Source organism: Coloeus monedula (genome assembly GCF_965178545.1).
Source record: "Coloeus monedula genome assembly, chromosome: 6".
In the NCBI taxonomy this organism is placed as follows: domain Eukaryota; kingdom Metazoa; phylum Chordata; class Aves; order Passeriformes; family Corvidae; genus Coloeus; species Coloeus monedula.
This window is the reverse complement of record NC_138786.1, coordinates 35,247,804-35,319,892: the sequence shown is the minus strand read 5'-3', so window position 1 is coordinate 35,319,892 and position 72,089 is coordinate 35,247,804. Positions and strand designations below refer to the sequence as shown.

At 37.0% G+C, this 72,089-nt stretch overlaps 1 protein-coding gene across 3 annotated transcripts; it reads left to right on the top strand.

Moving 5' to 3' along the window:
- Window positions 1-13,325: 13,325 nt before the first annotated feature.
- Window positions 13,326-69,716, top strand: STXBP6 (syntaxin binding protein 6; the record flags this gene model as incomplete). Of its 3 annotated transcripts, none has more annotated exons than XM_082282792.1 (5): window positions 13,326-13,479; window positions 55,963-56,093; window positions 57,863-58,028; window positions 68,379-68,515; window positions 69,693-69,716. In XM_082282792.1, the coding sequence occupies 5 exons, from the start codon at window positions 13,326-13,328 to the stop codon at window positions 69,714-69,716; spliced, it is 612 nt and encodes a 203-aa protein (XP_082138918.1). The 3 variants fall into 3 exon arrangements, with proteins under 3 accessions (XP_082138918.1, XP_082138917.1, XP_082138919.1); XM_082282791.1 differs by having other exon boundaries at window positions 68,358-68,515; XM_082282793.1 differs by lacking the exons at window positions 55,963-56,093; window positions 57,863-58,028 and having other exon boundaries at window positions 68,358-68,515.
- Window positions 69,717-72,089: the final 2,373 nt, after the last annotated feature.

Sequence of the window (72,089 nt, the reverse complement as noted above, 5' to 3'; positions counted from 1 at the left end):
GAGATTGATCTCAAACTGATTGGGCAGAATTCAGTGGGACTGGGACAGAATCACTTCTCTGAACCCAGCAGTTACCAGCTAATGGCTGTGTGATGTATTGAACTTGGTTTGATGTAAGTGCACTCTAGCTGTTACATTCTGTACTTTTGTGTCTTTGTCAGATAGCTGACAATGCCCTTAATAGGCCTGAATTAAACAGCTGTATGTTGATTGCTTTGATGCAAACCTAGAAAATCAAGGATTGTTGGGAGGTGGTGATTATAGCTTTTTATTTATTATTTTTCATATAAAAAAAATATTTTTTGTATCAAAATAAGCACACAGTTAACTAGGGAACTCAAGCTCAAGTTACATCTGTTTCTCAGAGTTGTTAGCCTCAGTTTGGGCTATATCTTTACTCAGATGAGTAAAGGCATACAGTTGTTGGTCAGTATGATTTTTCCAAACTATTAAAATTTCAGCTGCATGGATGCATGTCTCTTCTTGCATTTAGTATGAAAGCTGTGAGAAAGGTCACTCTTCTGCAGTATTGAATAGAATGTAGGTTATTGAATGAAGACCAGAGATCCCCTTAAATTCAAGAAATGTAACATATTCGAGCAAAAATAAAATAATTTGAAGTGAGGAATTTGACAGTGAATTTGGAGTTGGCTTCCAGTTCCATGGATTTCACTAAGGTATGGGTACTTAGCTTCCATTAATGTTAGAAGTGCCAGATTTTCTTCACTGGATGCAAATTAGATACACCTTAGAGTAGTGTTACAGAAGCAACTGGATAGGATGAATGTTAGAAAACAGTGAGCCGTGTGCAAACTTTAAAGCCAGAAACCTGAATATTTAGAAGTTACACATTTTTACTGTTCATAACCAGGAAATTCAATCTTTACTGGCAAGGCAGAGATCTTTTTCCTAAATAAGTTATTCAAGTGTCACCAACACCTACTACCATTTCAGTTTTTACAAAATAGTATTTAGAAAAGAGTAATGCAGGAATATGACTGTCATGCTTTATCTTTTGCATACAAAGTAAAGCCTGATTATTTTTTATTATGGGCAGGACGTACTGAAGGAATTAATTCATAAACAAAACATATGTCTCTCCAGCAGTTTTTTTGCTGGGATTGGAATGAGTCATGGGTTTGGGAACTGTGCTGGTCTCAGCGCAATGAGATCACCAGAAAACTTAAGGGTTTTCGCTGTGCTTTCCAGAAAGCAAAAAAAATATTGCAAAGTCAGTAAAACTTACCCTCTTACACTTGCACATGGCCACCTACTTGTATGCCTTTTTGATACTAGGACCTCTCTCTTCAAGGAGAGCAGTTTCCTTTTATTCCCCACGAAAAGGATTGAAGGGACTTGGACAAAACTTTCTATATTAGTAAAAGTTAACAATCTGAATGTGATGAGAGGGAATGAAGAATGTCAGGAGTGGTGAGGAATGGTATGTTGTTGCCAATTAAGTTTTGGCCTAAATTTGTGTATGGATAAATACCATCATTGAGGGAAAAACTTTGAGTTGACTGACTAAAAGTAGTCCAAAAATGTTTCAAAGAAAATCAGATTTTAAATGTAAATTACTTGAAAAGCAGTGTTATAGCACTAGGAGATGGAAAATAGTCATTGAAAGTGAAGGTGTTCTCTTCTGCACTTGCCTTTTCTGAGATTTTATTTATGAAATATTAGTTTATTTATCTAGCTGAGTTATAATTTATTTACAAGAAGAAATTGAAGTGACTCAGTGCTTTAGTTAATTCCTTCTAACTTTTGTAGGAGCTGTAGTAGGTTTTTAAATACTGTCCAGCAAGGCTATTTTATCTGTATTCTCTAGATTTGGTGCTGTAGTTCTTCAAGTGAGAACAGTGATTTTGTTGGCAGAAATGTACGCAGTCATGTTAGCACAATCACTTTGCACTTGAGCTTTCCTTCCTGACACTTCATGAAATTCTATAAATTTGATTTGTATGGAAACTGATCCAGTCTCAGTCCCTTAAAAGAATCTAATATTTGTACCTCAGCTGCTGGATCCCATGTTTCTGAAATACTTTGTTACAATGGCAGTCAGTGGCCCTGTCTCCACATCTCTTGCATATATTCCCACTTCGATATTCTCTATCTGACAATCTCATTAGGCGGTGGGGTCCTGTATTCCATTTATTAGTAACAGGGCCTTGCACAGCCTTATTGCCTCTTTAGGGTCTGATTTTCTATGGGAGTTTTAATTTTCAAAGTTTCTTTTATATTCATTAATATGTCTTAGAGACAGATGCATAGAAATTGAGGAAGAAAGCTTATCCTAAGACTTTTGAAGCATGAACAATTTCTTTAGGGCTTGTTTCTAAAGGAATGTGCAGGGATGAGGGTAAAGTTTCAAGAATGAACTAACACAGTGAATTGTAGATTACTGCCAAAAGTAGTACGTATTCCTCCCACAGTCTCACTGTGTTGATACTAGTGTGCAGCTGCAAATTTTAGTATAGGATGAGTGTTCTAATGAATCAGGATATACTGGGAGATGAAGGATGTTGACCCCTTCATTTGGTAACATCTCACAGTTTAACTGACATAAGCTGCTACTGAAAAGCTTCTTTTTGGTTGAAGACAGGACTAGATTTATTTCTCTGTGAAACAGTATTCCTGCCTGTAAGTGGAGGTAGGAATTGTCCTTGAGAAATTGCACAAGTTGCTACTATTACATAGTAGTGGTTAGGTTTTGCACAAGTGGAGGATTTTCATAAGGCTGTTTATACTAGAAAAAGAATGATACGTTTGAGATAAACACATCTGTATCTACATGAATTTGTTTTCTAGGCTGCACACCACAACCAGGGCTGTGTGGCTGTCAGTTGTTTTCCCTTACCTTGTATTCACAAGTTTTAGTAAAGATGCAATATTTCTTCCTGTTGTTGGTACAGAAAGTATTTGTGGAATAAAAATCATAATTCTGTATGGGATATGTTCTTGTTCTTTTGGTTGGATGCCATTTTATCTAGGGGTGTGGCCATGTAAAATATGATGTGGGATGTATGAAGTTGTTTTTGGCACAGAATTGTTGCAGAGGATTTGTTGCTGTGGACATTGTCAGTTACTATACTTACGAATTTGATAGGGGAAAATTGAAAATGCCACTCAATTTAAAAATGTATATTTATCAATCAAGTGTGCATTTGGTGCTAAAATTATCTTTTCATAAGCCTGTGAAGATATATTGAGAGATGATGTTATTTCAGGGTCCATAGCTATGCCTACTGTTTGGAGACAGTGTAAATTATTCATTGTAAAGTTGCAGTTGACGTTAAAGTTGGAAGGGTATCTGACACATTGATTGAGCTGGTTTCTTCTGGGATTTGTTTAAAGGAAGATGTACATTGTATGTTTTGTTGTGTTTTTTGTTTGTTGTTTGGTTTGGGTTTTTTTAAACAGCCCTCTTAGTTTGACATGTGAAATGGGTAGATGCCTAATGACTATAAATCTAATTTCTGTGTGCAATAAGCATGGAATCACTCCTAAACATATGAAGTGAATGGTACAGGTGTTTTGTGTTGTATTGTCCTGTCGTGTCCCATCTCTCTGGACAGGATGTTTCTTACAGAAATGTAGGTGTTACTCTTTGGTCCACCTTCTCATGCCCTCATATTGGATTGTCTTAGTTTCAGGCATGCAAAATATACACAATTCTGCTAATGTTTTCACGTCAAATAAAGGTATTCCACTCTCTCTTCTGGCAAAATGTAAAAACACAATAGAACTAGAGAAGGATGTTTTTTGTTTGCTTGGGCTATTTAGGTTACCGTAACTCTTTCATCCTCCATTGTGCTGTTATACTGTTGTTCTCAGAATTAATGTAGAACTGCAAAATGTCACTATGTGTTTTACAGGTATCCCATACACCAATGATTATCACACTGATCTGTAAGAGATATTCATCTAAAACTTAATGGTTTGTCTGGATCCATAAACCTGATGAAATCTTTCCCATCCTCAGGAAGTTACTACTTGCTCCCTGAAAGGAGTGCAGAAGGGAAAGTGGTATTTTATTTTTTTTTTATTTTTATTTTGGAAGAAGACTGTCTTGTTCCCAACAGGCTATCACTTGAAAAAATTTCTCCTTACCATCTCTATATTTGATGGAAACTTTCTAGCTATTAAAGTAGGATAATTCTGCCACTGATCAGTGATTGCAGATTGCTATGGAAGTAAGTAAGGAGGACTTGAGAGGAGAGGAGAAAAGCCAGTAGTTTCCTTTCTAGGTTTTCTCGGCTTTCTGTGAGACTGAACAAGTCAGTCATTAAAAAATCCCAACCAACCAAAACCAAAAACCCCCAAAAAACAAAACACACCCAAACCCCCCCCACAAAATCCCATAAATTTCAAACATTCCAGGTCTGTTTGCAGTTGGGTTTTTTTAAACTGGATTCTGTTGGGAGGGCAGAGCTAAGTAATCAAACATAGTGGGGTCTAGAAGCCGTGGATGACATTTTTAATAATTTCTGAGATGATAACATCCCTTGAACAAAACACTGGATCAGACCATTTTATTTTTGTAATTTCTTAAGCTTGCAGAACACTCTGTAGTTTTGCAAGCTTTGTTGAACTCACCCATTTTGAAGTGAGTGGTGCTTGTAATTGCTGGAGGATTCCTGGAAAGAAGTATGCAGCATGTCAGAAATGTGTTCAGCTTGTGATATTTGCCAAAAAAACCCCAAAACTGTACTTGTTTAACTGCTGCAAAGCATCAGGACACCGCCAACAGATGGTTTACTACTTTTACATAGTGCTTGTTTTCCCTCAAGAAAAACATTCATATAGTAGTTCATAGAGGTGTGTCTGCTCTTACAAAGATTTTAATATCCCCAGAACTGCATATATTTCATTCTTAAAGGCATGATGCATTTTGCTAGTAAGTTACTCTTCTTAGGCATTTGGAGTGATTGAAAAAAAAAAGCTATTTATACTTACCAGGGAATGTTGATTCACCTTAAATGGATGAAATAAAATGCTTTAATACCTTGATGTTATGTTTTATTGTCTTCTCCCAAGTTATTACTGTGCATTTGTACTTTTCCCCAGCATTAAAGTAATATAAGGGAACTTTTTTTTTTCCTGATGTGGGTGTTAAAGGTTGCAGTTCAGGAAACTGAAAATATTTAGCCTGAGAGACCTGACTTTGTTCCCTCCTTCTCTTTTGGGATTTTTAATTTAATGGATGACTGTAATGTGCAGAAATTTGCAATTTGTACGAATATCAATTATGTGAGGAAAAATGGAAATGGAACTGGGAGGATTTGTAAAACCTTATTTCAGAGCATACTGAAGTACACTAGTTGGAGAAAGCAAGTGGCAAGGGCACTATGTGCCAGCTGTTAGCTCAAACAGTTTTGTGGGGTTTTGTTTTTTCTTCCTTTAAAACACCTTCAGTTGGTACTCTAGGAATAACCTGTCTCTCTGGCAACCTGTACACTAAATTATGAACCCATTAAATGTGTTTTTTCAACTATCAGTACTTAATAAGTCAGAATCTTGTTCCTGTGAGATGTCTTGACAGAGTTGGTGATGTTAGTGTGTTGTAGTTATGTGAGCTATACTGCAGTAATAGCATTGCATCATGTTTTGTATATTCCTATAGACAAGTTCTGATAGCAATGTAACAGACCCCGACTTTTAATCTGCCTTATTGCTATCCCTCTGTTTAACCCAACAACTAATGGAGTCAGTATACCAAGAAATTTTATACTATCTTGAGTCCCCTTTGTTCTTATCAAGGAGAAGTCCCATATGAGTTCCTGTTTTAGCACTTTTTAGTAAGTTTGGTTCTTTGTAGCAAGTTTTGATTTTGAAAAATTTTGTCTAGATTGGCTCCGTGCCATGTCCTCAGTCAGTGATTTCAATATCTGATGAAAGTACATATGACATTTTGGGTTCTGTCTCTGAAGTGCAATTTCATCCTTGTAAACTATTGCTGCTGGGGGCCCATGGGAGCCCTAATCTTACCATCTGCACTTCATACAGCTGACACACAGTAGAGTGCACTATATCAGGGAGCCTGATCTGAGTAAAACCAAAACTAATCACTATTTTTTTTGAGATAGCTTAAAACTGGATTAATTCTTGTCTAGTTCACTGCACTACTGCAGAAGCATTTATGGTGTCATAAGGAAGAGAAGCACAAAAAGAAATCACTAATTTCTGCCAGTACTATTGCTCAAGGTGGTCATGAGTTAAACATCACAAACTGCTGAAAGAAACTGTGTGTGTTCTAAACTACAGCCCTTCAAACTAGTTGCCCTTTCCTTGAGGAACATGGCTGCTCCTTCTCACCAGTATCCTTTAATCACATTTTTTTCATGATTTTTCTATGCCAAAATATGGACAAACGATGGAACAAGCAGCAATAGCTCAAATGCAACTTCAAACCAGTTGATTTGGGTTTGTGATAAAGTATTAGGCCATATGAATATGTTGGAACTGCAACAATGGTGCCTCTGATGCTGTCTCATGTGATATTTGTCATGGGTTAACTAAGGAAATTAAGTTCACATAAGAAAGTAGCATAAGATGTAGGAACACAGAAATGATTCAGAAGTGTATTCTAAGGAGTTGGTATCTTTCTAGTTCTAACTGCAGGAGTGAAAGGAGGCTGTGTTAGGTCTCAAACAATTTTAACTGTCCAAAGTGATGACACACCGAATGTACCTCCTGACTTTTGGTGGGTGTCCATCTAGAGAACTGCTAGTGTTAAAAGACAGAATTGGAATGTAAAACTATTGTACAGTAGGAGAAATAGCCTTAAAGCAGTTAGTACAAAAATCCCCTGTGGAGTTGGAATAACTAGTTATTCAGATGTCAAATGTGGTTGGTTTTTTTTTCTTCCCCACAAAAAGATTGAAGAACATGGTAGATGTTGAATTTAAGCTCTTACCTTTTGCTGACTATGTGTGGCAGTAGCTGTATAAGGAGTATTCACTCCTTATAGGAGTCTATAGAAATCTTGAGTTGGAAGGGGCCCATAGGGGTCACTAAGTTCAACTCCTTGCTCCTCACAGGACTACCTAAAACTAAACCATGTGATTAAGAGCATTGTGCAGATGCTCCTTGAACTCTGACAGGCTTGGTGACCCCTTACTTGGGGAGCCTGTTCTGAGACCAGCCAAGTAGTTCTTTCAGTTGAATCTGGTGCCATAAATAAAGCTGTGAGTCCGGACTTGAGGATTGCATTTCAGAAAAGATGTAGGCTAATGAGAAAAAGTATAGAGAGTTGAGGTGTTGTTTGGAGGAAGAAATCTCTGAGGAATGGCAGAAAAAACTGTTAACAGTCCCTCCTGCAAATGAAAGTCTAGGGTTGGGTATAATAACTGGTCTTAAGATCTAAACACTTCTGAAAGGTCATAAGAATTAAGCTATCCTCTTTAGGCTGATTTGCAATGTTATGCAAAAGTAGTAGTTCTTATTGCTATGAGTGTCCCAGTGTCCTGAGGGCAAATTTCTACAAATGCATATCTGGTGTCTCTGTGGCTTAGTTAACATCTGACAGTTCCTAAATTTCTTGGTGAATTTCTGTGAGATTCAAAATGTTTCTGTTTCAAAAGGAGTCTTCCTGAGAAGTTCTTGACTGGCTTTTGGTAAACAGTTTTGCTGACTGGGTGATGCTGCTTAATGTGGTGTTGTCTATCTTTATTTTCAAATTCTTACATTCTCAAAATAATAATGACTTTCAGATTGTGGGACTCTCACAAGGAGAACCTGAGTGGGTCTCCAGCTGTTGCTCTTCACTCAGAAAGACCTGGAGAGGGCTGTACCACCCCTACAGAGATGCCTTTTCCTCCCTGGGGCAACTCCCAAAAACACCTCCCAACTTTTCACACTGGTTCCAGGGGAAGGCATATTTAGGGAACACTGCTGCTTTTGGCAGTTAAGAAAATGCTGAAAGAATTAGTGTCCACTGATTCTTGCATTATTACTTTATTAATTTCTTACGAATATAGTCTTCATCCAGAATGATATGAAAACATAAGCAGAAATTAGTTTTAATTTGCTGCAGTTCTTGAATACATAATTGTTTTCTTGCACACCTGTTTAAAGTAATCTACTAACAGTCTGCAGCCATTCACACACAGAATCGCAGAACAGAAATGTTATGTCTCATATTTGAGTTGGATTTTCCCAGATTGCAGTATTCTAGGTTCACTTCAGTATTACATCCTTTTTGTGGGCTGGGATCCATGGTACTGTTTACTAGGACATGAACTTCTAGATCTGGAACTGCTGTTTTCTTTTCAGAACAAGAAGAAGCTTTATGACCTGGAATACACAGTAACTCATCCCTCAATATGTCTCTGGTGCCTTCTTGTGCCACCTCCTACTTAATTTTCTGTACTGTTTGGAGACAGTTTAGGGGCACAGATTCAACCAAATAATACTGCATCTTCTCCTTTTGCTACACCTGGCTTGAGGAAGTACAGGTATTACTTACCATGATGCTCTATGTATGTATTTCACTTAGCAGAGCAGGGTGCGAAAATGAAAGCAGCTGCTCTGTCTTCCACATGAGAGTAGGACTGGTTCTCATTTACCCATTGGTGGGATTTCTGTGATGTCCCTGATAATCTGTCTTTGTAAGTAGGTGTTGGGGTTTTTTGCAGGATGTTGGAGGAAGGTGTACATAACTTGTAGGTGAACTTTATTTTATTTTTTTTTTTAAGGATTGCGTTAGAGACAAAATACACTCAAAGATACCTTCCTTTTTTTGCATCCCTTTTTTTATTGCCTCTTTATAAATACATATTCTATTCAGAGCTCTTTGTCTTTTTAGATCTGTAGGTCCATACAACTTGCACAGAATTCAGATCACCTTCCCTTGTAATGAAAGGTTATAGGAATTGCTTAGGGCCTCAGGCTGCCTGCCTCAGGTGAAGAAATGTGTCAAGCATTGAGGTATTTACTGGTTCTGTCTGACTGTAAGATCCTAGTACTGTGCATTTTTCCTCTCCTGTTTGTTTTTCCTTGACAAGAAACATCATTTGTTCTCAGGCTGCACAGTATGGTAGCCAGTATAGTCTTTCCTGTTTCTTTTGCTTATTCTAGGAGTTTTTGAGAGATTCAGTGATTCAAACAAGGCTACTTCAAGTTTTCATTAAACAATGCTGCTAAATTCCCATAACCAAACAATGGCTTGATTAAAAAGAAAGTTAATAAGGCTTGTATTTCTAATTTACAGTAAATTTTGCCATGTGTTGTTTTTGGATTAGGTGGGCTACAATATAAAGCTTCGCTTAAAAGACAGGAAAAAAGTCACTTCATAGCATGAAATATTCAAGTTTTGCATTTAGGAGCTGCTGCTCTCTGAAGCCTGCTTATGTCCAGTTGAGCTTGATTGGGCAGTTTATTTTGTAATTACATATGTAAGTGAAAACACATTTCTTGTTTCTAGTTTGAACTGCTACAAATACAGTTACAGTTTCATAATTCTCTTATTTTGGAATTAATACATTGTTCAAATGACCCAGTCATAGCTGAGAGGTTATTTGGAAAAATAAATTGGAAATGTGACAGCCTGCAAATAACTCTGGAGAATGATTGAGTTTCTTTCCAGTAAACACTTCTAAAAGTCATAAACCCCTGTTAGTAGGAAGTAATAGAATCTTTCTGGCTGCTGCTGTTGCCCTAATCTAAATAAATATCTGTCAAGCAAAGTTAGATTTGAAAATAGAAGGATGACAGAAGATCTGATTTATTTTTTTTTATGTTCAAGCATTTTAAAGATTTTACCTCGACTGCTTTAGAATAAGGTTGGTCTACTGATTTGATCTTTGTTTGCAGAGCTAATTAAACTTGGTGTTATTCCTTTAGGATAAAGTAACACTTAAATGTATTGTAAACCAACTTTTGGAACTTGTATGTTCTAATATTTGTTCCTTAAAGATTTATAAGTTAGTTGCCTCGGGTTTAAAATAATTTTTTGTTTTTTCCAGAGTTGTACTAGCTATTTGTTTGAGATGACAGCAAATACAGGATTTTGATGACCTGTAATATTCCAAGTAGTTTAAACACTTCCGGCAAGTAAATACCAGGCAACTAGCACAATAGCAAAAGCTGTTCTTTTGGCAACAGCATCTTGAAATTATTTCCTAAAGTAGATGTCCTCTTTCAGGATAGTGGCTTTATTAAAAGCAGATTTGAGTGCTTGCTAGTGTTACTATTCCAAGAATAGTGGGTTGCTCAGATGATTTCACACTGCAGGCAGCATTTCAGTGGTTAGCCTGTCCTGTGAGCCCATCCCTGTTTGTGATTAAGCTAAAGATCCTTGAAAACAGCACAGTTTGGCATACTGAACATTTTTTCCTTTTTTTGGAAACCATTACGTCCTCTTCCATCTCTTGCTTTGTATTTCATTTTTCCTTTCTAATTTACTCCTATTTGAATTCTACTATATGCTGAGGATTAGTTTTCCCAGTTCTTTCTGCATACCTATACCCTCAACAAAGATACTGTAAATCTCCTCTTTTCCACTTATTTGCATAGAGTCCTATGAAACATGTGGGTGTAAAGATAAATTAGCCATTTGCTGGCTGTGTGCCTGAAAAGAGTCTGAGATTCTGGCTGACCAGAAAACAGTCCAGTTTTTTTTGTACTGAACACGTGGGATCCATTAAGGATTCAGCTTAATTATCTTGGTTTTATTTAATCTTCTTTTTAAGGAATTGCCTTTAATTGCTGTCCCTTCACATGCTCCTAGAGGAATAGTCAGCTGTTCATAGAGGAAGTTTTTAGAGATAGAAATATAATGGAGAAGAACTGTAGTAGAGAAAGATGTGAGAAGATGCAAATGAGCAGCGCATTGCAGACACTTTTTCAAATCCACACAGGAATCTACCCTCTCTGTGTTTCTGTTGCATGCTGGGGACACAGTGTAAATGCTGACATCCTGTTCCATAATGCTATGATAGAAGGAGTGAAAAATTGCAGAAGGAAAATGGGGTCTTTGTTCAGCCAAAAGCATCATTATAATAATTTGAGTGGAAGTAAATATATGGAACAAAGCATGTGAGGTAGGAAATGTGGTCTCTCTTTCTGGACTCCTAGGTTTACTGAAACCTTTAAATCCCCCTTACCTCTGAAGCATTAACATTACAAGCAGTAATGCACTGTCTCAGAGTGCTCAGAGATCCTCCAGTAAAGTTTCTTTAAGGCATTTTATTTTGTATTTGAGTACAAATGGGAGGAAAAAGTTCATGTTCCAATGCATGAGTTCATATGGGCCATGAGTGGAAACTGCTGATGATTTAAATTTGTCCTGGAATGTGCACCAAGAGAAAAACATTATTTTGCAAAGAAATATGCATATACAACATGAAATTGTGCATGTACAGGCAGTGCTTTGGGTTTTGTTTTCTTTTATGAGGAGAGGGGTTTTGTTGGAGAATGGGAAAAAAATGAGACTTATTCATGTCCTTGAGGAAGTCTTTTTTTCTTTTCTTCTTTTTTTTTTTTTTTTTTTAGTAAAACTGGCAAAGATTGTATTATGTCCAGTTGTGAAAACGAGGAGCATTGGAAGGCTTTACTTTAAGCAAAGATCTTTTGCATGCATCTACTAGTACATAGGGAGAAGGTTGCTTATTTGAATTCAGCTGCTGATTTTTTGACTTACAAAAAACAACTTCATCTAAACTATATTGACATCTCAATCTCAGAAGTCTGTTTGTACACAGGCACTATTAGTTATTTTCTTTAAATAAATAAGCTTCTGTGGTTTGTGTTAGTGTCAGTTTTCACATCACATTTGGCAGCTGTGTAAAGTACACACTGTGTTAGATTATTGAGTGAATATGGCATCTGAAGCTGTTTTCAACCAAGTACTGGGAACAGAAGGATCCCAATCTCTGCAGCCAGGAGTGCACGCTTCAGTTGGAGGTTCCAGTCACAGCATTTGGTATCTACTTTGCCTGTCTGCCTACAGCTTCTGGTAGATGTATATAAAATGACAAAGCCAATATCATAAATAGTGACAACAAAACATTGATTCTGAAAGTGTTAAGACACTTACTGTGCTGGTAGTATGCACACAAAAAATAATGGATCCATGACTCTCTTGGATCCGTGATAATATAATTTATCTGTAATTTATTTACATTTCTTTTAAATTGTGGTAAATATCAAATGATCCCGCAGGCAGAATTGTCAGATAGTTCAGGCCTGAGTATAATCTTCTTCATACTAAGAAAGCTAAGGATGTTAAACTTCTGTCAGCTTTCAAGTCTTAGTAATACAGAAATGAGTAAATTAATCTATGTGTATTGGAGTGTCATTATGTATGAACAATTAAAGTTGTCATTCAGCAGTTTCCATGAATGGGGGCCTGTGTACGTATTATAAGACTTCAGAACTAACCAGAGTTATAGGTTACACAAAGAACTTGTTAATGTCCCCTCTGAGTTCTCCCTCCTTTAGTTAGCCTCTTCTGTAAGCTGTGGTGAGTTTTGTTTTGTGGGACACCCATGATTAAGCAGCTTCCCTCCTCCCTCCCTGTTCTCTACAAGGATTTTTTCCTCTACAAATGCGTATGTCTCTCCTGAGACAAATGTCTCTCTTAAGTCAACTGTGCTGTTTCATTACGAAACACACTGAGGAACTGACCTGGGTCAAAATTACTTAGCACAAAAGTAGAGGTGTGGTTTTGTCTGCGTTGACCCCGATGCTGTCTCTGACACTGTTTCCTTTGCAGTTGCCCAGTTAGTAATTCCAGAGGAGTTGAGGGGATGAGGTGCTAAAGCTGCAAGAGGTGCAAGAGCTGTGCAATCAAGTACTGTCACCAAGAGCAGTGCTCCTGAAGGAACAATTTCACCAAGTCTGAAGCTTTCTCTATCTTCTGTGAACGTGACTTTTTGTGTGCCAGCACAACCACAGTGCTCTTTCCCAATGCCCTTGCACTGCTTTCCCTGTGTATGTGGGGCACAGATCTGAGCTTCCCTCACTTATCAGAGGGGGAATTAATGAAGCTTTTATGCTGCATGAAGTTAAACAGGTTGTTTCTCTGAGAAGATTTTGTGACATACTGAAGTGCTAGCATAAATGGCTTCTGCCCAAAATAAGCTAAGCTAGTATAAGCAAATTTAAGAAGTGTGGAGAACACCTTCAGTGAAGACACTTAAATGCTTGGAAAATTCTGCCTCTAAGAATATGAAATTATTTTCTAAATTTTTTGAGGCATTAAAAACTTTCTTTGAAGGTCAGAGTTTTTAATGACTTTGATATAACTTAAGAGTTTCTAATACTGTTTTGTATTTATGATTTTATTTTTAGGGAGCAGCAGTCTGCTATACCTTTGATCTACAATGAATGCCAAATCTGCAATCAGCAAAGAGATTTTTGCCCCACATGATGAAAGGATGCTGGGAGCTGTTCAAGTGAAAAGAAGAACAAAAAAAAAGATTCCTTTTCTAGCTACTGGGGGTCAGGGTGAATATTTAACATACATCTGCCTGTCAGGTAAGATTAATGACTTTTGACATCCAGTTATTTGTTTAGGCTTATCTTTGATTAACTGATTAGCTGGTGTCTGTAGCATAAGGAGCTGGGTGATTCCAATCTTCATAATGTAATCAGAGAATTATAGCACTTACACCTTTTGTCTTGAGGAACCACGTGCTCTAGGCTATTTATATTTATATAGTATAATAAATTGAACAGGTGGTTTCATTGTTTAAAAAACCCCTAGGTGTTCTCTCACATCACAGCTGCAGAGTATGAACAAATAGAATAGTTGGTAACAGTCTTTCCTTAGTCAGATTAAGATATTTCTTAGAAGGATGAACTTTTCAGGACATTAAAATGATATACAATGCCATGTTTTTATGCCATGTTTCAATGTCTGCCAACTGAGTGTGTGTGAATACCTTTGGTATTTTAGGGAGATTTAGTCACTTAGGTTTTTATGTGTATCAGTTGCTCCCTTTGAGTGTGTACATCATGCTGGAAGTACAAAGAGTGGCCAGAAGAAGTGTTCTGTGAATCTCAGAAAAGTGCAATTATTTTTGGACTAAATTAGAGTGTTATATGGACTCTTTCGAATTGTGGGGTTTTTTTAAAAATAATGTTAAAACTTTCAAAGCATAGGAGGTAAAACTCAGTGACTCTGTTACTGTTCTAAGGCATCACACATCCACCCTGAAAATGGACATTTACTGAATGTTACTAGATGTTATTTGCATACATATGTACAAATGCTTATGTTAAAGTACAAGCTGCAGAGGATATGCACACGGATACTGAGGTCAGTGACACAAAACAGAAGACCTTTCATTTACAGCTGCTTGTCATTATAGGATTATAGAATATCCTGAGTTGGAAGTGACCCACAAGGATCATCGAGGCCAACTCTTGACCCTGCATTTTGGTAACCCCAGAAATGGCACCATGTGTCTGAAAGCATTTCCAAACACTTTGTGAACTCCGCCAGGCTTGGTGCTGTGACCAGTTCCCTTGGGTGCCTGTTCAGGGGTTTGAACACCATCTGAATAAAGAACCTTTTTCCTGATACTCAGCCTAAGCCTTTCTTAACAGTTTTAAGCTGCTCCTTCAGGTCCTATCAGTGGTCATGAGAGCGAAGAGATCAGTGCGTGACCCTCTGCTTCCCCTCTTGAGGAAGCTATAGACCACAATGAGGTCTCCCCTCAGTCTCCTCTCAGGCTGAGTAAACCAAGTGACCTCAGCCATTCTGCCCACATACAGAGCTTCAAGGAAGGATTTAAAAATTGATTCACCTAGGCTGTTCCCTAGACTTGTGATTGGGATACTCTGTTTGGATGTAAGAATTGTAGGTTTCAGTCTTCTCAAGGTATAGATGAAACTAACCTAGGCCTCCCATCTCTTAAAGAAATGTTCCCATCACTAATGTTTTTAAACAAAGCTAAGCTCTTCTTCCTTTGGCAGTCATATTTTTCAAATGTCAGTCCAGTTGTTTTTCTAAGTCCTTGTAAAGAGCAATCATGTTCTAAATCTGTGCAGTAAGTTTTGGAATACACAGGTATTTGATACCCATGTTCATGATTAAAGGTTAGAGATGTGATCTATGCTTACAATTTTCTGTAGGTGTTTTTTTTTTGTTTGTTTGTTTTTTGTTTGTTTTTTTTTTTTTTAATTGCTATTCTGGAAAACTTAGCCTTCCTTCAGCTCCCCCATTCCATATTTATATGTATCAGTCAACATGGATTTTAAGACAGTGAGTGGTCTTGAATGCATTTATTATTTTTCTGCCGCAGGATAGCATATTATGAGTAAGGAAGAAATATCAGGTGTCCTGACTTGAGCAGAGTTTGTCACTTATGATAAGGAAAGGCATTCAGGATCTGAATAAAATTACTTTGTGGCAGACACTACATATTGGTATTGCGAGAACCCTAACAGGTGGCTTGCTGTTTGTGGGGTTTTGAACAGATCTGAGACCAGGTTTTTTCATATACATTTATTTTATGTTACAAAAGCAAAGTATATTTGGTAATTTCAGTAGGCAACAAAGTGAGTAGGGAGAGGACTGCCTGGCTCTGATGTCACATTCCAAACAGTCTGATCAGGAAGATTATGCAATTCAGCAGGGTCAAGTGCAATTAGTTATTTATTCAGGAATCATCAAAGGCACAAAACCGAGCATTGGGGAGCAACTGTTTCTGCCACTGTGTTTAAAAGAAATTGTGACGAGGATAAACTGTAATTTTTGCCTATTCCTGATGGCTGTGAAGCAGTAATGGTTTTAGTTGCAGCAAGAAGTTGTTACAGAAGAAGTTTTTGTTTAGTAAGGCTAAGTTAATGTGGGCATGGCAATTTAGCTGTGCTCCAAACTGTCCAAGACAGACTGTATCTTGGGATAACAGAATGCACTTGATTACCTTCCTTTTTTGATGTGATTATGTACAGTGAAGCAGACACAGTGGTGGCTAGCTCTGGATTTGTGTTTACATTTTGACCAACACATGCTTTAATGCTGAGTGTTGCAACCTCTCCCATGGAAATGCCTTTACCAGCCTTTGACTCTTGTCCCATTTTTGCCAGGTTTGCCATGTATTAGGTAAACAAAGTGACTGGAATATCTCTCTCTTCATAGATTTCTTGGACTAATTCAGTTTGGCCTTTGCTGAAAGGAATTTGATCATTTACTCTTTAGAACAGAATTTGTCAGTTGAAAGAACAGAAACTGACTCTTTATATCCTTAAGGGATATAAATATTTGGGAATATAAAATATCTTGTCTAGTTGCAGTTTCAATCAAGATACGGTACAGAAAATGAAGCATCAGCCACTGTGACAGCTACTTCTATTTACTGCTCAGTTTGTAACTGAGAAAATACACAAATTGTTATAACCAGAGTTAAATGTTTTCCTTTCAGTGTTGAATTGAAGTTTGGTGTTGAAAATACATCCTATCATAGTTGTTGTTTATTTGAATTTCTGAAAGCATGGATAGCGATGCTGAGCAGGGAGAATGCCCTCAGGTCTCAGAGATGGGATAATGAACCATTAAAAGAAAAAAATACTGAGCAGCGCAAGATAGGAGAGTAAGGGAGATTCTTCCTTAATATTGGTATTTCGAGTATATACTGGGTTTTTTAACTTTATGATATTGAATACTGAGTTGGTTAGAAATGAACATTAATGCTCCAAAGAGGTATATCTAAAGCCTGTAATCTGAAACTGGAGACAGATTAAGTTAAGAAAGCTGTAGTGAGACTGCTTGACAGCCTGGTGGAAATCAAGCAGCTGGGTTACCTGCAGCTTTCTAGCCTAGTGTTGGAGCTAGCCAAGTTAAACTGGCAAACAGAGCCAAGACAGATCTTTAAGGAGTTACTCAGTTGAAGAACAACAAGAAATGAGTAGACAGATGGGAAACACAGAGGTGGGGTGGCTGTAGGCAGAACACAGAAAATGAAAACTGGGATTATTTTGTAATGTATAAGAGAATTTAACACAGAGAAAAGAAATTCAAAGCTGAAAGTGGATATTTATCACCTCCTCCACACTAGCAGACCTAGTGATAGTTATTGGATCAGATCTAAGTTTTAATTTTGTCACCATTGTCTTATATAATTGAAACATAATTGTTTAAAATAGTTCTTAGCCTTATTTAGAATTCTGAATTAAGTATAAAATACTTAAAAGGTCACTTCAGAAATATAGGTCATTGGCTTCTTGGTTGTGCAGAGTTCTATGTATGTTATTTCTTTGACACTATCATTACATTATTTAAATAACTTATTATTTAAAAAGACTTTTAATGTCATTATGCATTGGAAATGTTCCAGTTTGTGTGTGTGGATGTTGCGCTGACCTTTCAGGATTAAATATCTATTGCAGTGGTGGTGAACTGAATGAACCATATGGTTCCTTTTGAACCTGAATTCTTTTGTGTAGTAGCACTCAGCTTAGTTGCACCAATGTTTCTAGTCCTTCTGCTGAAAACCTTGGGATTAGAGTATAAAGCCAAATTTCTTTAAAACCAAGAGGGAAACATTTTACCCCTGTGGTTGTGACTTTTAATAGTGTTCTTTCTTTGCCATCTCCAAATTAAATTAACACTGTCAGTTCAGGGCTTTATTTGAATGGCTTTCATGCAGAAGTACAATCCATCAAGAATGGTGCTAGAAAAGCCAAAAGGAAATGCAAAGAAATCATAAGAAATAATACACAAAAATAAGATGCACGTGCAGGGGGAGAGCCTATTGGGCTTTTTCCCTTCTTTAAAAGTTAACTTTATTGACCATATGACAGACTTGTTCAAAAGATAGGCAGTCAATAATTTAAAAATATTTTTGCATTTACCACAATAGGCTGCTGGCTTTTGGGTTTTTTTTTCTTCTGTTTCTAAGCATACAGAGAGACTGAGGCTTGGTTTATGAGCTTAAATAGTTCTGTGGATATCCTCATTTGTATGCTTACAGCTGATACCTAACCACCATGCTCAGTTACACTTGCAATGGGAGCTTTTGTACTTTGATATTTCGGCTGTAAGGCCATGGTGTCATGAAATTGTTTTTCCAATTACAAATCTGTTGTTCCTCCCATACTGGCTGCTCGTGGAATAGAATGTAACCCAGGATTGACCTAAATCTCTTGCTCCTTTTGAGGTCACTTGATGCGGCTGCCATAATTTCATGGGGAGTTCAAGGGCAGGATAAGTGCAATTGAGTTTTCAGCGTGGTGGCGGAACTGAAAATTGGGAAGTAGTGAGAAGGAACTTGTTATCAAAAGAGTTCCGTTTTCTCCTAATGTGTTCTTATTTTCCATTTGAGTTTTACTGAAGTGACAATCTCCCAGGTTTTTTTCAGAGTTTTCTTACTGAAGAAAACATCCCATTTTCAGGCGCTTATAGTGCAGAGAATTCTCATGTTTCCTTTTCAGGACATGAGAAACCAAGTAAATGTCATTTTCCACTGACTTTCCAGGAGAATGCTCTATTTGTCTGCCCATAGGCTGTACTGATGTATTGCTGAGTGTTTTGTGGTCTGGGGATAGAGGGTGGTGGTGGTAATTTCCCTCTGTTTAAATGTTGTATTAAGGAGTGAGAATGTTACTTCAGTGTTCATCATACTCACTTTCAATCTGACCCACTTAGATGTCAGACTCTATTGAATATTTGATTATTTATACAACATAGGTCATGACTGACATAAGAGATTTGGTCAGCCCAGAAGAACACACCAGCAAAATGGTGGTCCAGTCTTCTTCAAGCTCTGAGCTGAACTGCTGTTTGCAGACAGCTGCAGGCCAGTTGTGGTGCTTTGCCCAGCCCCATGGACACGGACTGGACCGTGGCTGAACATCTGGGCATAGACTGGGATGTTTAGCAATGGCTGCTTGTTGCAGATGTTGGCTTAAAGATTCATGTTCTGTCCCTCAGAGGAGTTAGATGTCAAGCATTCCTGTTCTGGATGAGTTCCTTGAATGTTAACCATTGGTATAAAAAGTGTGGCTGCCGCCATCACTAATTCTCTGCCTAACACTTCAGCGTTTTATCTGAAAATACCTGATAAAACTTCCTGATTGCCAGTGGAGAAACTACTCCACAATTCAGTGGAGAGGACTCTACAATGAAGGAAACACAGAAGATAAATGTACTATTCCTTGTTAGCTCTTTTAGTGTCAAAGTACAGACATGTTGGATACTTCAGTTGGCTACTGATCCTCTAAAACTTTCTTGTGCAGAGTCATTGGCTGCTTTTGCTTCAAGTTACCCAGGGATAAAACCTACACAGATACTGTGCAAAGTTTGCTTTCATGTTGACTAAGTCAAAGTCATACAGTTTGCTAGTGTGGGTGGAGTTAAACTGATGTAACATTCTGTGGTTTCCACATACATGTCATTAGATTCCAGTCTCATGGCAACTTCTCTGTGTTTATTCCTGGAGTCCCATGGAGTGATGCCTCTGACTGCCTTGTAAGTGCTCAGTGAAATGTTTTATCATTGCTCGTGCAGCTGGGCTGGTGCAAATGTGTGCACTAGAATCTCTGGCCATGAGAAACAGTAACAACTTCAGTTGACCTTTATTCATATGAAACCATTACAACTAGTATTATAGTTGTAAAAAATAAAGTACAGTGATGAAGGTGCTATGAGGAGAGCCTTTTTTTTTTTTTTTTTTACTGGTAAAATAGTGAGTCATTGCTACAGCTAGCTCTGAAAAGTGATATAGTTTGCTGTTTGGGAAGAATCTGTGGAAGCGTGCCAGGAATGGCTTTTAAGGTGACTGGTTTTGCCTTTAGGATAGCAAGATGCCCTGAGAAATCACTTCACTTTACTTGTAGAGATATAGACAGTTTGTTTCTTTCTAATGCAATATTACATAGGTTAATTTTTTTCAGAGTGTCTTCAGCACAGAGGGAAAATAATCAATTATATATTTTCTGATGAATAAGCTACAACTCTTTTTTTTCTTCATTTTACTGCTAGGTATCTTTTGATATGCTTAGGTGTAAGTGTGTTGGTATATACCTGTGTAAAGTGTAACCATACTAAATTCTTTAATTTTTATTTAGTCTTTATACAGTAATTGTTTTTACTACCAGTAAGTAAATATACAGAGGTGTTGTCAGCCTTCATGTGCTATTTCCTGTCTGCTTTAACATTTTTTCCAACTGTATTTTTTTGAATTTTTCAATTCAAAAAGCTGGGAAACAATTTTCTGGATGTGTACAGTGCACTGTTTGTATAAAACTTAGTTGATAATTGGAGTTCATAGAAGACATTTGAATCCTTGTTTCTTCTGGCCATGGTGCAATTTTGAAAAAGCAGCTTTCCTCCTCTGGAATGCTTTTTGCCTTGAAACTCTTCAATGTCTAGATGGTAGAATGTGTTTCATTCTACTTTCTTTCTTTGCTCCACTAATTTAAAAAAAAAAAAAAATTTATCATTGCAGTGCTTATCTGTTCTACTTCTGAATGAGATAATGCCTTCTTGGGACTGTGTATGTGGCAGGTTACTCTATTTTCTTTACCACTGAGTATGTTTTAGTGTGGTGCTTGCATTTGTTGCTAACAAAGTTATTTCCAGTGACAATATCAAGTTATGTTGCAGACCTCCTCACTCCCCTCTGTGTTCAGAAGAGAATGGGGGCTCTGTAGAGCTTCATCCATTTATTGTAATTACTTGTGCTGGGTAGGTTTGTATTCCTCAGGAGCTGGCAGCACCTTACTTCAGTGGTGATGATGTATTTCAGTGCCATGTTTTGCCCAGAACATGGCAGATGCTTGCATCAAGTTTAATGCCAGGTTAAAATGTTTGAATATCGCGATGTCTTTGGAAAACAGTTAGTTCATTCTTTTTCCAAGTGAGGCTTTTGGCAGGGTTTGTTGCTATCTTGTATGTGATAAAAATGCAGAGCTATAAGTAAGGCTCTACTTAACAAATTTCCATGGTAGCTCTCCCTTCAAGTTGGAGTACAGCAACCATGCGCATGAGACCTGTGTGAGTATCCCCTAATTGCTAGCTTTGGCAGAAACTATTTTTATGGTACCATAACAGTTAAAACCGCTGTGTTTTGCTTGCAATAGGACTCATTCTGAACAGTTTTCTTAGTTTTCATGGTGCTGGAGTGTAGTATGCATAATACCCTGACTCACTGCATTATGTATTGTTGAACTTGCATCATACTGGGCAGAAAACATCTGGAATGTTCCCTTGACATTGCATTTCAGAAAGCATTTCTGTTGATTGCTGTATAGTTTTGCTCTTACAAGTAATAACATCTTGGGAACAAAACCAGAAGTTCTATTTCTCCCTGACCAGTGCTTACTGTATTACAGACTCTTTTAGTAGATAAACATCAGATTAAAATCTTATCCTTTTATAGTATTCCAAGCTGTATGAGTCAAATCCTGTAAGTTTTCACTATACATCTGGCCTTTAAATACTGTACTATCAAATAATTTTCAGTGCCGAGCAGCCCATAAGAAGGGCTTAACAAAGGAACTGCTAAGCTGATTAGAATACTACATCAAGCTTCTCTATCATTAGGTAGGTTTTATTGTTTCCTTGACAAAGAAAAAGATGAATAATGCAATTCTGATGTCTAAATATTTTCTGTTTGGGACTTTAATCTGTAAGTAATCCTTTTAAAGCAAGTTAAATAGAAAAAGAACAGATCAGAACTGATGCTTGATTTACGGGTGTGTTTTGCCTCTATCCCCTAGTTTATGTAAACTGCTGCCACAGGTGCTGAAGATACCAGTCAAGTAGCAAGACTCACCTGTAAAACACAGTAGGGTGGGAATTAATTAATGAACTAAGTCTGTCCAATCTTCCCTCACTGGTATAATATCTGAATATTTCAGACTGTTGCAATAAAAACAAGCTCATGTTCTCATGTATGCATGTGTATGTGCTATTGTGAACAAGTGCTCTGCATTTACAGCAGGCATTGTTTTTCCTCCAGCCTACTTACATTTAGACTTTCAGTAACTTGGTTTTGTACTCTGATTATGCGTATCCTAACAAGAAGGAAAAAACAACATATGAAGGGTGGGGAGGCTGAGAGAATATAAACTATGCAAAGTTTTGTTGTCCCTGTATCAGGGAGGAGCCTACCCGTTTGTCCAAGTTAAAACAATCTCTAGTAACTGTTTAGCTGGAACAACTTCATAGAGAAAGTCTGGCACACCCTGTCAGCTGCTTTTCTGTTCATTAGAGCTCAGCAGCACACAGTAACTCTCAGTAGCCTCATGGAATGACAAAGTTAAAACCATACAGATTCTCTAACATTACTGTTTTAAAGAAAACTTAATTTGGGTGAAATTTTTAGGGGCTGGGTCTGAGACAACTTTATAACATTGTGGAACATACTTGTCAGGCATTTTTAGTCCCTAATTCTAAACAGTTATTGAAAAATTACTTTAGGCATTTAGTTCTCCTTTCAAATTGTCTACTTAGACCTATCTTCAGAGGACAGGCTCAGCTGGAAGGGAAGCTGCAACATAAACGTCTTGCTGGATGAAATAACTAGTAAATGCTTTTCGTGGATAATATGATATCAGCCCCTGGTGTGTTAGTTTTCTTAAATCTGTGCCTTGTGTCACTCTGTGCAACACAGTAGTAATGGCAAGAGCAGTTTTCTGTGACTGGATCAATGACTTGGAAGAAAACAGAACTGTTAAAAGAATATTCTCTTAGTTCTAGCAAGAGAACTGTTTACAACACATATTTAAAGCATTTACACAAAGAATGCTTTTTCTGAGTGAGCAAAGAATTATGAGCTGAAATAAACAAAAGCTTTCAACCTCCAGTCAGTATATTTATTCACTTGCACTAATGACAGATTGCTAAAGAAAACTCGGCTGTTTGAATGTCTGAGACTATCTAAAGTTTTCTAAAATACTATCTGACAAGATTTTAGGCAGCTGAAATTTGGTGAATTTGTTTCAAATGAAAACAACATTTAGGCAGAGAACTCTTTTAAAAGTTCTGGAATAATTTCTGTTCTGCTTTGTTTTTGTACTCACCTATCATGGTTTCTTTTAAGAATAGTTTTCTTAGGTTTAGCACACATAAGCTTGCCATACAAATACACAAACAAACCTTCAGCTGTACCATTTGAGGGAATGCTGCTTTTTTGCCCAGTGTTCAATCTGAAATGAAATGTAGTTGGAAAACAAAAGAACAAAAATTGTCTTTAACAATGGGGAACATAAAATTGGTTGAGGAGATGCTTTGAAATTTGTTAGGAGCTGGAAAGAGGGAGGGTTTTTACAGTGGCATTAGGAACCACTGTATGTATTGACTGATAAAGCCATTCATATTTTATTCATTTGGACTCCTAATTTTTTTTTTTTTTTTAATCCTGTTGTCTCCTGTTTTCCCCTGACCGCCCAGAGATAAAAAAACCAGTAAGCAAGTTTCCCTTTGGATGTGTTGTACTTTGGAAGTATTGAATCACATAATCGTTTAGGTTGGAAAAGATCTCTGAGATCATTGAGTCCAACTTCAACCAATCATCACCTTGTCAGGTGAATTGTAGCACTAAGTACCATGTCCAGTCATTTTTTAGCACCTCCAGGGATGTGTTCTGTGATCTGTGTTCATATCATTTTTAACCAAAGGTGAAGTTTGTTTGTGTTCTAGCTAGAATCTGATGTAGCCTAATAAAATATTTTTGTGCTTAGGTCAAATAGCTTTTGTTCTGGCCAGGGAGAAAGGGTCAGGAGGGGAAGAGCAGAACGGAAAGAATCAACATGTGCAGCTACACCGGCTGGTTGAACCACATACTTCTCTTGCCCCTAATGATATATTGGAGCATGATGTTGCCATTTTGCAAGTTAGGGCTTTCAGTCTGTACTGAGACACTGTGAGGACTAAAGCCCGTAATGGTTGTGGGGGTTTGTGATCCAGGTGATGAGAAACACCTTTTCATTAAAGGCTCTAATTGCCTTTTAAATATGATAAAAATGTTTCCGTGTTTAATCATTGTCCAGTACTTACGTTACACTAATCAGAGAATGGCAGAACAGCCCAGGTTGAAAGGAGCCTTAATATTCTGGTCCACCCTTTACTTGTTAAATAATATACTAAAAATAAAATTGTGTGTAGTGAGGCGCTGGTGTTGTTCAGACAATCTGCTGGAATTATCCAGAGCAGCAGACTAAACACAGAGAAATGTTTTCAAGAATAGTTTTAATCATTCATTTAGGTAGGTAGCGCAGTCTCAAAGACATGAATGACCAGAGGTGACCTACTGCTTTGGACTCAAAATTTAGTGATGTGTAGAAAATCTTGTAAGAATTACATGTATCTGTGACTTTCTACACGTCTGCTTTTTCTGTTGTAACTGTTTATCCGTAAGCCATGGTTTCTTACTGTTTCAGCTCAATCTTTGTCACTTCTTTAAAGGATTTAATATGGTTCTCATGTCTGCTTAATGTGGACCTGTTCAAACATTATTTATTTTTTTCCATTTACTTTTTTATCTCTTTAAGAACACCAGCATAATTTAGGGCAATCAACTTGGTTTCAGGATGTCTTTCCCCTTTTTGCATATCTGTACTGCCTTTAGAAGATGGGAAAAGTGTTTGAAATTCCCTCTTTCTGTGAGTAGCTCCTATTCTAAAATAAATCAGTTGTGGACAACTTCTTTTAGTCTTCTGATCTGTGGAAGTTTCACTTTGGCAAGGTTTCTGTTTGTTACTTCTGCTTTTAAAATATCCCTTTTCCTTTATTGTTAATGAATTGTATTATTTAGCCATGGCTACTGCCTCTTGGAGAAGTTTCAGTCACTAAACATAGTTGCCTCACTTCAAATTAATTCTTGTTTTAATTTTGCGCACTTCCTTCCTGAATGTGAATATTCACTGGTAACAAGGCACTGTCCACTTGGCGCTGTTTATGCTTAACTCAGTTTCCAGCTGTCCAGCTCTGTGCAGGAATCGATCCTTTTTTGAAACAAATAAAACATAACACTAATCCTCCTTTGCTTATGCCAACTTCTTCCATTCCTAACACACACTAGTAATGTTGCTGATTGTCTGTTAACCTCATGTGATTATTCCAACTCCTTTTATCTTCTTGCTCTGTTTGAGGAATCCACTTTCTGGCTTTTCCAACTTGCAGTCGAACTCTTAATTTTCAATACCTCATCTGCTCTTTTGGACCATATTTTTGTTTTTCTTTGTTTTTCCTTTTGTTTGTAGAATCCTGCTGCAGCTGTAAACCCAGGCTTTGGCTATGCCATTTCTGTGAAAATTTGATATCCTATCACTTGGCTGTATTCCAGGTTCAGGAGGAATCACTTGGAGTGCATAATTACTATTTCTTACTTTCCCTGAACACTTTGTCTATACTTCAGTTGGATGTTTCATGTTTCTTCTGTTGGGTTTTGTGAACTCTATGCTTTATTAGTGGTTGTCTATTAGGAGATCAAAAGGTATTCAGTTGATTTGTATAATATTTGATTAAAGCAGTTCTAGCAGTTGCTTGTCAGCTCTGTGCAGGAAGCTTCTGCACATAACAGAAGGGCAGAGAAACTGTTCCGAAAAAATGGTGTGGATTTTTTTTGGCCATGGAGCTTGGTTTTAAAACTCTTTGAAAAGAGTAAGAAGCTCACAGAATAGCAAAGAAATAACGATTACTAGAGCAGCCTTGTAGAGCTGTATTTTTGTCTGTCAATGAGTGTTCATTAGGACACATTTGTAGGGATAGAAGCACTGGAAACAACTGTGTTGCACTCTTTTAAGTGTTTGGGATTCAGCTGTAAATTCCTGTGATAGCTCGTTGTGCTCTGGCTTCCTTTCCACCTGTTAAAGTGTATTACTCCTTGCCTCTAGGAAAGCTTTTTGGCTTTTCTGTTGTTCATGCTTCATTCTCTTTTGCCTATAAATCTCAATGAAAAGAGAATTTACAGCCTCTTCAGCTTTTTTTTTTTGTCCTCCACAAATACTGTCACATATACATATAACAAATAGTCTATTACACTGTCCATGTGTTGAGCCTTAAGTAAACACGGGAGAGAGAAATACAAATTGATCTCAACACATACACCTTCATATGTTTTAAAATTAGCTTTAGACCTAGTTCCTCTATTTGTTAAAAGTTTTCTCACCACACTTCTTGCAAAGGAGTACAGATAAAAATTTAGTAATATGGTGACTTCATTTTTTCTCATAAAATGCTTTGTCTCTGATAGTGTGACATGTTAATAACAGTTTGCCAAACATCTCCATGTATATAGAAAATAGAATAGAAGAAACGAAAATTCTTTGAGCCCTAAAGTGCTGCCTAAGCAGGCAATTTAGTTTAAATTACAACAGAATGCATGAATTTGAGGGCTGATACTAAAATTGTTTTCCTAACTATAGAAATGTTTTTTTAAAGCATGGGGTTTGTTTCATTTTGAGCATATTACAAACATCTCAAGAATTGGATAAAATTGATATTCAAAAAATTCTGAAAACTTAATAGATGCACATGCAACTTTGTCAAGCTATTTTGTGACTATATGCTTTATCTGTCAAAGCAGTCTGAGTCAGAGTACACATAGAATTTCCTAGAATAGGAATAACTTGACTGGCGTCCTTTTTTTTAAGATGTTATTTTTACTGAATGAGTAGTTTCATAATGTAGTTATCAATATTCTTGAAACAAAGGCAGTTATCACCAAGTTGCTAAATGACTATAAGCTTGCATAAGGGGTAATTAGTACTGTAAAGAAAAGGAGTAGACTGCCCACTTCTGATGTTTCTAGTATAAAACTAAGAATTCTTGTCTAACTTTCCAGGTTCATTCTTTGACACTGATGTGGCTGCAATTTGTAGAGAATTTAGTTTTATCTTACTGGAATAGTGAGTGCCAAAAGATACGTTACAAGAACCCTCAAATCATATTGTAGCTGATTGAAGGATTGCCTTTCCACAAGGTATGGTGCTACCTTATCACCTAAATGTTGACTAGTGCTTAGTTTCATTTTTTAAAGCAAACAGAAGCAGGATCTTTATGAGGTATGGATGACTGGAAGTTTCAGGGACAACTGATGCCATACTATGCAAGGTGTGCTCAGTACAATGTGCAGCGTCCATCATAAGGGTGCAGCTGTGTAACTCCTCTGCTCTCACCTGCTCCCTGGCCACATCTTTTGAAGTGTAGTATCATCAGCCTCAAGTGAGTGAGGCTCAGAACCTCTGGGGCACATGTTCATAGATTTGGTATTTTAGCTATTGGTAGTCATAGTTACTGTACTGAAATGGAATCTGGATTAATGGACTAACCAGCATAAATTAATTTGTGCCACAAAGAAAATCATTCACTGGAAATTATGATGGCTGCAGGACATCCAAAATGTGATTAGGCGAGGCGTCAAGATACTATTTCTGAATATTTCATATGCCATGAGGATCTGTGGGATTTTCTTTAGCAGTATAATATAATATGAAAAGACTGAACAGTAGAAGTAGTAGCAGTGATAAATGAGCTTGCATTCCCTGTGGTGTTGACAGTAATGAATTGAACGAGCAGACTGAGGCATGTAAAAGGAGGTTGATGTACTAAGCTGATGTTTATTAATAGGTGCAAACCCTGTGTTGGTAAGGCTTAGAATCTGGAAGGGGTCATAATATTTGAGCGGGAAAAGATGTTTCTTATGAGCATCTCTAAAAAATTTGGCATACTTTGAAAGGAAATGTGGAGAGATGTCATGTGCCTTTTTCATATGTACACCTCTGGGATTCTTTTGGTGCTCTGAAGTGCAGAGAATGTTCCAAAATGACTTTGTTGTCTTCCCCATCTTTTGGGTTGTACCAGTAAATGCTTGATGTACAGTTGATTACACTTGTGTAGTCTGTAAAACCTCAGTCTATGGATTAGCACTGTCCTACTGCAGTAATAAAATTTAATAGTTCTGGTTATGCATTGCTGTGTTGTTTTGTTTTTTTTTTTTTTTTTTTAATTCTGCAGGGTCATTCATATGATAATCGCTCTTGGCTGTGTCTTGTTTGTATTTCATATTCTATAGGATCTCTGTGGGTAGCATTTGTGTAACCTTTCAAGATGCAGCTGCTGCTTATGTTATTGAATCCTTTTCATTATGTATTCATTACAGAAGGATAAATAAAAATATGTTTAATAACAATGGCAAGAGAAATCTATTGCAGTCTGGGACATACAAATGCAATTTGTATAGTCTTGTGCTTTATTCTGTGCTCAGTTCTAAAGTTCATAATCATTAATACACCAAGAATCCACTATCAATTTGCTGTGTAGTTTCTAAAATTAAATTTAAGGCTGACTTTCATAGGTTGAAAGAATGAATTAGTGAAGTCTGTGATTCCTGTTAAAGCTAACTGATTACTGTACTATATTGGCAAAGGAAAGCCCTGAAACAGATATTAGTTTGAGAGTAATGATAGTCCATACACTATAAGATTCCGATTTGAAAATAATCTGTTAAAACATACAAAAATATAACTATCTTTATACTTAGGGTATTAGGATTTCTTGCTAGTTCATGGAAAATCTTACAAATAGAAGAGCTACCCTCTTGTAAAATACTGCCTATAATACTGTACATTTTATTATTTCTCAAGATACAATCCCTTCTGAGACTTGTTCAACACAGAAATTGGTCTGAACTTTGGATGTGGAAGGCTAAGGAATTGCAGGAACTTTAAGTAGATGTTGAGATGGTTGATTTTTCTTGAACAGCTACAAGCAGGGATGGAGAATAACTCAGCCAAGTATCAGTATGTTTCTACTGCAGGTACTTGAACAACTAGTGTTATTCCAGGCCATAGGCTTTTGAATCCATGTTTACTTGCTTCATTGAGAGAAGTACATGCAACTCTGATACCTCTTTATCTTTCTCAGTGAAGTAGTACTTGGGTGAGATTTTTGTAGTATTGAGGAGGACTCCAGGCATTCTTAAACAGAATTCCTGTGTTTATACATGGAATTTCTAGACAAATACGTATGAAAGAGCACACATAGGTGTTTCTCAGGATCCTGGTATGTTGCTCAAACTCCTTGTCGCACCACTGCAGCAAATTGTGTGGAGAAACCTGCAAATGTTAAAAGTCTTAATCTTATGTTTAGGAAAGACTTCCAGGTGGAAAAAGAGAAGGGTATACCTGAGGAAACCTGAACATAGGGCAGGTCTGTTTCTTAGATTTGTTTTATTTTTGGCTTTCTGGAAACTGACTTGGTTTATGAAGAAAATCTTGAAATAATAGCTTTGTTTGATAATGTTAAAATAATTGATCTGCAGTAGATCACTGATACTTAAGTAGAATTTGTTAAAAGTATACTCATATATTGTGTGTTAGGATTTGGGTATCCAGAGAAGTTGTGGATGCCCCATCTGTGGAAGTGTTCAAGACCAGGTTGGATGGGACTTTTGGGGTAGCTGGTCTAGCCTCCCCATAGCAGAAGGAGATGGAGCTAGATGATCTTTATGGTCTCTTACAATCCAAACCATTCTAAAATTCTGTGAACTAAGTGTGAATGTATTTGTGTTTGAATTTGATTTTCCAGATTAGAGTGCTTTATCTTCTTACCCTGATTTGTAATTAAATGCATCTGGTGGATCCCCTTCAGGCATAGTGCAATACAGTATCTTAAGCAGCTTCATAAAGCCATGTGTTCCCATTCCTTTCTGAACAGCAATATCTAGTAATAATCCAGGGAACTTCCCACAGCATTAATATAGGTACATTGGGTGAGTTTAGTAATATATCCAATGGTGCTTATTGTACTGGTGGTTGTAAGGTTTTAATTATCTATTTCATTCTGTCATTTTTTGTAACAGTTACAACCAAATTCTAATTGGCAGTGTTGCCATGGGAAAGTGTACTTAGTGCTCTATTGTCCGTGGTTTTGTTAAGGAGAGAAGTTTTTGGCTAATCTAGCAGGAAAAGATAGGTTAGATGTAAAACATGAACAAAATTCACATGCTATTTATTTTAATGGCATCACATTGTGCTACACTGTTTGGTGAATTGGAAAGTGGGTAGGGTTCTAAGGCAAGAACGGATATTCTGCAACTGCATTTATAAAAATGAACTAATTTAGTTGCTTGGTGATAGCTTCATATTTAACTATTTGCTGAAAGATGTAGACCTCCTTCTTTTAATCTTATATATGAAGATGCCATAATTTCAGATTAACTCATATGGTAAAATATTTAAATTAATTAAATGTCAGAATATAGAGTTCAAGTCATATATAGTATTGAAAAGTATAATCAGAAACACAGGTCAAGAAACTTTGAAATTAGTCAGTATGGTCTTTTTTCTTCATGAAAGTGAACTACTGTGGTCTGACTTTTCACAACTTCATTGCTTCTCACTCAAGCTGCTTAGTATTCATTGTTTTTACTTTTTCTCTCTTGAAATAGTTTAAACGAGTGTTAAAACCACAGGTAGACCACAGCTTGAGCCAGAACGTACAAAACATTAGATTAAAAGAAAGCCTATCCACCAAATTGATGTTTAACTGATACTTAGTCAACTCTTATCCAGCCTAGTGGGGGACTGACACAGTCCAAGTCATGAAAGACAAGAAATTAGCTCAATAATGTACTGGGAGATGTGTCAGAATGAAAAAATAAACAGAACAAAACAGAAACAAAAACCACACAAAGTAAAAACAAGAAATACAGGTCTGAACGGCGTCTGCAAAGCAAGTCCTTCAGCATAAGTCTTTACTTTTATTATTTTGGTGGCTCTTTAGGGAGTTGCCATTCTCTCCCTCTCCAATGGCACTGCAGTTTGTGCAGTCATATCACTGACCCAGGTCAGGAACTGATTCAACTGAAAAATATTTTTCTTTTCCTGTGTTCTTTTTCATCCTGCTCACTCTGCAGTCTGGTTCTGCCTGTGACTGAAAGCCATGGCGTGGGACAGACTGAAAGCCAAGGCAATGGGAGGAGGCACCTGACAGCAGTACCTGATTTATGCCATAGAGGTACCAAACTTCTGACCATGACCTCTGCTGCCTCTGCACTGTCACTTCTTGTTTGGTGCTGGTACAAATCCTGAACAAAATGACTCCATGCATTTGTCCAAAGCTGTATTTGAATTTATTGAAACCAAATGGTCTTCATAAACAAATTATGCATTGATTAGCAGTAAAATAAAAATATTGTGTGTTAATTATAAAAACAGGAACAAAGTGAAATTCACAGGGCTAATGTACTATGCAAGGGCTTTCCTAAGCAGCAACTAGTGGTGTTACCTTACTGCTTACTTCAAATGTGCTTCCCCCCAATACTAGAATAGTAATTTCCATAGGCTCCCTTTGATGAATCAGTTACATGTGCTAGAATATACATTCAGAGGAAGCTGAGTGACATGACAGCCCATTACATGAAGGATATGTTCACAAGCAGCACAGCATTCTCAGCAACAGAATTAACAGCTCACAACCCAAATAAGTTCTGGCTCAGTCACCTAAGCCTCAGAGATGGCTAGCCCATTGTAAAGAGGATATTTGACATAAGGCATTTATTTTTACTTGATTTATGTGAAATATGTGATTTATTTCCTCAAACTATTGTGCTTTATTTGCCAGTGATCGAAGACTTGCTAAATATCAACATTGTTGATGGTCTCAAATCTTCATTTTTATATTCATTGCTATTAATTAAATAGCATAATATTTTAGGTATTGCAAAAATAGATATATAATATATCCTTATCTTTCTAAGGGGAAATGTTGATTCTGATTGGCAGAATCAGGTGAGTAGGGGAGAACGTACGGAATTCCTTTCTTTCTTACATTCTAATCCTTGTGAGTATCTTATGGTGGGATGTAAGTAAAGAACTGCTTCTTTCTAAAGCAGAAGTATTGCATCAGATAGCACCCTTTTTCATGGAAGTATGATGCTAATGTGTATGTGTTCCCATGGGTGGGAGTGACCTTTCTGCAAGGTCTTTTTAAAATGAAATGAATAACTCTTATGTCTGGATAATTTGACCAGCACAGAAGGGTGGAAATATTTCTGCCCCTTTTTTAGATCCTTTCTTAAATGCCTGGCATGTGGGGGTGTTGTAGCTGTGAAACATCACTTGGATGATGATGCATTTCAGCTCTCCTTAAGATAAATTGATGTGGTTTAACTATTTGCTCTAAAGTAATCTGATCCTAATTATGCTCTTATACTTTTTCTAGTCATATTCAATACCTGTTAATCAGGGAATGTTTCAGCCTAACTTGGTATATAAAATACAACTGAAGCAGACGTCCCTTTAAACTGTAATTAAAACCTAGAGATATTACTATTCCTATGGTATTTTCCAGTAATCCTTGAGCATTGTAAGTTATTGAGATGCTTCTTTTAAAAAAGTCTGTTCATCATTACTGTATTTCTTGTGCACCATGCTGCTGAGTTTGACTAGGGAGAGCAAGACATTAAGACAAAAACCTTCAGATGGGATAAGGCTGCTCTGCTCCCTTCCCCTGTAATTTTAGTCCTTGTATCCTTTTAGTCCAAATGCCTTTGCTTTCTTTCCCTGATGTTGTAGTTTCTATAGCTATATTCTGGATCACATTCAACTTCTTGTGTTGGCAGTCTTTGCAATTATACCATATTCAGTAAATCTCTGACAAGGCTAAATTGACTTCTAAAGAGTTTTTTGAAGGCCTCGTTACCATCATTTTCTGTCCTGACATGCTAATAGGGACACACCCCTGCACTTCTAGCGGTGCCAAATTATTAAGTACTTGAATACCTGTCCCTATAGCATCTAAATTTTCTAGGGTAGTGCTCATTTCTTTTAGTATCAAATAGGATATTCTTTATAGCTGTGATAGAGTCAGTCTGTGGAAACCAAGAACTGGTTTGCAGATGTGTTCGCTTAAGAACTGTTAAACCAGCTGATGCAGCAATGTGCTGCTTGTACATAGCTATCTCTAACAGACAAAACCTTTTTTAGATTCATAGGTAATCTTGTGGATTTAAGATTTTAGTTCATGCAAGAGCAAACCATTTCAGTTTTCTCAAGGGAGGACAGGGTTCAGTGAGAATCTCTTGCTGATGCCACGGGAGATTTTGCAGCAAGTGTTATGAGCAGCTCTTGCAGTAGTTAGGCAAATCAAATGATAGGTACTAATTACTGTGTCCCAGTGGTTTTCAGGTATTCTGATGTCCCATTTACTGTTTCATGAACAGAGACTTAAGTTTTGAAAGACAAGTTGTCGCTTCTGGAAAAGCCAGTGACAGAAAAAGTGCCAGGTAAGGGAGAATGCAAATAGGAATGCCATAATGGTTTTAATACATAATTTTAATTAACTCTTTTGAGTTCTCACACGATCATGTGAAAAGATGGAATGGGGAATTAAACCCCTTAAAGTGAGGGATCCTATTCTTGATCTTTTATTTATGTATTTTGGGGTGAAGAACAATAACTTTGGTTTTAGAAGAGCATCTACCTTGCACTTGTTCTGAGTGAGCATAAGCTGAAACAGCTGTATTTGAAACGGGTCACTAACTGGGAATAACTACCAGATGGAAAAGGTAGTGGAAATTAATATTTGTGAAACAATGTAAGGTTTCTCATTAGGAAAAGTAGCCTGTAGGGTGGCCTGTGGGGGGGGGGGGGGGTGTTTCCCTTCCCCCATCCCCTCCTTTTTAAGGTGTTTTGTCTAACTGCTACTATTAATCTCTACTTAGGTAAGTAAGCTGGTAATTTTTTAAAACTTGTGTTTCTAGGAAATTTCTCTTAAATTTCACTCCAGTGCAAATTATATGATGTGATAGCTTTATTGCTACAGTCTTGGGATTTGGAAATACCCAACTGATTTTCCAGCCTTCACTGGGAGACACAGTCAGACCTGCACAAATTAGGATAGCTGTTGAAAATGTGCTCTTATTGTAAATTTTTCAAAGCTGTGAAAGCAAGTCTTTATAGCATGAAGCAAATCCTGTGTGGTTTTTTTTTTAACTACACGGATTTTTGTATTTTTTTTTAAGCACTTTTTACATTTCTATTCTGTTTCCAGATTATAACTCCATCTGAAATTTATTTATTCAGTAAGGTTCTAGTATGAAAAAGAAAGCAAAATAAAGGTTTGTTGAATAAGTTTGTCTTTGCAGGGACTAATTAGTGGTATTTTTAAATGTTTTTTTAATTTTTATTTTTTTGCTCCTCTGGAAAGATAGTGAGCGCTTTTCCCTCTCTCTAATAGAAATCCTTCAGCAACAGTTCTGTTTTATTTTTTTAGTTTCAAAGGAATTCAGTAAATACTATGTCTGAGTTTTCTAGGAGGAAAAGGTCTGGAAGTGCACTGTATTTTCTTGGTGGGTAGAGGACAGGGAAGCCAGCTATAAAGGCACCACATTTGGCTTGCTTTGAATTACCTCTGTCTCCTTAAGATGTGTGCTTATCTGGAAGAAACAAAACATTAAAGTGATTCATTGGTTACAGCTTTTATGTACAAAAAATGGATTCCTAGCATTGAAAGAGCCAACCACAAAATGTAAATCTTAATAATAAAACAGGTCTTGATGCAATGTAGTGAGTTTTTCCAGGCTGAACAAATCAAAACAGTTATTTGTTACTGAAGCAGGACACAGTTTGACACTGCGTGGATGAAATTGTCCTCAATTTATACAAACAAAAGTAGTATCCTTAGGCCATGTGTGTAAGACAGTGGCCTGGAGCTGTTTTCTCCTGAAACATTGGGCAGAGACATGAAGCTCTGATCCAGTTATCTCTTGATGTCTGGGCCTGGCTGGCTGGGAAATGGCACAGAAGAGAACCACTAGGAGAAAGCAGATTGTGACAAAGGTCCTTGTCTGCTCTCATTTTATCTTGACACTTAAGAAGATTGTCATACCCTGGTTGCAGTGCTCTGATAGGAAAGGGAAGTGTTACAGGTCTGAACTGTGCAGACAGTACTGGTGTGTAATAAAAATGTGCAGCTCTAAGCATTGAGAAACAGTGATAGATGGGCTGCAATCCTGGATATCCCAGCCCCACTTCCTGAAACTGCATAGAGCTGAGCCCAGTAAAGTAAATAACGTTTGATTTGAAATGAGACTTTCACTTGCTTATACCAGTATGCTTTAGACTTTTACAGTGTTCTTTTCACTGCTCAGCATTTTCCTTTAGCCACATTGAGTCCATCTTTGTCAGATAACGATTATTTAATCTTCTCCCCATTTTATATTTCTTCCCTTTTTAGTATTGGATAATATATTTTGTTGAAATGGTCAGTGATTCCTTTTAAAATTGATGATAGCACAGTCTTTACAAACCTTCTGATTCATTTATTTGGTTTAGTATTTCTGGTTTTGCTTCTAAGCCTGGACTTTTTTAACGGGAGTTATATGGATTTGTTGCTGTGGTACCAATAATGCCTTGTTCATAAAAGATTCAGCAGTATAGCTAGCTTCCAAGCTAAAATAGTCACTCTTGAGTCTGTAAAATTGTCTCTGCATGAGAAAAAGGAATTATACAAGAATATTAAAGGGGTTTTTTTTCCTTATGTAGATCAGAGTGGTCTTAATACAGTTGCACTGAGAAAAGAAGGCTCTTATTGTGTCTATGAAGTCTTTAGTAAGTTCTTTAACCAAGCCGAGAGGAGCAGGGGGCAAAGGAAGCACAGATAATTAAGTGTTAAATTCTCTATATTCAGAAAGAACATAAAAGGATGTTATACTTAGAATATAGAAAATCATGTGTTTCAAGAAAATAAGATATGCATTTTGCCTAATTTTTGGCATAACTTCAAAAATGTGCATCCTGGCTAAAAATGAAAAAAAAAAAATCAAACCCATCTAAATAGAGATGGTTGAGGTAAGGGGCAGAGGTGAACAGTCTAAAACCTGTTTACTATGAAATAGCCATTCTTTGGCTTTCACTATTCTCTGAAGTAAGTCCTGGTTCAACTCTTCAGGTGGCATTTAGGCATTAAAAACTGGAAATAGATTGCTTGTAATGCTTACATTTATATCCTTACTTTTCTCCAGGACATTTCTTTTTTTTTTAAATTTGAGGATTCTAAATAAATCTTAAACAAGACCAACTGGAACTGCTAATGACACTGAAGTTACTTCTCTTCTTGCTTTGGCTGAACTTTGTTGTTCTTTTGTTTCTTAAATCTGTAAAACATCCGATCTTAAGTCCTCGGTATAGACAGTCATAAAAGGATTGGTATTGATTGCATCAGTTGATGAGTGGATATAAAGGCCACATGTGTAAATTAGAATTGGACTGGGACTTACACCTCTTGATGGCCTGTTGACCAGCTGGACAGACTGCATAATATATCATAGTCTGTGGAGAGGGACTTCATGTCTTCTCTCTTTGGTAGATAAAGTTCTCAGTAAAATAGGGTATCTTTTGTTAAGTTAGTTTGGCTTTTAATATATTGATAGTGATACCCCAGAAACTTACAATTTCACAGTATTTTTTAAATCTGAGTCAACACTGTAGTATTTTTTCTGTAGAACTATAAAAGCATTATTCACTAAAATGAATACTTTTGAGGGGTCAGTTTTGTAATGTAAATCAGTGGACAAAACTGTTGAAGCTTAACCTAATTGACAAAACCTGCAACTTTAAAGGAAGGTTATTTTCTTCAGGAATGTTGACCCTTTTTTTGTTGGTCAGCTCTCATCATATGAGTTTTGAATGTTAAGTTAAAAAAGTAGCTAAGTCTGCCATTGATCTGTAAGTGTACCACTTTCTTTCTTAATGCTTTTAAGCTCAAAAGTCAATGCATGTAAGTTACATTCTGAATTTTATGACTTTAGTTCTTAGTTCATTGATCACATAGCAAATATAATTTCAAAGGATGTTGGGCAGTAAACTTTTTTCTTACATCAACTTAAAAACTGTATAATTAATTGATATACCAGGAAATTGTTCCTAATCTGTAATGAAAATACATAGTATTAGTAATAGGAGGTGAAGAAAGTAGTGTCAGTTTACTTTATGATGGTTTCATTGGAAATGCTATTTTTAGACTATTGGAAGAATAGAAAAATCTTGGACAATAATTAACTTTATACATTTGTACACGTGCAAATTTTCTCTAGTATAGAGATTGACAACAAAGAGACTTAGGCTGTGGTAAAATCTCTAAGCATCTTCTAAAATATATTCTTAGTTCATGTAGGATAAGCAGAAATAGTTCATGGAATATCTTAGGGGAAGTGCTTAGATGTAACTTCTGATCAGTGTTCAGAATTTACTTTCTGATTTGCCAAAGCTGAATATGAGTGCATGTATTGCAGTGATACTGATTTGCTTTGCAAAGGTATCACTCAGGACACAGTCCCCTTTTTTTGTCTGCAGCTATTAATCATTTAAGTAATGCAACTGTATTTTCATTAAAAATTTTATAAAATAGTTTTACATTGGACTTTTTTATTTTGAAAAGGCCAGTTATTGTCTTTTGAGGAGAACATGACTAGCTGCTGGTCTAAGTAGCTACTACTGTAAAGGTTTAATATGTTCGAGACTTTTGGCAAGCTTTGAAAGAATTTTATTTCACAAAGGGTAAAGGCTTAAGGAAGCTGAAAAACCTGTGGAGGTATTATTGCCGCTACTGTAGCTCAAGTTCAAGCCATTCAGTTCATGTCTTAAATGTCAAATTTTAATGTAGTTCCAAGCCCTTGAAAAACACACTGATACATTTAAACTAAGCAATTTACAGTAAAGATAACCAATTTTATTCTTTGCTGCACCATTTGTCTGGTTTTACCAGGGAGTATGTATGGATGACTCTAACAGGTTAATTTCAGGACAGCCTTCATGGACTAGGCAGCAGATAAGCCAACACTCATGGTGATTCTTGGCTGTAACTGTGAAATGGGAAGAAGCTATTAACAGCAAATTTACAAGCAATGAGGCTTAGAATAATAGATTATATTAGTACTGTGTATTAGAGGACAGAAAAATCAAGCAAATGCTCTACTAAAACATCAGATAGGACAGAGGAGCTTTTCTTTCGGGATGGGAATTTTCTGTATTAGGGGTATGTAAAGCAAAGAATAAGAACATAACTCCCAAGACATCATAACCAACTGACAAAAAATCCCCTGTTCACAAAGGTAACTGGAAATACAAAAATGCATGTAAGTTGCATAGTAATAAATTCCACACAAGAAAAATAAATTTCATACAATTGTTTTGTATATGTTGAAAATCCAGTTGTTAGTCCTGGTGTTTGGAGATTCTTCTTTTTCTTGGTATGAGTTTAATTTTGAATAGAGGCAAGAGGAAAAATGTATAATCTGATAGAAATACCATGGGTTTTTTCTTGTACTTTATTCCCCTTCTTTAAAGTGCTTGCAGTTTTTATAGAGTGGTCTGCACAGTAAAAATGACTGACATAAATGTTAAGAATATAGAATTTGATTGGAAGTAAATGCTGACACCAAGAGGGCAGTTAAGTGGAATAACAGAATTATTTCTGAGTAGTAAGTATGTAATTTCTGTGTATTTTTAGAGTCCATTCAAGATCTCATTATAAGCTTATGTAAAAGTGACTTAAATTGAAAATTACAAATCAAATTTAATTTGCAAATCTGCTCAGTGCTAGGCCCATAGACACTATGTTTGGCCTTACAGAATTGGTCTAAGTGTTTAAGACCCTGAGCTGTCAATAATTATGCTATAAGTAAAATATTGGTGAGGGTAAAAATTACGTATTATGTAAAACTGACACCAAAAGACAGAATATCTATAGCTCACTGTTCTACATTACAGCAGTAAATTAATGCTTGTAAAGGAATTTATGAATACCCAAGTAAATCTAATATCACTCACTCACATGGGAATAGAGTCATGGAGCAGTGTAGCAGCACGGCTTTCACTGTCCTTGTAGGCAGATAGGGTAATTTGGATAGGAGAGGTGGACTGCGAGGTGAGGGGAAGAGCTGAGAGGACCACAGGGTTCAAAGACATGATTCTGTGTCTCCTCAGTGGTTCAGTGTCTAACTGGATAGCTGCTGGTGGCATGGTGGGTGTGGAAGCTCATCCTGGAACCAGTCCTAGTTCATGTCCTTTTCCATTACTAGGCTAACAGAATGTGCTATGCTTCCCTGAGGTTTGCAGATGATACAGAATTGGAGGTAGGACTTTTAATAAGCTGACTCTAGATGTGGAAATGGGGCAACAGGAAGGGACTTCCTGATGTTGGGCCAAAACAAGTGTGAAATTCTGCACCTGGCCTGGAATAATCCACTGCTTGGGGTGGAGGGCTGCCTGGTCAAGTCTGGAGCAGCCTCATGGGAAAAACAGGCTGGACAGGGATCAGTGGCCCACTATTGCAGCAGCAAAGATGATCTGCATGTTGAGCTTCATTAGCTGGGGCATAACCTGCAGATCAGCAGGAGTGATTATTCCCCTCAGCTGGGCATGCGCGACTGCATCTGGAAACCCACTTTCAGTCTCCTAGTTTAAGGTGCATAGTGTTAAATTTGAGACTCCAGCACCAGTCAATTAAATTATTGAGGAAGGTGTAGCTTAATGACAGGAGGAGACTCTGAGGAAGTGGGTTTTGTTTAGAAAAGATCAAAAGAGAAGACAAGGCCGAGGAGAGTGATCTATTTGCAGCCTTCTATTTCCTAAATTTTTCATGGCTGTAGAAGGTAGAACTACATTCTTCTTAGATGTGTACAGTAGAAAACTAGAAGGCAAAAGTGACAAGTGTTGGGGAAACCCCAATTAGTTAGAGAGAAGAGAAAGAGAAGGGGAGAAGAGAGGAAAGGAAAAAATCACCATGGGAAAGTGAAGTTCTGCATTTGGTTTTACTATCTTTTGCAATTAAGCAACCTCACTGAATGATGATGTTTGCCCCACTTTGAGCAGGGGTTTGACTTAGTGACCTTCAGAGGTCAGATTCATTTTTGTGATTCTGACGTGTATAAATGAGCAGGCAACAGTGAAGGAACTCTAGCGTGTTTTGGCAAAGTAATCTCAGTCTGTCATGAAATCAGGAAATATTGGTAATCTGAGTGCTGTGTACAGGAGCTTCTTTAAAGTTTCGTGATGGAATTGGTACAAGCAGCAACAACTTTTCTGCAGAAAAAGCAGAATATTAGATTCAGATTAAATCTCTGTCAACATGCTGGGTGCTTTCTGAGGCTGTCTTGTATACCAGCGGACATTTTTTCCCCTGAAGATTGAGTTTGGATCTATCTGTTAGTCCTGAATTGAGTTTGCTTTGAATGACAAGTACAATACATAAGAACTAGGATGCTGGCAAACGCAAGATGTTTAGTGAGAGATGAAAAGTTCTATCAAGAAAAAACTAGCTTGGTTTTATACTTGCTCCTGCTGAGTATTGACAAAAGTATCTCTGTTCAGTCATAAATTAGTTGGTTATCTTTTCCAAAATTTAGCAGTGTAGTATGGGAAGATTGGAACAATATTATGCTGTGAGAGAAATTGAATTTGATTTTAACTTTCCAGAGGAATCTCCCTCATGGGGAAATCCCGCAGTCAAGTCTTACTTATTAAAGTTGGTATTTGAATCTTTTTTTGCTTTTCAGTGGTGGCTGTTACATGTTCATTCTTGAACTATTGGATGGATGTAGCTTTATTTGGCATGTTTCTGTATTCTGCTGTAGAGTGGGTGGGCTTGATGTGTTCTGCTTTAGTTTAGGTGTGGCAACAGATATATGAAAGTGAACACAAATTACCTGTTTTCTCATGATTTAGGCGGCAAGTGTCCTGAGCCTTCTCAAAAGATTACAGTAAATACAAGAAGTAGCCACGTTTAGGGTCTTAAGTTTTAAATAAATCAGAATAATTATTTTCATCTGGTCTTGTTTGAACCTTCTAGGTCTGGCGGGAAGAAATCAAATGCATTTTCCATATCAAGTGTGTTTCCAGAGTTTCTTGTAAAACATATAGTGTGGTATATGTTATCCACCCTGTTACCTTCAATGCACCGCAAAGGACTGAAAAAAGTCAGTCATGAGATAAGATGCCATGAGACAGAAAAGCTGCACTGTCAGATTTCATTTTTCAGGTTGTGCACGTCTTTAGATCTGCTTGTGTTTAAAGTTCATAAATTCAAATACTTAGTTTTAGGAAACCTGCCGATATTTTTTGTGGGTTTTTTCACATTGTAACAGTCTTGCCAGGTACCAAATTTGCCTTATTGTATGCTGGTCTGCACCTCAGTTCCTACTACAGGAAAGCTGAAAATCAGTTAGAAGAGTTAAAGTACAGGGAGATGTAATAACCAGTTCATCCACTTTAAAATACACCCCTCTCATTGCATTTTGCAATGAATACATAGTGACAATAGTAGGAGCAAACCTTCAAGGTGTTATAATTCTGCTTGTAGTATCAGTTCTCTCTATATTCAGATTGTTGGGGATTTTTCAGCATTTCTTCATACCCAGTCTGTTCTTAGTGCCTTTTTCTTTTTTTTTACCCCTCCCCTCTGTAAAGTGATCCTACCGTATTTATCCTAGTTTGGAGAATTCTCTGTCCTCCAGATACCAACATGGTTTAGGGTTTTTTTGCACTACTGTAACATTGTATTTTTCCTCTCCTGATTTTTAAAAAGCAAGAGTTTTTTAAAAATTTGATTGCAGTGGTACTAATGTTCTCTGTAGAATCACCCACCAAGACAGCCAGCAGCTCCATCCATTATAGCTCTTGTACCAACATTCACAGCATGGCTGGAAGCTAAGGGGGCACATCTGGTGCCTCAAGTTCAAGCTGTTGAGTGTCCTAGATAGTGAAACTGCTTTAAATATTTGAGATTTTAGATCTCTCTGATCCAAACTCTCTGTATGTTTCATGCCTGTTCTTTGGGCGTTTTTTTCTCCATTTGCAGCCTTCAAACTGTTGCATTTATCTGCTTCAGAATATCTTTAGTCTTAACCTTTTGAATGTAGGAGAAATCTGGATCTGGGGAGCAACTCTTTTTTCCTTCCACCTGTTTTTAATTTGGCTATAAATATAAATGTATTACTAATACACAAAATCTGCAAAAGATAATAATTGGTTTTTCCCCTCTCAAAGGCTGTTATTAGTGTACTGTGTCCAGGAACACTGTGGATATTGCTTTAAAAAAATGTATTCTTCCCTCAGTGTGAGTTGCTTTTACCTTATCCTTTGTGTACTGTCAACTCATTTATACTTTCACTGGCTGTTTTCTGGTAGGAAATTGGTCCAATACAGTCAGGCAAAACACACACTTTTAGCCAAATAATTCATACCTATCTACTTGGACAGATAAAATTCTATTGTTCAGGTACTTCAAAACAAGAAAAAAAAGAAACAAGCAGTAGTGCTTTTAACAGACATGAGTTTATTTCTGGCTACATGGCAGTTTTTTTGTTTCAGATTGGGGTTTTTTGCTTGGTTTTGAAAAGCAGATATATGGGGTAGATGTGTAACAATTTTGGTGCATTTTATACTTTTCATAGAAAGAATTTTTTTATTTTTCAGTTTTTCACAAAGTATGCCACAGCAGACCAAGCTTAGATGAGATAGTACCCAAACTCTAATCTGCTGATCTGTTTCAAACCAGGTGTTAGTATGCATTTCCTGTTCATAGACCTTAACTAAGAGGACCTGATTTGTCAGATCAGTTGGCCCTGTAGGGAGGATTAATAACCCTTCAAAAGGCCAACTCAGTTCACAGAACGTAGATGTCTTCTTACACAGCTTTTGAGATGTACACTTCACTAATTATCTCCTAGTTCCATCTGTAAATCTCTAAATAAGCCAAAGTCTTGCATTTTAGTCTATATATTGGAAATGTTGAAAATAGTGGCTTATTTCTTGCCCTGTGAAGGAGGAGAAAGACTTATGGAATTGCATCTTACTGGAGGAGGGTCACTGGTTTTAATCTTTCAGAAAAAGTGACATATAAGTACAATCTAGTAGCCAATACCAAAATTCTTTGGTGCATGCTATAGCACTTGGATGTTATACTACTGAGTGCTTCCTATTTATTGTGCATTGAATGGTCACCACTAATGTGTAGTATAAAAATAACTTTCTTAAGTTCTGACTTCATTTTTTTTAATTGGTTCTTTGGATTTCTACTTACCTTATGTATCAGTGAGATATTTCGGTTTGGAGGTACAAATATTTTAAACAGTTTGTTTTTTTTTTTTTTAATCTTATGCTCATTGGGAGCTTTGTGACTTGATAATTGGTACTTGGTAGAGTGAAATTGAGTGTACATTTGTAGTAGTAGCTTCTGTTGTTGGCATTTATAGAGGATGGACAAAATTAATTCAGTCTACACATACTTGTTAAATAACTCTTCAGTTTTGACCCGGAAACCAAAATAAAACATTAGTATGTTTCCAAACTGAATTTTATTTTCTCCTGTGGCTTCATATCACATTTCAACTGTACCTTTAGATCTGGCTTCTTAATGTTTGACTTAATGTGTCAAAAAGTCTTTCTTGTAGTGAAAGAACCTATGCCATTGGGTCTGTTAGTTTTCCTTCTCTTCACTGTATCTATTTTGGTAGGATGACAGTGTTTGGAAGGCTTTAGCAAGTGTCTGTTAATCTGAAAACTACTTTCATTACAAGCCAAGCTAAAAAGGAGAAAAGGATTGTGGGCTGTTGTTTGCTTAGGGTTTTTTTTGGTTGGTTATTTTGGGGGTTTTTTTTAGGTTTTGGGGATTTCTTTTTTTTTTTAATTTTGTACAAAGGGAAGCAGCATGGGGACAGTAGTATGTAAAATAACAAAAATAGAAGAGGCTTCTTAAAAATCTTTTTAGGTGGTCTTTGTACTTCAGCCAGTGGGCTATTTTCCATGTTCTGCTTTTCTTTGGAAACAGTTGTCTCCAAGTTGACCATGAGCCAGCAGTGTATCCTTGCTGCCAGGAGAGCCAGTGATATCCTGGGGTGCATCAGGACAAGTGCGGCCCGCAGATTGAGGAAGGTGATCCTGCTCCTGTACTCAGCCCTAGTGAAGCCACATCTGGAGTGCTGTGTCCAGTTCTGGCCTTCTCAGTACAAGAAAGACAAGGAGCTGCTGGAGAAGGTCCAATGGTGGCTCCAAGGATGATTTGGGGTCTGGAGCATCTCCTGTGAGGAGAGACTTGCAAGAGCTTGGCCTATTTAGTCTAGAGAAGAGACAACTGAGAGGGGATCTCATTAACATTTATAAATATTTCAAATCCCAAGAGGATAATGCCAGACTCCTTTCAGTGGTGCCCAGTGACAGGACAAGGAGCAATGGTCAGAAACAAAAACACAGGAAGTTCCACCTCAGCATGAGGAAGAACTTCTTTTCACTGAGGGTGGCAGAGCATTGGAACAGGCTACCCAGGGAGGTTGTGGAGTCTTCTTCTCTGGAAACATTCAAAAACCACCTGCACAAGTTCTTGTGTCACCTGCTCTAGGTAATCCTGCCTTGGCAGGGAAGTTGGACTGTATGATCTCCAGAGGTTCCTTCCAACCCTGACAATTCTGTGATTCATAGCTTCACAGCTGATAGATTAAATCTGAAGCCAAATTTCATTTGAGAATACAGAGGATGGCATACCCTTCCACATGACTGGGCAAAAAATCTGGTGTCTAAAAGGACTACGTGGAGTATATTCCTGTAAGAAATATGCCCATAAAACAGCAATAAGTAATCCTGTAAAATAAGGAACTGTACATTTCTATTCACAAATCAATAGGCCTCCTTCCAATGAAAAATAATTTAAACTGAAAAAAAGCTGGTGGCATGCACTTGAAATGTTTAGTCTTAAATCTAGTAAATTTAATGAACCTGCTGAAAATCTTTGAAGTCAGTAAAATTGTTGAGAAAGAACTGCAAACAGTTTTTCTGATGTTGTTTCTTACAATTAGTTCTGGGGAAGCACTAATTCAGACAATTAAAAAAATATGTGTTGTAATTGACTTGCTGAGATTTCATGGAAGAAAGCTGCAGACAGCAATACATTTGCCACAGGAGTTTTTGGCTTTTCTGACAACCTACTGGATATTTCCACTTAATTAAGTTTATTGTGATGTCTTGTATCTATGATTTTAGATATTAATCTTTTGTTCAGTTGAACAGTCTGAGAATGTACATTGTCAAAATACTTTATTATTTAAGTACCTCATCATAAATCACTTTTCTATGTGACTTTGGAAAGTCAGCCTTTTGTGTAAAGTTTTGAAAAAGTGTGTGTAGGCATGAAGTTCCAATTTAGAGAGGTGACCTTCACCTTAAACTTGTGCTAGTTATACAGTCTGTGTTCTGGGATATGTAAGCTGTTAGGAAAGTCCTTCAGCTGTCCTCTAATTGCATATCAAAGTGAGACTTAGCAGTGCACAATTCTCTTTCACCACAAAATGTTGCTTGACGGACCTTTCTTTAGTGGAATAGCTTTTAAAATTACTGTTCAAGGAGGTTTTTCATTCCTTAACTGCTTTGTATGAAATACAAAAAAAATTACTCTCTGGACTACTACTGGATACCTGTGATAGAGATGAGACCTGCTGATCTGTAAAACACTGCTTTTGTGTGAGACATATAACATGAGCTTTCTCCCAGATCTCATAGCAATAGTACTGCTGGTCTTATTTTAATGTACTTAATTCAAGTTAAAAAAAAAAAAAAAAAAGAGAATATACATACTTTAGAGATTTTTTTTTCTACTTTTGTATCTTAGGCTAAGGACAACCTGAAATGCAGGTGTTGTAGCTGTATTTTATTGTGGTTGTTTATTTATAAAAAATAATTCAGACAGCAAAAACCATCATCGTGTAAAAATGTCCCTTCATGGTAATTATTACACTTGCAGCAATAAGATGCAAGAAAAGATGGGCATGTGGCTTAGCCTGAGTAAATGTATTGTGGGTTGTAAACTGTGGGTAGAGTATTTCATAGGCTGAGGTACTGGTTTTTGTTGTTGAATGGATGGGATTTACATAACTGGCTTTTGCTAAACTTTTCCTTCCTTCTTGACCTGTCCTGTAGTCAGTCCTTGTACCTCCCCGCTGATACGTTTCTGGGGAGTTTATTGGTTTGGGGATGTGTGTGTTTTAATTTCTTCATAGCCTTAGGTGGTAAAAGTCTACCAGACTTTTTTAGTTGCTTATATTGAGATATAGATGTTATCATACCACATATGTATGTGCAGGGTTCTCTAGAATTCTGAGAGTTTGAGTTGTAAGTGTATGGAATAATTTGTCCACTGCTGTTCTGACTTAGGCCACTGTATAGCAAAAACTGGGGATTTTGTCTTGAATGGCTGTTAGTAGTTCTTTCTTGCATCTGCTGCATGGAAAGTATTTTCTTCAGTAGCAGTCTCATCTGCTGTGTTTTAGGTCATTGATCCAGTGCAAAATCAAGAAAACACAGTTTTCTAAGTAACTTTAAAAGCTCCAGTAAACCCTCTATCCTGTTACAACAGGATTCTCCTAGAATGTAGGATCTTAAAAGTCATTGGCCAATTTGTTTCAGAACCTGAAGCCTGTCAAGTTATCTAAGCAAGCTTAGAAATGGAGCACTTTTTTGTTATATACCATGCTCTTTGTATGAGTTACTGAGTAACAAATTCAGCCTTTAATTTTCCAGAGCCTCTTCCTGTCTCTCAGGACACTTGCTGTGAAGTTCAAACATTGTTTTCAGGCTGGTGAGGTAATTCCTAGTGTACTCTCTGCTGCGGATGCACATCTGTTAACTTGTACGGGAATTACGCCAAATTCTACTTAAGTTCACAAGTACTTTTGTAGTATTGATTTTAATTGGTTCCCCACAGTTGCAGGTGCTGAAATGACCAGAATGTGATAAAAATACAACCCACACAGATATTCACTGTAGTCTGTATCTTGAGCCTTGATTTCTCAGCTAAATTGAAGTGAGATTTTCTGCAGTGTGCATAAATGCTTACAAGGTGATTTTAATGTATCCCGTTCAGCAAAGTCTGTGTAGGATGTTGCCTTCCTTTGAAGGAAAATAGAGCAAAGAAGATTGAAGGTATAGATGATCCAGACAAATAGAATGAACTGAAGTTCTCAATCACCAAATAGTCTCCAGTTAAGAGACGAGGCTCTATCATGCCAGGACAGGGTGAACTGCTAATGTAAAATGCTCTAGGTCAGGATCAGCAGGAGCTCTACACTAATTAAGAGGGCCCTGATGAAGATTCTGGTGTCTGGGTTGTGGGAAATTCATCCTTCTTCCCTGGGACCTGGCTGGAATACCTATTATCTTTCCCTACAGTAACCCTGCTTTGGTAGATCTGCCTGAGCAGCATCCTGTCCTCTCAGCTAGGTTTTAACTAAAAACATACACACAATAAATCTGCTGGTTTTGACTAGAAATATATGGAGTCCTCAAATGCAGCTGGCTGTGTGCAGGAAAAAGGAGGTGGGAAAAGTTTGAAAGTTGGCTGCTTTGCAATATAAAGTAGTAAAAGGCAATTCAAACAAAACCTGGAAGTTCAGTCATCATTCTGGAAGTGAAAATGTGTTTAATAAGATTCCAGATATTTGCAGTTAAGCAGAAGCTTTCTCTCTGGCAACAAAATGAAGTCTGCCATTCTTGCCACTGTTACCTACATCTGTCTTTGCTACTATGAAAAGCAGTTGCCTTGACATCAGTAACTTAAACTATATTGCTGTAGTATTTGAAGAATAATTTAAGCAAGCTATTAATTTAAAACTGAAAATTTTCTATATTTCTAGCTTTAAAATGTTGATGGAAATGAAAGATGAGTCTTCTGTCATGTGTATGGATGATGGGGGGGTTCAGGTGTTTGAATAGTCATAAAATCTGCTTTTAAGGCCAAGTATTTACTTGGTTCTATGAAAAGTAAGTATCACTAGGTGAAAAAACAAAAGGCAAGGCACTCTGCCTGTAAGCAGCAGTTTGTTATTAATGCAGTCAGTGTATGTTTAGAAAGCATACAAGCTCTCAACAATTCTCAACAATTCATACAGGCTGTCTTCAATTCTCACAATTTATGGTGTCATACACATGAACAAAAAAAAGTTTTTTTCATTGCGACTCAAAGCAATTTTTTTGTGTTTTTTAAATGTAAAGGCACCTGAAAACACTTTTGTCTAGTCCCTTTTCTTGGGAAGATACAGCACATATTTTAACCTGAAATACCAGGTTAACTGATTTTTTTAATGCTTGATTTTTCTTTTACTATTCAACAGATAAAGGTAACTTGCATGTAGAAAAAGAATTCGTTACTTACATAAAGCTACATTTTGAAGAATGTATGAATATGTGTTAATTAAGGGTAGATGTATTTCATACATTTTTATCCTGAAGCATGAGTCTGGCAACTTGCTACAGGCAGTGATGCAGTAGAGCTGATTTAAGCGGACAGATGATGCATATTGTTTTCTGAACTATTGGGAAGGGCTGTGGGAAAACTGGTATGTGTTTAAACTTAGGAGTAGTTTGCCTCTTGTATCTGAAAGCTTCTCTTTTTTCCAATTTTATGTCAAAACATTATGCTGTGCATAAAGAAACAGAAGGAATCAATGTTTGGTTATACTGCTATGTATTTAGGGCCACTTACATCCTCATGTCCTATTTGGCAAGTGGAGAAGGTGGGACTGTGCTGCTTGTCCCTGCTTTCAGTTCCTTAGATCCCAGATGGTGAGAAAGCAGCACTGTCAAATGAAGGAAGAGGAAATATGGGCAAAAATAGGAGATGCCATTCTGTGAAGTCAAGCCTCAACTTCTGAACATTTTGACACCTGGCAAGCCTTGACCAGCAAGCGGGAATTTAAACTTGCCCCAGTTTTAGCTGCTTTTGTTTATTTTCGGTGAGGGTACCTGTCTTTTGCTGCAAACATATCCTTTCTTTGCTCTGTATCTAAAAAAAAATTAATCCTGGAAGTGGCAACGTAAGTCTGAGTTCTTTTTACCACAGTCTTCTCAGAGCACCTCTTTGTATTACAGATAGTTGGAGTCTAAGAACTGTGGCAGATGTGCAGAAGGTAATAGTTGGGCAATCACAGTGGGAAGACTCAAAGTTCTAGAATTAATTCAGACTGCACATTAAATCAGTATTCATTAAAACTGTTCTGAGAAAACATTAAACACTACAAGTTTTGGTGCTCAAACTCAAAGCTGGAATTGACAAGTAGCAAACCTCACAACCGTCACCTGAAGCCGACTGCAAATAGTTTTCCTAAAATTCACATGGTATATTAAGACAGTTTCATGTGTCTTGTCCTTATTGCTCAATACCTAAGTAAGTCAGAATGCACCTGTTTGCTCCATATTAATTCTCAGCTTGATTTGTCTGATTGGCGGAAAGTTCTGGAGGTTAGCTTGTGGGAGCATGTCCCCTGAACAGTAGTAGTTTGAACTACCTTGGAGCCTTGCAGAACAGAGTAATACAAACTTCTACTATCATAAGCATTAAGGGGATATGATTTAGTGTCCTTTCCCCTGCCTAGTCCTCGTTTCCTTGCTTTGGGAAGAAAACAGGGTGGGTAAGATTTTGAAATGGGGGGAAAACAATTGTAAGGTTGTTATAGTGACAGAAAGAAGAGCTGCTCATGTTGGAGGAATAGAGATAGATCATCTTTTCTTGCCTTGTGTTTTGGAGTTACATAGGTGAGAATAGCAAATGGGGGTCAGTCCTCATAGATATCTTAATGTTGTCTTTTCTTTGGGCCTTTGTACTTCGACATTTGAAAGAAAATCCAAGAAAAATTTATTTCTCAAACTTCTGGGGCATTTCCACAAATTACTTGTACTTTGTCCTCTGAATCAAAAAGTCCAGTTGCAGAATTTAGTAGCAACTGGACAAAGATAAAAAAAGTCACTATTTTTTCCATGATCAGAAACTGCAGATCCTTAGGTATCCGTGCCCATGCCAATCATCATGGAACTAGATGATTTTTGAGGTCCCTTCCAACCCAAACCATTCTAAGATCAGCCTAACTGGTAGCCATATCATACCAGGGTTGTGTATGTGACTGTCAGAAATTTAGTCAATGAGCTATTTGCAAGTTTAAGAAATAGTTGTTTCCTTGGCAGCTAGGAATGAAGGGACTTGCAGAATAAGAATTAGGTGTAATTGAACAAACAGAATTTTAGAGGGAAAAGACAGCATTTCAATATGTAGCTCTCAAGAACTGGAATGTATAGAGGAGTATCTCTGCCACAATCTGTTCATAACCTACTCCTTTTTCTTAAGAACTGGCTTGGGAAGAAGAAACATTTCTGACACAAATTCTAATACATAATTTTATCTATTTCCTAGTAAAATCTGTATTAGCTATTAAATAATATTTTTAGTTAAAATGTACTCCTGCTTTTAATTTTGCTCTCTTTATTCTGTCTGAATCAAAAGCTGTTTAGGGAACTCCTGGCAATTTTTAGACTTAGTCTCAGTCTGAAGAGTTCTGCTTTATGAGAACTTTAGGAGTTCTGCTACCATAAAGATAGGAATGATTCTAAAAGATAGGAATGATTAAATTCTAGATTCAGTGACCATGAAATCACATCACACTGAATGGTATTGAGTTCAACGTTTTCTTCATCAGAGATGTTTTTTTGAAAGGCTGTCTTGAGTGCATTCTAAGGATTTTTCCACCCCTAGTTATTAAGAGCCAGTTTGGAGAACTGTGCATAATTGTTTCCTTGTGAACTGGTGGATGAGTATCCACTGTACAGCATTTGATATACAGCTAGATCATGGTATAACATTTAATTGATAAATATTTTTCGATAGAACTTCACATATAGCCAATGCCTTCAGAGGACTTCACAGGCCTACTCAGGAGCAGGTCTCAGCCTCACTTTCACAAATGAAACAGTTTCATGAAAGTGAGTTTTTGATTATCTCAATTTTTTTTGTTCGTTTGGTTTATCAAGAGCTGGTGACACAACAGCAATATAAGTTAAGGCTGTTTAATTTATCAATCTGTACAGTGCCCAGATAAAGCAAATCCTTGTTACATTGTGAAGAGTTGCAGCAGCCACTGCCTGCTTCAAAATTTTATGCTTTTAAATTTCTCCCTTCAGTGCACTAGAAATGCATCACAAAATGACTAAAATTTTGTAACGTATTTAAGCCATTTGTCATGAGATGCCTATTTACCTAGAGTTTGAGCTATTAAATTTATAGATCCAAACTTAAAGAAAAATAAATAAAAGTTCATAGTGGATTGGTTTAGAGCTTTCAGACTGTTTCTCAAGGCAAAGTATTGTGTGGTAGGTATTTAAGGGATTGGTTTTCAGCTTAGGTTTTTCATTCAAGTAAAGTTACTTTAGAGGAGAAAAAAAAAAAAAAAATACATTCTAGGCAGCAGATGAGATGAACTGTAACTCCATGACAGTTTATAACTTTAAATACAGCTTTCTGTGTACGAGGAGCTGTATTGATTTGCTGCTTAAGCTGCTGGACATGCATGTGGGACTGGATTCTAAATGAGGTCTGGAATTCAAATACTTCTGTTTCCATGTGTTCCAAATGATGAGAACAATGACTTTTCTGACTCCGTCACATATTCTCTAAAGCTAGTTCTGATCTATTTCTGCCTTGTATTCTTTGATCTGATTTTGAAGTGAGTATTTCACTTAAATGCATGCTTCTCCGGCGTTAAATACATCTGTGAAACTTAATACTGCAACCTATTTTTATTTATTATGCAAAATGGTTAAAATGTCTTCAATGCCAGAAGAACTAGTGCTGTTTCTGACTCATCAACTTTGGGTTGTATGTTAATCTAGTGTTAAAAACAAACTAAAACCACATAGAAAGAAACGGACAAGTCCAAAAAAGTGACAAAATCAAACCTCTCAATGTCTTCCATCATAAATTGCTGTAGCTGATTTCTCACACATTTTCTTACTTCACTGATAACTGTATGTTGCTTAAAAAGAAGAAATCTTATTTCCATCTGTGACACACAGAAATGCCATATGAACCAACCATTTATTGATGGGTTCCAAATAAATGTATTTTGTCCACGCTGCTACAGCTTCTTGTTTGGAAGGCATAGTGTTACAATTTAAAAATAGTCAAAGCAAACAAAAAAACCACTTAAAGTTGAAGCATAACTTAAATAATTGCCTTCTATTAAGGTAGATAATGATTGTGTAAGGTCTTAGCAAAAATACCTAAATGATTTGTCAGAGAGGGAATGTGTCTAGGTTGCTTCCACATTTTTTCATTTTTTAGAAAATACTTTTTACATGTTGGCAAGGTAACCCCCACTCAGTGGCTGGTGAAGTGCTCTAGTTTTTCAAGCAGCATAATGAGCAGCTAGTGAGGATGGTTTTCCTGACTGCCAAAGGGTTTCTCAGAGTTACAGTGACTGCCATATTACTGTCAAGCTGTCATGGACTAAGTGATGGTTTTAAAGCATGTTTGGTGGGTTCAAGGGTAGCTGGGTTTTTGAATGCTATAGAAATGCAAGCTGTTTCCTAAAATACTAAGACACAAAAGGTGAAATGCAACTAGATCTGTTTGCACAATAATCATGAGTGTGAGATGTAAAGGAGGAACTGCCATTTTCCCAAGAGGATTGCATCATTTAGCTTAAGGCTGAATTTCTGCCTAAGGTGACTGACATACCCAAGATCCTTTTAAGTTCCTCCATAGAAGAGTAGCCCTCTTGGCCTCTCCCAGAGTTACTGTGTGGTGGATGATACAGAAACAATCATCTAATCGAGGTGCTTCTGTAGTTCATCACTAACAGGCATTTTTGGGAGGTGATGAAGTTTGGAAATGCAATGTGACTCTTTCACTGCAGTACAGAGCACTAATGGCTTCAACTGAAGATAAAGCTGCTGTTCATAGATTGTTAAAAGTGCTGTGTAGAGAAGTTTGGAGAAGTAGATTTTGGATATGTCAAATGAACCAATTTCTGGAGATGCTGAGATTAGATATTTAGTGTTTAACTATCATCTGTAAAATTTGGTATTCTCACCTTGAAAGATGCAATGACCCCTGTTTTCAAGAGCACTAGAATGCATGCCATGTAGATGCCTTCAGAACAATGAGAAGTTTGCTGTATTAAAGTTTAAGGCTATACATTTCGTTACTGGTTATCCATGAGATTCTGAGGGGGAAAACAAGTGTTTGATCATGCAATCATTCTGTCTGGTGCTTCCTAGTGTCAAACCCTTTGTTTTGTAGTGCTGCTAGTGTTAATTATATATGTGACGTACATACAGTATGCACAGTTTTTTCTTTTTAATACATGGCTGATTCAGCAGTAGATCATTGCCCATTTTGCGTGGAAAGAGAATAATCTGCAGGCCATAAAAGTTGTGCCACTGTTAAATAGCCTTCAATTAGTACTGTTTTGTAGAATATATATGAAAGTTGGTCTAGTAGAATTCTGTAAAGTATTTCAAAGTGGTCATTGGAGTTGACAAAAAAGACATGAATACATAAAAAGTAAATTTAGAGAAGATAGGCACATATGTCTGTACAGCTTTTGAGTTTGTTTCCCAGTCAGTGCCGTGTAGACTTGCAGTAGAAACAGAACCTGCATATACGCTGCAGGTATAGATAAGTTTCCTGACACCCTTGCTTTTTTAGGATTGTTACATTTGGATGCATGGGCCATTGAGCAAGCAATGAATCTTTAATACTAATCTCCCTTCTTAGTAATATCAGTCTTTGCATTTCAGTAGTCATTCTGGTCTAATTTTGCTGCTACCTTTCTGATACAGCATTGGTCTTCTGTGCTGTGTACTATTTGATGTAAGATTCTAAGTCATGTACTGCACCATGCATCAGTTTGGCTCTCAGTGCTTCTGCTGTCAGTGAGGAGATTTCTGGCAATCTGTTTACTACATTCTTGTCAATAGTCTGATCAATATACTGAGTCCAGCTGTGCTTTCTATTTCAAGGTAACTTCTTAAAATCAATTATCTGCCTTGTAGAATGCTAGGGGTTTTTTTGTTTGGTTTGGTTGTTTTGTTTTTTTTTTTTTAACCTACTAAAATTTCCTTGGAAATTAATTTTCTGTTCATCAAGTTCAGTTCTGATAAAGGTGTTTGGACTTTCACAAACACACACAGAACTGAAAACGTTTAAATCTGAGATGTTGAAAAGAGCTTTTCATGTTAATCTGCCTTTGCTAATCTGTTCCTAAGTACATTTAACATCAAGATGCTGATCTGTGCATTTTAAAATTTTGATCCTAAGAATCAATATTAACTTTTTAACTTCATGGAATGATAAGGTATTACATCAGTATTTACTTACTGTTTAACTGTGTCCCTTGGTATAGAAGTGCATGCAGCATGCACATTTTCAGAGTGGGAAGTCTCTTACTTTTCCTGGTTGTTTGGGCCAATGGGGTGCACAAAAATAAGCAGTCTTGCTGTTTAAGTCTTGATTATTTTAGAAGCTTTCTTTAACTGCCAGCATCTAAAAGCAGAGAAAAGCGACTTTTCCAATAATACTCTTATTTGGCGGACCATATGGATGACATTATTTTTGGAAAGAGTTTAAGTAGAAAAAAAATAGATGACACACCAGCTTTAGTAGATTATGCAATACAATGATTATACAAATTATTTCTTCACAGAAAGTGGAAATGTGTTTGGGAGTGAATTAACATACAGCAACAGATAAGTAACATGTAAACAAAATGCATGTTTGACTACAGAAAGTGCCTAAAGCTGCTTGTAGAACTTTCATGGAGTTATACTGATTAGAAGAAATTTTTTTTAGGGAAAACATCTAATGCAGCAAGTCAGTTTTCCTGCTGTTGAAAAGTTAGCCTTATTAAGTACTCTTTGAAAACCTGACTCTGACTTAATGATACACTAATTTGAGCATTTATATTGCCTTTTTTATTATTTTCCAAAATAAGAGCAGTCTTCTTTATTTGTGTTTTTAAGCATACATTTTGTTTGTAATAAGTAATATCATTCTTATTAATGGTTGTTATTTGTGGTACCTAATATTTGGAAAGGGACGTGTTAAGCAAACTTTAGTTCCTTAATTCTTATACCTCTGTTTTTCACACACTGTTTGTCTGACTTGATGGATTTACAGTGTAGTAAGTGCATATACCTGTGTCTCTTGACTGGGAATCAAATGTCACAAATGCTGGTAGTGTTATACAAGCATGATCTATATGTGCCGTGTTATGAAGAGACCGGAAAAAATACTTTGTTTTTTTCAGTCAGCAACATGAAATTCAGTCGAAAGTAACAGGATTTTTTAAAAAGGTACATATACTTACATGGTTGTGTTGTTGGGGTTGTTTTCCTTCTCTGTTTCCTAAATTGAGAGGATGAGAAAGAAATTACTAATACTCAGTGCTGAGTATGAGGAACTTAAGCAAATTAGCATGGGGGAAAGAGAACAGTAAGGTAATTGATGGTGCACCTCTCCTGTGAGGAAAGTCTGAGAGAATTGGGTTTGTTCAGCCTGAAGAAGAGAACGCTTTGGGATGACCTAATTGCAGCCTTCCAGTGTCTGAGAGCCTACAAGAAATCTGGAGAGGGACTTTTTACAAGAGTATGTAGTGACAGGACAAGGGGAAATGGCTTCACACTGAAAGAGACTGGGTTTAAGTTAGATATTTGTAAAAAAAAAGTCTTTATTGGGAGGGTGGTAGGCGCTGGAACAAGTTGCCCAGAGAGGTGGTGGATGCCCTGTCACTGTTTAGGACAGACTGGATGGGGCTCTGAGCAGCCTGGTCTAGTGACAGGTGTCCCTGACCATGGCAGGGAGACTGGAACTGCATGTTCTTTAAGGTCCCTTCCAATGCAGACCATTCCGTGATTCTGTGATTATAAGAATGAAATGGAAAGACCTTTGTTGTTATTTTGGGTTTTTTTTTTACAGGATGTTGGTAACTTAAGTTGATGATGGCTAAAATATATCCAATTTTAAATAGTAGACAGCTTGTTTGGCATCATACCACCATTCTGACAATAAGGAATATGCTTTTCAGTATGTTATACTGGGAAGAGAATGCATTCTACTGTCAGAATTAGTGACATGTGTTTGCTTCATGGGACATTGTAGAAAATACACCAGCAAAACAGCTACTGATAAGTGAAGTAAACAGCCTGTTTCTGAATCACAAAGCCCATTTCAGTTATATTTTTTTATATGTTCAGTGACGAACAAGAAACCAGCTCAAGCATCTATAACGAAGGTGAAGCAATTTGAAGGCTCTACGTCATTTGTCAGGAGAACGCAGTGGATGCTCGAGCAGCTTCGCCAGGTCAATGGTATAGATCCTAATCGGGTGAGTTTGAACAGTTCTAGAAAGTGAAAACTGAGCTGTTACTTAACTGATTGGTGAACCAGGCATTCTTTATTCAAAAGCCATCTGGAAATATAAGATACAAGTTTAAGTGCAGATTCTCAAAAAATAAATAACTCAGTGGAATATGCGAAGTAAATTTTAATGGGAAACAGGGGAGGAGGTTAAAACTCAGTCATATGGGGTTTTTTCTTCTTGTCTTTCCATACTTTTCTTTCTCTTTTCTTTGTGAAGAGCCAAGTAAGAACCTTGTTTGCTTCAGCTGTAGGCCTCTTGTGGTCTACTTTGGCATGCAGCTGTGGTGTGAGATAGAGCAATAGGTAGAAGTAAGAATAGAAGGGGTTACTGAGGTTCGAGTTTTTGAAATCTTGGGAATCCTGCATTTTTTCTAGGACAGTCCTCTCCTCAGATATTTCGGCATTTCTTACCTTATGCTACAAAGTGTGGTAGTGTCCTTTAGCTGCAAATGGCAAGTGAACAGTGATTTAAACTAAAAACTACCAAAAATAAAATAAAACAAATCAACCCTATATTAAATAGTTGTGGAATTATTCCTTTAATTTGGACTATACAGCCCACCTTGAGCTATCTCAAGACAAAGTTGTACTAATATGTAATAGGCTTATGAATACAATTCTCCAGTAGTAAAACAACATAATTAGAAGTTAAAAATGTGGCTCATATTATGTGCTCACAAAGTGATTTAGTGTTCTTTTTATAGCAAAATATTTTTGTGACTAACTCCCTTGGTTTCTTCAAAGTTGTGCTCTGATCAGCCACCTAAGCATCTTAACTATGGTGCATCAAATTGTGTTACTACTCAAGTCTTGGTTAGTACCTGAGTACCTAGCATCAAGGCCAGTTACTACCTAAAGTCATGGTACAAAAAAGAAGCCCTTGACCACTGCCCTATGACATGCAAGGAGTGGAATTATATTTTCTCTGGAAGGAACTATAAAAACAAGGGAAATGACAAACAGATAAGGGATATGAGTTTTAGGCCCTTTTATAGCATCTGCCATGCAGCTATGTACGTAACAGATTGAAAGTCCTACCAAGCTCTTAAGCTTAGAAATGTTTCTTTCAAACTCATCTCCCTGTGAATTCCTAGTGTCATCAGTTGGAAAAGAACATTTACTAGATTAGGTTGCAAAACAATGTTTAGCAAATATTGCTAAATATATAGCACTACTTCTTGCATAAAATCCTTTTATTTTGGCAGCTGATGCTGGTATACCTGCACTTCAGTTCATTGTGGGAGTGGTCATTTGTTCATGTTCTCCTGAGTCCTTTGCAACACTTTATGAAAATGCATTAATTACAATAACTAGGACTTGTTATTTGCTTAGCTTATTTATTTGGTTGAGTGTGGATAGCAGAGCCACATCTTCTATAATATAGTGTGACCATAGGTTTTGTGTTGAGAGGCATAAATGCTTGCATAGTATAGAATACACAAGTAGCTATATATCTGTAGATAGCAAGGGTTTGAGAATGTGACCTTTAATGTTTTGATCTAAATTTTGTTTTCAGATGTTTTTGTCATAGCTGACTATTCATCATTAAAAATAACAGTAAGAAAAAAACTTCCTGCCTGTTTGGACTTTTTCATCCAAAAATATGCAGTAATACCAGGATGGTTATGAGTTGCATGACCTTTCTGTATTTTGCAGCACAGTGCATTTTAAAAAATATCTCTCCAAATAATTTCTAAAACTGGAATAATAGAAGTGTGGGTTTTTTTCTTCTAGGATTCCCCAGAATTTGATTTACTATTTGAAAACGCGTTTGACCAATGGGTAGCAAACACAGCTTCAGAAAAATGCACATTCTTTCAGGTTCTACATCACACTTGTCAGCGATACCTTACAGACAAGAAGCCAGAATTTATCAACTGCCAATCTAAAATTATGGGAGGTAAGCAAATCAAAGCTTAATACTTTGCAGTTGGACATGAAATGATTTGCATGTGATTTATTCTGTGTTCAGATGAGCTTGCAGCCTAATGGCATCTTGAAATCATGGGTCTGAACTTGCTAACTTAGCTGTAAACTATGCTTCAGCATTTCTCCATCAAGCACCACTTCACACTCTTCTGTTACCTTTTCATTGCTGGTTTTCAGTTCCAAAGGTTACATGCCCTTTCCACCTTGTGAGAAGTTGTTCTCCTCCCTCTTTTTAAGCAACCCTGATTTTGATTTGCCCCTCTGCTTTTGTTCATCCTAAAGTGTTTCTGGGTGGCCTGAAACATCAGCTAAAAGCCTCTTCTGCATCCCTGTTTCCTCACAAGTGGAAGCAAGCGCCTGCATAGTGCCTAATTTTCAGCTGGACTTAAACCGTGACACTTTCATAAGTCATGTATCTTAAGGTGAATTTCCAGGATTAGATTTAAAAATATATGGTTAGGTAAAAAAAGTGTGGTCAATATGTGAAATAATCAGTGTTGACCATCTACTTCCTGAGTAACAAAACCTATTTTGGGAGGATTTTCACATATTTCACAAAGTATTCTTTAGGGAAATAAAATTGTTTAGTTATTCGTAGTTACTCCTTTATTTGGAAATTTCTCAAAATAGGCTCTTTCGTTGTGTGCTCTAAACCAGAACACTTAAAACTTTTACATCTCTTGTTCAGTGGGAATAAAAATTTGTTTTTCTCAATGAGCTCACAAACAATAAAAGAGAAGTGCAAGCTGACTTGAGATTCCATTTAGTTGGGTTTTCTTTTTTTCCCAGTAGGAATAGCTTATAAGTACAGGGAGCCTTACTCTTTTTTTCTTGTAGAAATTCATCTCTCATACATCTAGAGTATATTCCTGTATGTTATTATCAGAAGTATTATTTCGTGCAGAGACCTTTATGTGTTCTTTTTTTCTCACTGTTATTTTGTTCCTTTCCTCTAAAACACCAAAAATAAATGTGAAGGGAGAAGCCATCTCCAGTTTGGTGCTTTCATTTTAGCTACTGAAACTAACAGACACAGATAACTTTGTCAATTACTAGTTTTCTTTTAGTATCTTCTCAAACTAAGAAAAAATGTGCAAAATTTCTTGTGTCTTCTCTCATTCCTCTTTTTCCACATTAATAGGATTTCCTTTGTTTTCTTTTTGGTGTGGTGGTGGGGAGGGAGCTGCACTAATGGGTGAAGATATACTCTACAATTTTTCTATTTCATATGCAAAGTCTCATGTTGGTTATCAGCCTGCTAATGTTTCTCATTTCCATCCTTCCTGCAAATAAGTTGTTATTAATAAATCGCCACACATATCGCCTTTGAACTTGAATTATTCTCCTATGCTTGACCTGTCCAAAATTGAGTTCCTGATTCAACTGACCCAGTTATTAACTTTACCCTAAACAAGTGTCATCACAGTGGAAAAAAAATTGACGCTGAGGTTCATAAACATATGCTTAACTTCTACTTTTTCAACACACACTAGACTCTACCATGTCCCATGAAGCATACCAACATTCTCCCTTTGACAACTTCCTGGATAAAGTGGGAGTATTCAGTAATCTCTGATAGCAGATGGTGACCATTTCCATATTCCTTGCATGTCCTTCTGACTGGGCACAAATGTGGTCTGTGTGTGTACACACACGGTGCCACATATAAACACCATATAGGGACTAATAAACCTCCTCATGGATACAGTCCTTCTGCTGTTCTTCAACTATCAACTTTTTCCTCACACTGGGTGATACACTCCCTGTTGGTAGGTTTGAATTTGACAGAAACTGTAAGAACTGTAAACCAAGTAATAGCTTGAATTTCAGTGACTTGCTGTGTGTCAGCCTCACTGAGCCAGCTGTATGTATCAAAACCCATTATGTCCAAACCTGAAGTGTACCAAGTGGTATTTTCTGGAAGACAGAGTGAAATGTGTTGTTAATCTCAAATTCATCCTGACTAGAGAAACTAAGGTCCAAAGCAAACCAAAGGACATAAGCAAACCAAAGGACATACACCTGAAAATATAGCCTGAAATTTATTGTATCCAGTTGAGCATTTACAACTTGGATTTTTTTGTTGTTACTGTTTTGTTGGTGTATTTTGCTCACTAGTCAAAGCAGTATATTCAAATAATACTTAAATCTTGGTGTGGTCAGATTTCAGATGAGGCTTGTCATTTCATCCCCTCAACCAAGGGGATAACATTTTGAGTGATACTCTTGTGAACTTTCTGGGGATGTGGAAAGTAATAATTTTTCTTTTGGATGGTTAGCCAGTTTAACTTCTAATACTCTACAAAATTTTTTAAAAAATAAATTATTAGAATATGTATATGCATACACACACATGCTTTTTAAAGTCATTATATAGATAATTACAATATATGTGTAATGTATATCTTGTAGCTAATACATATTTTCAAAAATAAATTGCCACCAAAGAACACTTTTTCCCAAGTGGAACTGAAGATGAAGGAACTTGAAGGGCTTGTTTACAAGCTTACTTATGTTATTGAACCTTATTCCTTCCTAAAGGATAAGAGTGAAGAGAGTGAAAGTCATGCTGCTCCTGTTTCTGCAGGAAGTGCTCAGGAGCTTAGCTTTAAGTAAATAAGGGTGTTCTTGTGGAAGTCCAGACCCTCTTCATGGCCTTCCTCCTTGTACCTCCTTTCTCTCTCTCACACACACACAGGCACACACACACACACACACACACACACACACACACACTTGCCCCTTTAGACCAGAGCCCTGCCACTGACTCTTCTTCTGCAGAATCATTTTTTGCCTTATTTTCATTTGAGTGTCATGTTAGTATAGTCTGCAGAGTTGAATAGGCTAGACTGTTTTCTCTGACTTGATTAATGGCATCAGTACTTGCAGCAATAATGAGAACTGACTGAAGGTGTGGGTGCTAATTCTGAGAACAAAAGAACAAATTCAGGTTTAGGCACGCTGTAACAAGATTCCTCCTACTAGTGTCTTATATTAAGTATTTCAAGATTGTCTTTTGTTTAGAATTTAGGTGAGCCCTCTCCATAGTTTACGTGCATTCTGGATGTTATGGTGGAGAAGAAAGGGCTAGAGGGCTTTTATTGACTGAGGTAGGAAATATTTTCCCCTTATGTACCTTTATAACATACAGGTTCTGATATTGGGATGTGTCTTGATTTGGAGTATCTTTGTGTTACGTTGTTATTTGGTGGCCATGTTAGGTTGTATTGCTTTTACATCAGTAATATGAAAAGCAAAGTTGGAGATGGCTGGTGTGCAGAAATTTTGTCCCTTAGAGGTTGTATTCATTAGAACAGCTTGATTCTTGATATAACATTAAACTGACATTGAGGATGCAGTTGACTCTCATTTCTGGATAGAACCTTGAGATACAGCATATGAAGCTCTTCAAAGATTAATTCTGGGCTTACAATAAAGAACAAACATTTGCTGCCACCTTTAGATGCATATTAGAAATGCATTTGGTTTTAAGCTTTGTCCTATCTATATGCATTGGTATTTAACAGTTGTTCTGCTGAATTAATGAAAATATTCTTGGAAACCCAAAATGATGACTTCTTTACCCTTGTAACCTTTTCTGTAGGACACCTCGCAGGAGTTATTAATGAGTCATTCTTTTTTCCTCCAAGAATAAAATGCCAGTGCGAGAATGGTAATGAGTAATTTTTCCATACAATATTACTCATCTTGGCTTAGCACACTGGAGACCTGCTAAGCACATAGTGGTGTTTACCATACTGAGCAAGATTAATTACTGACTAAAGGAGATGAAATAAAACTTGTGTTAGGAAGTGCCCTGAGCATCCTGATCTAGTGGGTAGCATCCCTGTCCATGGTGGGGTTTGAAACCAGATCATCTTTAACGTCCCTTTCAACCCAGGCCATTTTATGATTCTGTGAGTTAGCATGGGAAAAAAGACAATCATTGCCCTCCCTCCTGTCAAACACCTGGCAGTTGTTTGTTTCAGTTTTTACCTGATAGACATTGAAAAAAGTGTGTATTTGAACGTACTATTCTTGAAGACATTCACTTGTAAATTAATTCCGATGAAAATGAATTTGACCCAAAAAAAAACCCTTAAAAATCCACAAAAACTTAATTTTTTATTTCTTTAATCTGCAATATATGTTATTTTGGTGGTGTTTTGCTGGTTTGAAATGACCAATCGGATTTAGCCATCTTCCCATACAGAAACAACAAATTTTTAGTTTATTTAGTTTATTTAGGTATTTCTTGCCAACGTATACCAAATACTCCGTTATGGTCATTCTAGAGGTTAAAATATTAGAAACTAATTTTCTGCTGCCAAAGACCATTTCAGGTACTTTCTTTTATGCCCTGCATATTCATGTCAAGATTAATTCTGCTTTGCAATTTTATTTAACTGGATGTATTTTAGTGATCTTAAGCATAAAAGCCATGTGTTGAGATTAGAATGGATAAGAATAGTTGAGATCTTTTTCCGTAGAAATTTGGCATATAATCAGAGCTCTAAATTAACTTTCTAAAAGGGGAATCTTGTAAAAAAAAAAAAAAAGTACATTATGTTCTTGCAAAATCTGTAAGGATACATAAATTGAGACGGGACATTTATCATTATAAAGGTTGATTCCTTTTTTTGCTCTGTATAACTCTGAGGCAAGGTAATGTAGAAAGCATCAACCAATATATTTGCCTGACTTTCTGAAGATTGAAGGTCTAAATGAGGTGTTATCTTCAAGATGCAGAATATTGCTCTTTGCCATAGAAATGGGATTTGGGTTTTTTTTTTTTCTTTCCTGTATTAAGTTGTTAGGTTTTAATGTTTACCCAGCCAGATTGGAGTTCTGTGCTTTGTTATAGTTACTGATTCTGAAAGTTTCTGGTTGGTTTGGCTGTCATTAATTATAAATACGAATTATTATTTAAAATATTAATATTTAACTTAGCATTAAGTTTATAAGCGTATTAGAATTTAAAGTTTTCAAGTTTAAATACATTGTTCAGTTTGGAAAGCAGGTAAAGGTTGTGTTAATATGAAATAGATCCTAGTTAGGTATTTCCTTAATTTATAACCAATACACGTTATACAGTAACATGCTGTCCTGGCATCAATGCCAGCATATAAGAACATTAATGGGAGAATATAAGTTTATCTGAACAACACTTGTGACCTGTCCATTCAGCTCTTAATGCTTGTTCTGTATATTCTTCAGAACTACTGGAGATGTAAAACAGAATTGCTTTTCTGTTCCTTTTAAAGAAGGAAAAAAAGCAGTCCTGGGTGACAGACAAATGAAATCTGTAAAAGGGAAAGTTAATTTCTAATTTCAGTACTTTGACTAAACTTCAAACTTTAATACTGTATTGATGTAGGAAGGTGGAGACATCAAACTCTGTGGTGATGTTGAACCCTAGAAGAATCCAAAGTGTTTGAATGTGGTTGGCTAGGAAAACTGAAAATAACACCCCCTTTTTTTTTTTTTTAATTGGAACATTTATTAGCACTAAGACCAGATCAAGAAAATAAAAAAGCCCTTATCTATGAAAATCCTACCTACGCCAAGGAAAGCTAGCCTGGCTCCCAGTTGCTTTACAGGGAATGAACACTAGAGATCACATCCTCCAGCTCTACAGTTAAGATGAAATACAACTGCCTCGACTCATAAACTAATGATGATATTGATAAAAAGTTTGCAACGTGTTTCAAATGCTTGCTGCTGGTAGCTGGTACTTGCTGTGCTTTCCTATAGAAAGTTGCTGGTAAGTAAGATGAAGGTTGATAAATTGAGAAGTTGATGTTCAGATTTAAGTTCAGGTCCAAGCTTTCAGAACTGTAAATCCAGTGAAGATTCTACTTTTTATGAATGTTCTGTCTTTCAGATCGCTTAGTCATCCTTTCTGGATGATAATTTAAATACTGAAATTATCTAGAGAACATTCCACTCGTGATACAGGAATCCATTAAGCTGTAAGAGTGTATTATCTTATAGGATTACAATCATAGAAGTACTGCTTCTGTATTCTTCTACTTATTATCTCGAGCTGTTTAATAAGGCTTTTCACATGGCTGTTTGAGAGGTCAGATTTTTTTTTTTCTGTTTGGGTCTTTTTAGTAGCTCTTTACTCTTTTATTCAAAAGAGCTCTTAACCAAGGTTGTCAGCACAGCACCAGTATACCTGGAAGGATGTGTAACAGTTGGCTGGGAGGTGACAGGGATGAAGAAGGAGGGGAGGAATGTGTTTGTCCTGTGGACCTTTATAATCGGCTATAGTGTTAGTCTAGGAAATGTAACTCTCTGGTAATGATGATTTTAACAAAACAAATGTGCTCAGCAAGGAGAGGCAACTTATCAATGTGGGAAGTGCCACCATGGGTTGAAACTTCATCAGTCTAAATACATTGATTTTGAAATACCTTAGCTTCCTGAGTTAAATGCCTAGATTTCACTTAATCTTTCATAATTATTGTGGTGTTTCTTGGGAATCATTCCAGACTAAGTTGTTCCTTATTGTGAGCAGCTTCATGGCAATTTTAGCAGTGGAAGAGATTTGCATTCATGTCTTCAGTGCTGTGCTGCAGTAATGAGCAGCTCTTACTTTTTTTGTGGCATAATTCTTTCTTCCAACAAAATATATGATTTTGATTGGTCAGTATAATTAATATGTGGGAGTCACCCGAACCTTGACAGACTGGGAGAAACTTTCAGATTAGCAAAACTTGTAGTTTCCTCTTGGGCTTCCTGTGGTCGCTTTCTTCATTCTAAAGCGTTGTTCTCAGTGATTCAGTACAGTCTGGATGGTGGAAGAAGAGATGGGGTTTTTGTAAAATTCTGTCTATAAGAGCGACATTTAAGTTGATTTTTATTGACAGTAGTTGATTGAAACAGATGAGAGTAATGTGCATAATTAATAGAGAAAACTGTTCAGGCATAAACATAGTCATACCAGTCTTAGGTGTTTTGGATGGTGCTAAAATGTCTAGCTCCTGGATTACCCTGAGGACAGGGCTGGCACAGCCAGTCACTCTCAGGTCAGCTGCTGCATTTTCCATTTGATGTTTTCCAGCCATTGCTCTTGACTGATTTCATCCTGACCTTGACCAGTTCTTACTCAGTCTTCATTCTTACTTGTGAGCCATAACTTTATTTTTAGTTTATGTGGCAACAGAAGTTGATGATTTTGAATATGCTGCTTAAATAGCAAACACAGAACTTTCAAGTCACTTACCTGATGAAGAAATAGGAATCTGTTGACAGATACACTGTGTTCCACGCCTCCATTGTAGCAGGTTAATGCATTATGTTTCTCAATAATAATTAACACAACTTAAGCAGAAGCTCAATCAATATGTTTGACACGTCATCTGCAAGAAATACCTTTATTTAGAAAAATCCTGTGGTTCATCTTCAGGGCATGTTGGTTGACGTGGCAGAAGGTCAGCAATGTTAAATTCTGCTCCCCAGCACATTTTAAGACTCCAGAAGGTGCTTAGTTTTATAAGGTTGTCCATGTAGCCTGCTTCCCTTGAATTCAGCAGAGGCTTTGTGATCTTGTAAACAACAGATTTAATTCAGTTTCGGGAGCTTTTAAAACTCAGTCCTAGAAAACAAACACTATACAAGAGGCTAAAGCCATTAGATCACACCACCAAAAAAGGAAAACTATTTCCAGTGTAGTGTTGCTCAGTACGTGTGTTTATTGGAAAAGCTGCCTGAACAGAAGCCAAAATAATAATCTCCTTTAAAAAATTATGAACAAAATAGCAATTGACTGAAATATTTTAAAGTAAGAATGTGTGCAGTATATAAAGTTGTTTGGCTTTACAATCAAACACCTCAGCGTCTGAAGGGAGACCACTTGAAAAGATAATTTCTGTCTCTGCAAAATTCCAGCTCACAGTATTGTTAGGTGTTAATCTCTTCAACAGTAATGCCAGCTGCTATATTCCTTTTCTAAATGCAACAATAGAAAAAATCCCCAAACCTGTAACAGTCCCACATCCTATACATCCTTTTCTTTTTTAACTCCTGATGTGAAAAATGTAACAATATTGATATACAGGAGGCCAGGGTGCTCTTTTATTGTTATTTCTCATCTTGACTCATCATCTGTGAGTCACTGTGTGTAGGTTCTTAAGTCTCTCCTCACCTCCATAGTTTAACACTAGTTGTGTTTTAGTTTAATAAAATTGTAAGGCAGTTTTCTTTATCTCAGGAATTCCTGCATATGCAGCTTGTATTGTGCTCCACAGACTACTCAGAGTAACCTTTAGTTTCACTATTCATTGTTTGTTTGGCCTTTCTAAGGAAAGGATTATTATTTAAAAACTGGGTCTGAAAGGATCATTTGTTCTTTTTTCTAATGAAACTGTGTGCTAGTTTCAGCTGTGTTAATTTTTTTCACAGTGGCTGGTATGGGGCAATGTTTTAGACTTGTGCTGAACACAGGGTTGACAATATGGAGATGTTTTCGTTATTGCTGAGCTGGGCTTGCACAGAACCAAGCCTTTTCTACTTCTCGTATGACCACGCTGGCGAGGGAGCTGGGGGTGCATGGGAGGCTGGGAGGAGGAGACACAGCTTGGACAACTGACCACAGGGGTATTCCAGGCCGAATGGCATCATGCTAAATACATAAAGTGGGAGGAAGAAGGAGGAAGGGGAAGAAGTTTGGAGTAATAACACGCATCTTCATGCTGAGCTGTTACTGTGTGATGGGTGCCTGCTCTCCTGGGGATGGCTGAACCCCTGCCTGCCCATGGGAAGCAGTGAATTAATTCCTTGTTTTACTTTACTTTAGTGCATAGCTTTTGCTTTCCCTGCTAAACTATCTATGTCTTACCCCATCAATTTTCTAATTTTTACCTTTCCAATTCACTCCCAAGTCCTACTGGTGGAAGAGTGAGCAAGCAGCTGTGTGATGCTTGGTTGCTGGCAGGGGCTAAACTACAAAAAACTAGCAGCAAAATAGCCCTTCAAGTTGTTTGGGTTTGATTTTTTACCCTGAGAATTATTTCTGAAGTACACTTCTCAGATTAATGATAAAAGCAGTGTCTTTGTGTCTGTTTTCACTTGTCTTTGTATGTCTCTAAGAACAGCAGACTTTAACAGCAGATTTGCTGTAGTGCTTACTTCAGCTGTGTTGAATGTGTTTCATACCTTTACCAGAATAATTCATTTTAAAGTATTATGTATTTGGTTTTAATGCTGTGGAGAAAAGGACAGCCAGGATAACCCAGGGATCAAGTCCAACCAACATGGATTTACGAAAGGAAGGTACTGCTTGACTCCCCTGATGTCCTTGTATGACAAAATGACTTGCTCAGTATATGAGGGGAAGGCTGTGGATGTTGTTTATCTAGACTTCAATAAAGTGCTTGACACCATCTCCCACACCATCCTCCTAGATCAGCTGCCTGCTTGCAGCTTGGATGGACTCTTTGATGGATAAAAATCTGGCTGGATGTCCAGGCCCAGAGAGTTGTGGTGAATGGAACTAAAATCCAGTTGGTGACCCATCGCTAGCAGTGTTCCCCAGGGCTCAGTTTTGGGGTTGATACTGTTAAACATCTTTATTGATTCTCTAGATGTAGAGACTGGGGCCACCCTCAGTAGATTTGCAGATGATACTGAGATGGGTGGGGGGTGTTGATGTCTCAGGGGAAGGAAGGCTCTGCAAAGGGATCTGGACAGACTCCATCAGGACAACAGCACAAGGTTCAGTAAAGCAAAGTGCCAGGTGCTGCACTTGGGTCGCAGCAATCCCAGGCAGCACTACTAGCTGGGGCAAGAGTGGCTGTCCAGCAGAAAGGGGCTTGGGGGTGCTGGTCAACAGTGGGCTTAGTTGTGAGCCAGCAGTGGGCCCAGGTGGCCAAGAAGGCCAGTGGCATCTTGGCCTGTATCAGAAGTACTGTGGCCAGCAGAACTAGGGAAGTGACCATCTCTCTGGACTCAGCATTGGTGAGGCCACACCTTGAGTACTGTGTTCAGTTTTGAGCCCCTCACTTTAAAAAGGCTGCTGAAGTACTGGAGAGTGTCCAGTGAAGAGCAACAAGGCTCATGAGGCGTCTAGAGAACTTGTCTTATGAGGAACAGCTGAGGGACCTGGGTTTGTTTAGTCTCGAGGAGGCTCAGGGAGATCTCATCTTTCTCTACAACCACCTGAAGAGAGGCTGTAGTGAAGTGAAGCCAGTCCAGACAGTACATCAGCTCTAGAGCATTATAAATTAAATTAACTATATTTAATACAAAACATATATATACTTGAGTGCTCTAATGGCTTCTTTTGGTGTTGCAGGAAACAGCATACTCCATTCAGCAGCAGACAGTGTGACAAGCGCAGTACAGAAGGCAAGTCAGGCCTTGAATGAGCGTGGTGAAAGGCTAGGTCGTGCAGAAGAAAAGACAGAGGAGCTGAAAAACAGTGCTCAGCAGTTTGCAGAAACTGCACATAAGGTAAGATTTCAGCAGGGTAAGACTCAGTAGGTTATGGTCACATTTTTGGCTGTCAAGAGTTGGTTGAATGAAAGCATGTATCTATACTTAGCTGTATAAAGTCTTGAACTTAGCTCAGGGTATGTATCAAATCCTGCTTGTGACACCTTCTTCACCTTCTTTGCCTCTAAAAAATCCCTTCCATTTGTTGGTAACTGCACAGGATCTTCAAATGATAAATTCTGTATAGTAAAAACTTCTCAGAGTTGCCTACCAAAGATAGATTTAAAAAAAAAAAATTGCTGTTTGAGGAAAGAAAGGTGTTGGTTTAAGTTCTTTCATGCTGAAATGCATTTCTATTATATCCATACAAATATTAATTTTTTAAAAAAGCATATTTGTAACCAAGTCCTTGAGTATCAAAGGTTTATGTCAGTTTAGTTTTTGAGTCATTTATTGGTTATCATTTCACCAGTAGCAAATGAGTGAATTGTAACTGCCCCTACCAGTTCTGTTTTCAAGGTAATTTCCCAGAGGGTTCACTCATCTCATCTTTGTTAGCATGCTATTATCTTCAGAAAGCAATTTTTGATTATATGGAACCTAACCCTAAGCTCTCTGCTTGGTTTCCAATGTCAGTTTGTCTGCACATTTTATACAGGTTTTAACTCACTTCATCTCTTTCTTCTCCCTCTCATTCCCAGTTAAGTCCATTTTTGAATTATTTGAATTGGAAATAATCAGTAATCACAGAGGTCGAAATGCAATCAGTCCTTTATTTTTCATCATTATTTAGTGGCAGAGCTCCTGAATAGGTGTTTTAAATTACTTGTCTAGAATTTCTGATTGTAGTTAACAATCAAAATCATTGGGTCAAAATTACTTTTTTTTTAAGCATGTTTTTGTTTCTGGTGTCTTGCTCTAGTGTTCCTCACAGATAGCAAAATAATGGAACATTGGGAAACAGAGCTGTGAAAGCAGATAAATCCTGCCTCCTCGGCATGGCAAAGGGAGGCTTTGTCTGTACGTCCCAGGAAAGGGAATGGCTGTGTATCTGTATGCAAAGAAGTTAATGGATTTCAGGCATCTTTCAGAGAATTAATCTTAAACTCTTCTTATCTGGACTAGCCACATCAGGTTGATACAGCTGTTGTTATAGGTGACATCTCTTTAATTAATTTTTTTCTCTCTTTTTCAGCTTGCCATGAAGCACAAATGCTGAGATACTGCCCAAAGTTGCAATCTTCTCAAGAGAAGCTGAAAAGACTACAATCAGCAACTTTTACAGGAGATCCAGTCTTCTGTGTGCTTTTTCCTTCCTGTTCAGTGGAGATGCATTCTTTCAGTTTCTGTGCAGGAAAAAGTGTTGCGTTTCTACCTTTCTGACTTACTTTTGTTCCTCTTTTTTGATATTGCTGCACAGTCCTGCAGTACTTTCTACCTGTATTTCAGTTGTTACAGGAGTGAAAGCAAACACTGAAAAAGGACCAAATGACAAGCTGATCAGGATTAAAATAGTAATATTCCTCCATGGTTGTACAAAAAAAAATTACTGAACTGATTGTGGACATGTGTGTGGAAATAAAATCCAAAGAAGGGGTATAATTTTTGTCATTTAATGTAGCATCAGCAGAATGTGAATGGATGTTAGAATTAAACATTTGAGGTTGTAGCTATAGTGGAGGACAAACTGCTTTGTCCTGGGAAACAGAAAAAATTGTTTCTTCTAACTAGTGTAGGAAGTGTTGCAAGTGCACCAGCATTCAGAAGTGCATATCTGAATTTCATTCATAGCAGCATTTTACACGTTCCTATTTTCACTTTCAGACTGATTATTTGAATAGTATACTGAAACACACAGAATGTATGCTTGAGGTTTCAAAACTGAGGAAAAAAGTAATTTTTACATCTATACACACGTAGCTGTGCCTCAGGCACAATCTACAACTTATAAAATAACGTTTATTTTTACCTGTGATTTTTTTGTGTGGCTAAAGGCCCATGAAAATGAGAATGCTAAGGTCTGGGAAGATGAGAGTGCACTACTTTCAAGACATCTGTTTTTCATAAATTCTACAGTAAGAGATTTTTGAAACACTTCAGAAATTTTTCTGATTTTAATGACTTTTGTGTTAGCAAGTTATGTCTAATTTTTAATATAGAGGTTTTCAAAAAGCATGCTTTGGTACCCTAGAATCAACTTCTAGTTTGAGTCTCAGCTTTCAATATGTTATCACTGGAAGGGTGACTACTTCATCCGTACTCACTATATGCAATATACACACTGTATTTCTCTTACAAAATGAGTAGGTTACCTTTTTCCTTCACAGCTGTTTTCTTAACATTTTTAAGATGGTCTAACATGCTTTGAGAATGAAAAGGAATAAAAAAAAGGAGAAAAAGATGTTGCTTTTTTATTTTTTTCAAACCAGGAAGCTTGAAAAGCAATCCTTGCAGAAGGTACAGCCTTCATCTTCTGAAAATGCCTGCTCTTCATTTTTGCCCTCATCTTACCAGAGAAAAGCTGGCATTATGTGAATGTACTGTATTCATTGTAGAATATGATTTTTGCATTATTAATGACACAACAGTCTAAAATTCTCAGAGCAGTGCTTGTAAGAGCGATAAAAGCTACTGTAGTAATTGAGAATATTTTACTTACTGCAAGCTGAAATAATGGAAAACCTCATGGAAATAGCCATTTTGTAAAAAGATGCTTGCCTTTAGGAAAGTATTCTCATTTGAACTAAGGACAGTGTCTCATTAGCTGATTGCATTCAAACTTTACATCTGTTTTGTTTTAGGGTTTTTTTTCCTGTAATTTAAATAGTTTTGTATGAAGCTTTTTATTTAATTTCACACTGGGAGTTGAGAGAATGGGTCATTTGTGTAGTACCATGTGATCATTTAGATCTATTTAGCACCAGCTCCAACAGTTACCAAATCAAGCACCTACTGGAATGGAATTTGGCCACTTCTGTTATAAATCAGAACAGGTTCATTAACAACACAAGTTCTGAACACTCCGTTGAGCTATGTGTAAGTAATGCTTGCCCTGGAATTGCCTGAATGCTGTTGTAGTGTGACTATGGGTATTTCTGCAATTAACCAGGAAAACAGTGCCTGACTAGAAATTAAACTTCAGCTAGATACAAAATGTTAGGCTATATATATATATTTTTTTTTTTTTTTTTTTAAAAGATGGATTATAAATCAGTCAGGGAGTACATTTTTGACCACATAGCTATCTTCTTGTCATATTTTCTGCTGCTAACCTCACAAGTCTTTCTCTCAAGAGAAGGAAGTAGATTCTGAACTGCTGCCATCTAGCCAGGCCTCTAAGCTTGCAAATAATTGGAAGAAATGTCTAAAACCCAGGTCAGATAAACCTGAAAAGAATTAGTTGTCTAAATTCAGATTAAAAGGCATAGATTTTCAAGTGTTTTCATAAATATCAGCTGGATAGGACAAGATCACAATTGCACTGCTAAGTTCCAGACCTCTTGTGAGTTGAACTGTACTAAAACATTGTTTTAGTCTCACCTGAGTTTTTCAGCATTTTGGGTTGTTTTATATCTTCCAGTTAAGTGTATTG